This window comes from Triticum aestivum, chromosome 1B (assembly GCF_018294505.1).
Source record: "Triticum aestivum cultivar Chinese Spring chromosome 1B, IWGSC CS RefSeq v2.1, whole genome shotgun sequence".
Taxonomy (NCBI): Eukaryota; Viridiplantae; Streptophyta; class Magnoliopsida; order Poales; family Poaceae; genus Triticum; species Triticum aestivum.
In genome coordinates this window covers 224,326,644-224,398,732 of record NC_057795.1, presented here as the reverse complement: position 1 = coordinate 224,398,732, position 72,089 = coordinate 224,326,644, and positions in this window count along the sequence as shown.

Sequence of the window (72,089 nt, the reverse complement as noted above, 5' to 3'; positions counted from 1 at the left end):
ATTGCCAAGTGTTTCGTCGAGACAATCATAAAATGGTCTTTACCGGTGTGCGTAGAGGTGATCTATACATTGTTGATTTCACTAAAAAGGCTCAACCTAAAACTTGCTTCATTGCTAAATCCTCAAAAGGATGGTTATGGCATAGACGATTAGGTCATGTTGGTATGTGAAACCTTGACAAGCTTATTAAAGGAAATCATATCCTTGGAGTTAATGATGTCATATTTGATAAGGATAGACTTTGCAGTGCTTGTCAAGCAGGTAAACAGGTTGGAGGAAGGCATCCCGTGAAGAACATTATGACCACAAAGAGGCCACTCGAGCTACTTCACATGGATCTTTTTGGTCCCAACTCTTACAAGAGTCTCGGTGGAAATTCTTTTGGTCTAGTTATAGTTGATGTTTTTCCAGATTTACGTGGGTGTTATTTCTCGATGATAAATCGCAGGTTCATAAGATCTTCAAAAACTTCGCCAGGAAGGCCCAAAATGAATTTGAAGTGAAGATCAAGAAGGTGCGCAGCGACAACGGAATGGAGTTCAAGAACGCAAATGTGGACACCTTTCTTGACGAAGAAGGGATTTCACACGAGTTCTCGGCTACATACACACCTCAACAAAATGGAGTTGTTGAGAGGAAGAACCGGACGCTCATCGAAATGGCGAGAACGATGCTTGATGAGTACAAGACGCCAAAGCACTTTTGGGCAGAAGCGGTTGAGACAGCTTGTCATGCAACAAATCGCTTGTATCTTCACAAGCTACTCGGCAAGACGGCATACGAGCTCCTCACCGGTAACAAACCCCAAGTTGGATACTTTCTAGTATTCGGCTCAAAGTGCTACATTCTTGATAAGCATCGTCGTTCTAAATTTGCTCCTAAGTCTCATGAAGGTTTCCTACTAGGTTATGGCTCAAACTCTCACACTTACCGTGTCTACAACAATTTCACCCGAAAGGTTGAAGAGACAGTAGATGTGAAGTTTGATGAATCTAACGGCTTGCAAGTAGAGCAATTGCCAATTGATGTAGGAGACAAAGATCCTTCGGAAGCAATCCAAGACTTGTCTATTGGCAAGGTCCGTCCAACGAAGGTGAAGGAGAGTACCTCTTCCGTCCAAGTGGAAGCTTCTACTTCACGACAAGGTGAACCAAGAGTTGATATGGAAGCATCCACAAGTGGGACACACCAAGATGAAGGAAACGAGGAAGTGCATCAAGATGAACGTCAACAACCTCCTTCTCCACCACGACAAGAAAACGACAACGCCAACAATGAAGAAGGCCAAGAAGAAGAAGAACAAGATGAAGAAAATGTTCAACGAAGACCCAAGCAAAAGCTTTCACGAGTTTGAGCAAGAAATGCTAAAGATCATCCCGTCGAGCAAATCTACAATGACATTCAAACCGGGAGAATCACTCGCTCTAAAACTCGTTTAGCTAACTTTTGTGAGAACTATTCTTTCATCTCTAGCATTGAACATATGAAGGTTGAAGAAGCATTGGAAGATCCAGATTGGATAAATGCTATGCATTAAGAGCTACACAACTTTGAGAGGAACCAATTTTGGACATTGGTTGAGAAGCCCGACAACAACCACAACATCATCGGTACCAAATGGGTGTTTCGCAACAAGCAAGATGAATATGAACAAGTAGTTCGCAACAAAGCATGTCTCGTCACCCAAGGCTACACACAAGTCGAAGGTATGGACTATGGTGAGACTTACGCCCCCGTTGCTAGACTTGAGTCCATTCGCATCTTACTTGCCTATGCTAATCATCATGATATCACCTTGTACCAAATGTACATTAAAAGTGCTTTTCTAAATGGTGAAATAGAGGAGGAAGTTTATGTTAAGCAACCTCCCGGCTTTGTCAATCCTAAGAAACCAAATCATGTTTACAAACTTCACAAAGCCCTTTATGGTCTTAAACAAGCTCCTAGAGCGTGGTATAAATGCTTGACCAAGTTCCTTATTGAAAAAGGCTTTGAAATTGGGAAAATTGATTCTACTCTTTTTAATAAAAGGGTTAATGGAGAACTATTTGTGTGCCAAATTTATGTTGATGATATTATATTTGGTTCAACTAACCCTCATTTTAGTGAAAAGTTTGGGAAGCTAATGTCGGAGAAGTTTGAGATGTCTATGATGAGTGAACTCAAATTCTTTCTTGGTTTGCAAATCAAGCAAACTAAGGAAGGCACTTTTGTCTCTCAAACGAAGTACACCAAGGACTTATTCAAGAAGTTCAATATGCAAGAATGCAAAGGTATGACTACACCCATGCCTACTAGTGGACATCTTGACTTGACCAAAGATGGTGAACCGGTTGATCAAAAGGTTTATCGCTCTATGATTGGTTCATTGTTATATCTATGTGATTCACGTCCCGATATCGTGCTAAGTGTGTGCATGTGTGCACGATATCAAGTTGCTCCTAAAGATTGTCATCTTAAGGCTGTGAAAAGGATAGTGAGATACTTAATCCATACACCAAATTTTGGCATTTGGTATCCTAAGAGGGCCTCGTTCGATCTTGTTGGCTACTCCGACTCGGACTATGCCGGAGACAAGGTTGATAGAAAGTCCACTTGGGTACTTGTCAATTTCTTGGTAGATCACTTGTGTCTTGGTCCTCCAAGAAACAAAACTCGGTATCCTTATCCACCGCCGAAGCTGAATATATTGCCGCTGGTTCATGTTGTGCTCAATTACTTTGGATGACCCAAACTCTTAAAGATTATGGGATATATGTGAGACATGTTCCATTGCTTTGTGATAATGGAAGTGCTATCAAAATTGGTCATAATCCTGTGCAACATTCTCGAACTAAGCATATTGAAGTTCGTCATCATTTCATTCGAGATCATGTTGCTAAGGGTGACATTGATCTTAAGCATGTTCGCACCGAAAAGCAATTAGCGGATATATTCACTAAACCTCTTGATGAGAAAGTATTTTGCAGGTTAAGAGGAGAATTGAATATCATTAATGCTTCAAACTTGGAGTAGAAACTCCATTGGATACATGCAAGACATGAGCTTATGCCTAATCCTTGATATCTCTCTTATGATGGAAATCTTATGTCTTGGATATATTTGTATCTTGCATGTTATCTAACCCTTGTAGGTACTTGGTTGAATCAAATTCCATGAGGTTGTAACCTACTCATATCTTGAGCAATCTCTACATCACCAAGTCTCTACATTATGGTGGTTGAAGACAAGGAAGCACAAAACCATTTAAACATATCCTTTGAAAAATTCTATGTTGAGCTTCATGATTGTCATTGTTAGATACACAAGTGCTCTTCCTTGCAAGAACTAACCCATGTAGGTAGATGGACTCAAATTCTAAGTGGTGCTCCAAATTCTTGATGAGCTACATCAACTTTGAGAAACCCACACAAGTTCAACTACATGGACAACACCACCAACCAAGGTATGTTATTCCATCTTAGAGAAGCTTTACTCCAAGTCATGAGTTAAAGCAACTCGACAAGATGTGAATACATCAAGATGCTTAAACGAAAAATGGCAACCCCATTTTGAGCTTAAACGATGAGTATGACCTATGATCAAGTGATCTCACTTGACTCCTAAGTCAATATACTCTAACATAGGTGACTTAGTCACCGACCATCTCTAGATGAGGTTCTCTTGTGTACTTTCCTGTGTTTTTGCATTTGTCTCATGCATATGTGTTTCCCCTTTCACAAAAAACTTCATCTAGATTTCTTTCTGTTTGCTCTGCATTTTCTGCATCCAATTCCTTGCACATCTTTCAGTAAATTCCTTGCAAATCTTTGTGAGATCTTACTAGTCTAAGTGAGCTGAGGTGACAAGTGTTTTCTCTGAGATGAACTTGTTGCCACATATTCTGTGTTTCTTCTGATCCAGCTCCACTCAATGAATCTTGTCCTCTACAAGCATCACATTTTTATCATTGCTTTGTTCTGTGTCTCAAGGACCAAACCCATTCGACAGATTCCAGAAGACCCTTTTTGGAAATTGATGTCAAAGGGGAGAGAGAGAACATCAAAGCTTATCATTTGGAGATAGAGAGAGAGCATCAAAACTTATCACCTTCCTTCTTAAGGGAGAGAGAGACCTTCTAGGGGGAGAGACCCTCAAAAGAAGAGAGAGATCTCCAGGGGGAGAGGATACTTAAGTAGAAAGTATTTCTCAAGGATCCCAGATGCTTGGTGTTCAAGAGGAGAGATGTCCACATGTCTTCTTGAGGGGAGAGACATGTTCATATGATCTATTGTGCTCATTAGCTCTGAACTTTAGCTCTGATCATCATTCATATCTTTCAGCTCTATTTTCCTTCAGCTCTGATTTTCTGTTCCCTATCTTTCATATCTTCTCCCAGTATCCCATGTTAGATTCAGGGGGAGCAAGACATCTAAGGGAAAGAGATCATTTAAATTCATTGCATATCTTTACTCTTGGGGACATGTCTAATTCAATGTGGTACTCAGTACTCATTGTCTACATGTCATCCCAGTCTTGGTATTCTTGTGGTTTCTTTTGTTTGTCATGGCTAGTAGATGCATCTGTGTTATCTAACCTTGTTTACGCAGGTTCATTCCATCCTAAGCCAACTCAAGACTACAAGGTAAGTATATGCATCACAATCATGTGTATGAGGAATTCTTGCTGATGTACATATTGTTTGCAAGAAGGACTCATGAGCATGAAGGTATTCTCTTCAACATCCTTTGCTCTGATGCATATGGCCAAGATACATGTAACACATCGCCTGCTCTATTATGTTTATGCCCTCACATGTATGGGGAGCCTATGCTTGTTACATGTCTTTCCAAAGCTTTACTTGATATTCTTTATATCTTTATCTAAAGCTTTGATGTAAGTTGCCATCAATTACCAAAAAGGGGGAGATTGAAAGCACAAGTGCTCCCTAGGTGGTTTTGGTAATTAATGTCAACATATCTCTTGTTGTATTAACACTTATATCTAGTATATTTCAGATAAGTTCAACAATGGAGTGGCATGGACTAAAGGATTTGGTAACTCCTTCAAGATGCTAAGGACAAAGGATTGGCTCAAGCTTCAAGCTCAAGACTCTTCATTTTACATTTTAGTGGTCCAAGATCACATTGAGTCTATAGGAAAAGCCAATACTATCAAGGAGGGATGAGATGTTGCTTAATGAGCCTCTTGCTTCAAGTGCTTAGTGATATGCTCCAAATACCCTCAACTACTTTCCCACTTCCACACATATGTCCTAAACCTAAAGTCAAACTCGGCTCCACTGATTCTTCCTATTCGGTGCCACCGAGTTTTGATGTCTTAGCCACTGCCACAAACCCTAGGCAAATCGGTCTCACCGATAGGGATCTCAGTCTCACCGAGATGGGATTGTAATCTCTCTGTGTATGTCCATTATCAAAATCGGTCTTACCGAGTTTGAGCAATCGGTACTACCGAGATTACAATGCAAACTTTCTGGTTGACTTATTATCAAAATCGGTCGCATCGAGTTTGATAATCGGTCCAACGGAGTTTGCCTGACCAACTCTCTGGAAAGCTTATTACCAAAATCGGTCCCACCGAGTTTGTGTAATCAGTCCTACCGAGATTACGTTATGCCCTAACCCTAACCAAATCGGTCTCACCGAGTTGCATTTCGGTCCCACCGAAAACCCTAACGGTCACATTATTTGCTAAATCGGTTTGACCGAGTTTAACGATTCGGTCCCACCGAGTTTGGTAGATTGTGTGTAACGGTTAGATTTTGTGTGGAGGCTATATATACCCCTCCACCTCCTCTTCATTCGTAGAGAGAGCCATCAGAATGAACCTACACTTCCAGCATCCTATTTCTGAGAGAGAACTACCTACTCATGTGTTGAGGCCAAGATATTCCATTCCTACCATATGAATCTTGATCTCTAGCCTTCCCCAAGTTGCTTTCCACTCAAACCCTCTTTCCACCAGATCCAAATCCTATGAGAGAGATTTGAGTGTTGGGGAGACTATCATTTGAAGCACGAGAGCAAGGAGTTCATCATCAACGCACCATTTTTTTACTTCTTGGAGAGTGGTGTCTCCTAGATTGGCTAGGTGTCACTTGGGAGCCTCCGACAAGATTGTGGAGTTGAACCAAGGAGTTTGTAAGGGCAAGGATATCGCCTTCTTCGTGAAGATCTACCACTAGTGAGGCAAGTCCTTCGTGGGCGACGGCCATGGTGGGATAGACAAGGTTGCTTCTTCGTGGACCCTTCGTGGGTGGAGCCCTCCGTGGACTCGCGCAGTCGTTACCCTTCATGGGTTGAAGTCTCCATCAACGTGGATGTACGATAGCACCACCTATCGGAACCACGACAAAAACATCTGTATCTCCAATTGTGTTTGAATCGTCCAATCCCTTCCCTTTACATTCTTGCAAGTTGCATGCTTTACTTTCCGCTACTCATAAACTCTTTGCATGCTTGCTTGCTATATGTTGTGAATGTTAAACTTGTGCCTAAACTCCACTCAAACTTTAAAGAAACTTAAAAATTGCAACTTTGGCTCTTAGTGTCTAATCACCCCCCCCCCCTCTAGACACCACTTCTCAAGGTCCTACAGTAAGAAATAGAGTTGAGCCACTTGCATACCTATATCATCTTGGTCATTGCATATATACCATAGTTGGGATTGAAGACGGCATGGTTCTCTCATAGGTAGGTGCACAAGTGTATCTTGCCCATTTGAGCAATCGAGCTAGTGTCTCTCGAGCATTCGCACAACAAGAGCATTTTCCGTGGTTGCACATTTTGAGCTCACTCCTTGGTTGTGCGGATCCCATCTATCTTCCGTGCATGTGTACCTAGTTATACCTTTGGGTTTGATCTATTTGCTTTACTTGCATTTTTGTGAACCTTCTCAACCTTATCGATATCTTGACTAGCAGTTGCTTTAAAGTTTTCCACCATCCTAACCGAGCTACTCCATAAGCCTCTTACTTGTAGGTGTGAGAAACAAACCCGGTTCCAATTCTCCTAGTGTGGCATTACATTGAGTGACACTTGTTACATCTTCAATCCTCGGAGAAGGTAACTTTGGTACTGTTCTCTCATTTTCCTACTCACCCCACTTGGTTATGATGGATAGGCCAAACTCGTCATCGAACCCACTTTCAAGGAGCAAGGTGATGATTCCGGCTTCGTATCCAAGAACCACTTCTTCATCGCGCAACGAGCACTTCATCAAGAAAACGTCGCATTGGGTGAACGCTTGGAACAACTCACCTCTGACCTTCATCAAAACATCAATGACAAATTCAACACACAAATGGAAGAGCTCCGCAACATGATCGTTCAACGCCCATCTTCCTCATCGGCTTCTTCAAGACGGCGCCACTCAAGTCACCGTAAAAGTCGGCAATCTTCAGACTACTCCTCTTATGATGCAAGTCCTCCATGAGCTCGCCCTCCTCGACGTGATCATCATCAAGATCACCAAGCTCAAGAAAATCCATTCCATGGCAATGGCTTACAAGACCGAGTTCGAGCACGTGAACGGATGCGACACCAAGTCCCTCATGGAGCAATGTAGCAAGAGAAAATTGTTGGAAATATGCCCTAGAGGCAATAATAAATTAGTTATTATTATTGTATTTCGTTGTTCATGATAATCGTTTATTATCCATGCTATAATTGTATTGATAGGAAACTCAGATACATGTGTGGGTACATAGACAACACCATGTCCCTAGTAAACCTCTAGTTGACTAGCTCGTTGGTCAATTGATGGTTACAGTTTCCTGACCATGGACATTGGATGTCATTGATAATGGGATCACATCATTAGGAGAATGATGTGATGGACAAGACCCAGTCCTAAGCCTAGCACAAAAGATCGTGTAGTTTGTATGCTAAAGCTTTTCTAATGTCAAGTATCATTTCCTTAGACCATGAGATTGTGAAACTCCCGGATACCGTAGAAATGCTTTGGGTGTACCAAACGTCACAACGTAACTGGGTGGCTATAAAGGTGCACTACAGGTATCTCCGAAAGTGTCTGTTGGGTTGGCACGAATCGAGACTGGGATTTGTCACTCCGTGTGATGGAGAGGTATCTCTGGGCCCACTCGGTAGGACATCATCATAATGTGCACAATGTGACCAAGGGAGTTGATCACGGGATGATGTGTTACGGAACGAGTAAGGAGACTTGCCGGTAACGAGATTAAACAAGGTATCGGCATACCAACGATCGAATCTCGGGCAAGTACAATACCGCTAGACAAAGGGAATTGCATACGGGATCGATTAAGTCCTTGGCATCGTGGTTCATCCGATGAGATCATCATGGAACATGTGGGAGCCAACATGGGTATCCAGATCCCGCTGTTGGTTATTGACCGGAGAACGTCTCGGTCATGTCTGCATGATTCCCGAACCCGTAGGGTCTACACACTTAAGGTTCGATGATGCTAGGGTTATAAAGGAAGTTTGTATGTGGTTACCGAATGTTGTTCGGAGTCCTGGATGAGATCCCGGACGTCACGAGGAGTTCCGGAATGGTCTGGAGGTAAAGATTTATATATGGAAAGTTGTTGTTCGGGTTCCGGAAAAGGTTCAGGTTTTTTCGGTATTGTACCGGGAAGCTTCCAGAAGGTTCCAGAGGATTCCGGAGGGGTCCGGAGGTCCGGAAATTATTCCACCACGTCCAATACAACAGCATGGGCTGTAGGGGGGCTCCCTAGCCTTAATGGGCCAGGGGAACCAGCCCCCCCAAGGCCCATGCGCATGGGAGAGGGGAAACCCTAAGGGGGAGGGCCTCCACTTGACTTGGGAGGCACTCCTCCCCCCCTTGGCCGCCGCCCCCTCCTCAGATTGGATCTGAGGGGGCCGGCCCCCCTCTCCCTTGCCCCTAAATATATGTGGGGGTGGGAGGGCAGCCGCACCACAAGTTCTGGCGCAGCCCTCCCCCTCTCCCAAGTACTCCTCCTCTCCCGCGGTGCTTGGCGAAGCCCTGCAGGATTGCCACGCTCCTCCATCACCACCACGCCGTTGTGCTGCTGCTGGATGGAGTCTTCCTCAAGCTCTCCCTCTCTCCTTGCTGGATCAAGGCATGGGAGACGTCACCGGGTTGTATGTGTGTTGAACGCGGAGGTGTCGTCCGTTCGGCACTAGGATCTCCGGTTATTTGGATCACAACGAGTACGACTCCTTCAACCCCGTTCTCTTGAACGCTTCTGCTTAGCGATCTACAAGGGTATGTAGATGCACTCTCCTTCCCCTCGTTGCTGGTTTCTCCATAGATAGATCTTGGTGACACGTAGGAAAATTTTGAATTTCTGCTACATTTCCCAATAGTGGCATCATGAGCTAGGTCTGTTGCGTAGATTCTTTGCACGAGTAGAACACAAAGTAGTTGTGGGCGTTGATTTTGTTCAATATGCTTACCGTTACTAGTCCAATCTTGTTTCGACGGTATTGTGGGATGAAGCGGCCCGGACCGACCTTACACGTACACTTATGTCAGACAGGTTCCACCGACTGACATGCACTTGGTGCATAAGGTGGCTAGCGGGTGCCAGTCTCTCCCACTTTAGTCGGAACGGATTCGATGAAAAGGGTCCTTATGAAGGTTAAATAGTAATTGACATATCACGTTGTGTTTTTGCGTAGGTAAGAAACGTTCTTGCTAGAAACCCATAGCAGCCACGTAAAACATGCAAACAACAATTAGAGGACGTCTAACTTGTTTTTGCAGGGTATGTTATGTGATGTGATATGGCCAAAAAGAATGTGATGAATGATATGTGATGTATGAGATTGATCATGTTCTTGTAATAGGAATCACGACTTGCATGTCGATGAGTATGACAACCGGCAGGAGCCATAGGAGTTGTCTTAATTTATTGTATAACCTGCGTGTCATTGAACAACGCCATGTAATTATTTTAGTTTATTGCTAACTGGTAGCCATAGTAGTAGAAGTAATAAGTTGGCGAGACAACTTCATGGAAACACGATGATGGAGATCATGATGATGGAGATCATGGTGTCATGCCGGTGACGATGATGATCATGGAGCCCCGAAGATGGAGATCAAAAGGAGCAAAATGATATTGGCCATATCATGTCACTTTTTGATTGCATGTGATGTTTATCATGTTTATACATCTTGTTTGCTTAGAACGACGGTAGTAAATAAGATGATCCCTCATTAAAATTTCAAGAAAGTGTTCCCCCTAACTATGCACCGTTGCGAAAGTTCGTCGTTTCGACGCACCACGTGATGATCGGGTGTGATAGATTCTTACGTTCACATACAACGGGTGTAAGCCAGATTTACACACGCGAAACACTTAGGTTAACTTGACGAGCCTAGCATGTACAGACATGGCCTCGGAACACAAGAGACCGAAAGGTCGAGCATGAGTCGTATGGAGGATACGATCAACATGAAGATGTTCACCGATGATGACTAGTCCGTCTCACATGATGATCGGACATGGCCTAGTTGACTCGGATCATGTAATCACTTAGATGACTAGAGGGATGTCTATCTGAGTGGGAGTTCATGAGATGAACTTAATTATCCTGAACATAGTCAAAAGATCTTTGCAAATTATGTCGTAAGCTCGCGCTTTAGTTCCACTGTTTAGATATGTTCCTAGAGAAAATATAGTTGAAAGTTGACAGTAGCGATTATGCAGACAGTAGAAAGCTTATGTCCTTAATGCACCGCTCAGTGTGCTGAACCCCAAACGTCGTCTGTGGATGTTGCGAACATCGGACATACATGTTTTGATAACTACGTGATAGTTCGGTTAAACGGTTTAGAGTTGAGGCACCAAAGATGTTTTTCGTAACATATGAGATGTTTCGAGGGCTGAAATTGGGATTTCAGGCTCGTGCCCACGTCAAGAGGTATAAGACCTCCGACGATTTTCTTAGCCTACAAACTAAGGGAGAAAAGCTCAATCGTTGAGCTTGTGCTTAGATTGTCTAAGTGCAACAATCACTTGAATCGAGTGGGAGTTGATCTTCCAGATGAGATAGTGATGTTTCTCCAAAGTCATTGCCACCAAGCTGCTAGAGCTTCGTGATGAACTATAACATATCAGGGATAGATATGATGATCCTTGAGGTATTCACGATGTTTGACACCACGAAAGTAGAAATCAAGAAGGAGCATCAATTGTTGATGGTTGGTGAAACCACTAGTTTCAAGAAGGGCAAGGGCAAGAAGGGATACTTCATGAAACGGCAAAACAGTTGCTGCTCTAGTGAAAACCCAAGGTTGAACCCAAACCCGAGACTAAGTGCTTCTGTAATAAGGGGAACAGCCACTAGAGAAGAATTACCCTAGATACTTGGTAGATGAGAAGGCTGGCAAGGTCGATAGAAGTATATTGGATATACATTATGTTAATGTGTACTTTACTAGTACTCCTAGTAGCACCAGGGTATTAAGATACCGGTTCGGTTGCTAAGTGTTAGTAACTCGAAATAAAAGAGCTACGGAATAAACAGAGACTAGCTAAAGGTGAGCTGACGATATGTGTTGGAAGTGTTTCCAAGTTTGATGTGATCAAACATCGCACGCTCCCTCTACCATCAAGATTAGTATTAAACCTGAATAATTGTCATTTGGTGTTTGCGATGAGCATAGACATGATTGGATTATGTCTATCGCAATACGGTTATTCATTTAAGGAGAATAATGGTTACTCTATTTATTTGAATAATACCTTCAATGGTCTTGCACCTAAAAGAATGGTTTATTGAATCTCGATCGTAGTGATACACATTTTCATGCCAAAAATATAAGATAGTAATGATAGTACCACTTACTTGTGGCACTGCCATGTAAGTCATATTGGTATAAAACGCATGAAGAAGCTCCATGTTGATGGATCTTTGGACTCACTCGTTTTTGAAAAGTTTGAGACATGTGAACCATGTCTATTGGTGTATACGCATGAAGAAACTCCATGCAGATGGATCATTTGGACTCGCTTGATTTTGAATCACTTGAGATATGCAAATTATACCACATGGGCAAGATGACTGAAAAAGCCTCGTTTTCAGTAAGATGGAACAAGATAGCAACTTGTTGGAAGTAACACATTTTGATGTGTGCAGTCCAATGAGTGCTGAGGCATGCAGTGAATATCGTTATGTTCTTACTTCACAGATGATTCGAGTAGATGTTGAGTATATTTACTTGATGAAACACAAGTCTAAATTATTGAATGGTTCAAGTAATTTCAGAATGAAGATCATTGTGACAAGAGGATGAAATGTCTATGATATGGTCATAGAGATGAGTATCTGAGTTACGAGCTTTGGCACGCAATTAAGACATTGTGGAAATTGTTTCACAATTAATACCGCCTGGAACACCATAGTGTGATGGTGTGTCTGAACATCATAGTTGCACCTTTTTGGATATGGTGCGTACCAGGATGTCTCCTATCGAATTACCACTATCGTTCATGGGTTAGGCATTAGAGACAACCGCACACACTTTAATAGGGCACCACGTAATTCCGTTGAGACGACACCGTTTGAACTATGGTTTGGAGAAACCTAAGTTGTCGTTTCTTAAAAGTTTGGGGCTGCGACGCTTATGTGAAAAAGTTTCAGGTTGATGAGCTCGAACCCAAAGCGGATAAAAATGCATCTTCATAGGACACCCAAAACAGTTGGGTATACCTCCTATCTCATATCCGGAAGCAAAAGTAATTGTTTCTAGAAAACGGGTCCTTTCTCGATGAAAAGTTTCTCTTGAAAGAATTGAGTGGGAGGATGGTGGAGACTTGATGTGGTTATTGAACCGTCACTTCAACTAGTGTGTAGCAGGCCACAGGAAGTTGTTCATGTGGCACCTACACCAATTGAAGTAGAAGCTTATGATAGTGATCATGAAGTTTTGGATCAAGTCACTACCGTACCTCGTAGGGTGACAAGGATGCGTACTACTTCAGACTGGTACAGTAATCCTGTCTTGAAGGTCATGTTGCTAGACAACAACAAACCTACGAGCTATGAAGAAGCGATGGTGGGCCCATATTCCGACAAATGGTTAGAAGCCATTAAATCCGAGATAGGATCCATGTATCAGAACAAAGCATGGACTTTGGTGGACTTGCCCGATGATCGGCAAGCCGTTGAGATAAATGGATCTTTAAGAAGAAGACGGACGTGGACAGTAATGTCACCGTCTATGAAGCTCGACTTGTGGCGAAGAGTTTTTTCACAAGTTCAAGGAGTTGACTACGATGAGATTTTCTCATCCGTAGCGATCCTTAAGTCCGTCGGAATCATGTTAGCATTAGCTGCATTTATGAAATCTGGCAGATGGATGTCAAAATGAGTTTCCTTACCAGTTTTCGTAAGGAAAGGTTGTATGTGATACAATCAGAAAGTTTTTGTCGATCCTAAGGATGCTAAAAGGTATGCTGGCTCCAGCGATCCTTCTAAGGACTGGAGTAAGCATCTCGGAGTTGGAATGTGCGCTTTGATGAGATGATCAAAGATTTTGGGTTTATACAAAGTTCATGAGAAACTTGTATTTCCAAAGAAGTGAGTGGGAGCACTATAGAATTTCTGATGAGTATATGGTGTTGACATATTATTGATCAGAAATGATGTAGAATTTCTGGAAAGCATATAGGGTTATTTGAAAGGTGTTTTTCAATAGAAAACCTGGATTAAGCTACTTGAACATTGAGCATCAAGATCTATGAGGATAGATCAAAAACGCTTAATGGTACTTTCAAATGAGCATATACCTTGACATGATCTTGAAGGTGTTCAAGATGGATCAGTCAAACAAGGAGTTCTTGCCTCGGATGTAAGGTATGAAGTTAAGACATAAAGCTCGACCACGGCAGAAAAGAGAGAAAGGACGAAGGTCGTCCCTTATGCCTTAGACGTAGGCTCTACAGTATGCTATGTTGTGTACCGCACCTGATGTGTGCCTTGCTACATATCTGGCAAGAGGGTACAAAGGTGATCAAGGAGTGGATCACCAGATAGCGGTCAAAAATATCCTTAGAGGAATAAGGATATGTTTCTCGATTATGGAGCTAATAAAGAGTTCGACATAAAGGGTTACGTCGATGCAAGCTTTAACACCTATCTGAATGACTCTGAGTAGCAAATCGGATACTTATAGTGGAGCAACCATTTGGAATAGCTCCAAGTGGAGCGTGGAAGCAGCATTTACAATATGACCTAGAGATTTGCGAAGTACATACGGATCTGAATGTTGCAGAGCCGTTGACAAAAACCTCCCTCACAAGCAAAACATGATCAAACCCCAGAAATCATTGAGACTTAATCACATGGTGATGTGAACTAGTTTAGACACTAGTAAACTCTTTGGATGTTGGTCACATGGCGATGTGACCTATCAGTGTTAATCACATGGCGATGTGGACTAGATTACTGACTCTAGTGCAAGTGGGAGACTGTTGGAAATATGCCCTATAGGCAATAATAAATTAGTTATTATTATTATATTTCGTTGTTCATGATAATCGTTTATTATCCATGCTATAATTGTATTGATAGGAAACTCAGATACATGTGTGGGTACATAGACAACACCATGTCCCTAGTAAGCCTCTAGTTGACTAGCTCGTTGATCAATAGATGGTTACGGTTTCCTGACCATGGACATTGGATGTCGTTGATAACGGGATCACATCATTAGGAGAATGATGTGATGGACAAGACCCAATCCTAAGCCTAGCACAAAAGATTGTGTAGTTCGTATGCTAAAGCTTTTCTAATGTCAAGTATCATTTCCTTAGACCATGAGATTGTGCAACTCCCGGATACCGTAGGGATGCTTTGGGTGCACCAAACGTCAAAACATAACTGGGTGGCTATAAAGGTGCACTACAGGTATCTCCGAAAGTGTCTGTTGGGTTGGCATGAATCGAGACTGGGATTTGTCACTCCGTGTGATGGAGAGGTATCTCTGGGCCCACTCGGTAGGACATCATCATAATGTGCACAATGTGACCAAGGGGGTTGATCACGGGATGATGTTTTACGGAACGAGTAAAGAGACTTGCCGGTAACGAGATTAAACAAGGTATCGGCATACCGACGATCGAATCTCGGGCAAGTACAATACCGCTAGACAAAGGGAATTGTATACGGGGTCGATTAAGTCCTTGGCATCATGGTTCATCCGATGAGATCATCGTGGAACATGTGTGAGCCAACATGGGTATCTAGATCTCGCTGTTGGTTATTGACCGGAGAACATCTCGGTCATGTCTGCATGATTCCCGAACCCGTAGGGTCTACACACTTAAGGTTCGATGACGCTAGGGTTATAAAGGAAGTTTGTATGTGGTTACCGAATGTTGTTCGGAGTCCCGGATGAGATCCCGGACGTCACGAGGAGTTCCGGAATGGTCCGGAGGTAAAGATTTATATATGGAAAGTTGTTGTTCGGGTTCCGGAAAAGGTTCGGGTTTTTTCGGTATTGTACCGGGAAGCTTCCAGAAGGTTCCAGAGGATTCCGGAGGGGTCCGGAGGTCCGTAAATTGTTCCACCACGTCCAATACAGCAGCATGGGCTGTAGGGGGGCGCCCTAGCCTTAATGGGCCAGGGGCACCAGCCCCCCCAAGGCCCATGCGCATGGGAGAGGGGAAACCCTAAGGGGGAGGGCCTCCACTTGACTTGGGAGGCACTCCTCCCCCCCCTTGGCCATCACCCCCTCCTCAGATTGGATCTGAGGGGGCCGGCCCCCCTCTCCCTTGCCCCTATATATATGTGGGGGTGGGAGGGCAGCCGCACCACAAGTTCTGGCGCAGCCCTCCCCCTCTCCCAAGTACTCCTCCTCTCCCGCGGTGCTTGGCAAAGCCCTACAGGATTGCCACGCTCCTCCATCACCACCACGCCATTGTGCTGCTGCTGGATGGAGTCTTCCTCAACCTCTCCCTCTCTCCTTGCTGGATCAAGGCATGGGAGACGTCACCGGGCTGTACGTGTGTTGAACGCGGAGGTGTCGTCCGTTCGGCACTAGGATCGCCGGTGATTTGGATCACGACGAGTACGACTCCTTCAACCCCGTTCTCTTGAACGCTTCCACTTAGCGATCTACAAGGGTATGTAGATGCACTCTCCTTCCCCTCATTGCTGGTTTCTCCATAGATAGATCTTGGTGACACGTAGGAAAATTTTGAATTTCTACTACGTTTCCCAACAAAAATACCTCCACAAGTACCACGTCAAGTCCCTCAAGACGGTGAAGCACAAGCCCTCGACCGTGAAGCACAAGCACTCGAAGCTCAACACACACTCGCCGAGGCCACTAGAGCCGTCGAAGACCGCAACCGCCAAGTGCGTGAACAAGAGGAAGCTTTTCGTCGCGAGATACAAGAAGAAGCCGCACGACGCGAAGAGCAACAAGAAAGGCGCAACCAAGCGCACATTCCTCGCCCTCCTCCAAGACAAGAGAGACACCAAGTGGAACAAGTGCTTCAAAACCCTCCTCCACGCCAAGAGCGACATCTTGAGGAACGAGCATTTGAGGACTTTCCAAGGCAAGAGCGATATCACAACCGCTATCAAGATGAAGAACTCCGCTACGGCAAGCTCAAGTTCACCATGCCAAAGTTCTCCGGAAGCAATGATCCCGAAGAATATCTCTCTTGGGCATTGAAGGTGGACAAGATTTTTCGCCTCCACAACTACGATGAAGAAAAGAAGATAGCCATGGCCTCCCTCGAGTTCCAAGACTACGTCCTCATTTGGTGGGAACAAGTGATCGAGCAACGACATACAAGAGGCGAACCACCAATCACAACTTGGGAAGCCATGAAGGAAGTGATGAGAGCCCGCTTTGTGCCTACTCACTACACTCGAGATCTTTTCAAGAAGTTGCAACTACTCAAGCAAGGCACCAAGACGGTGGAAGAATACTACCAAGAAATGGAGATTGCCATGATACGAGCCAATGTCAAGGAAGATGACGAGCAAACAATGGCACGCTTCTTGAACGGCCTCAACCACCCAATCAAGCGGATCGCCGACTTCCAACCATACTCCAACCTTCTTGAGCTAGTTCATCAAGTGATCAAGGCTGAGAAACAACTGCAAGATGACTTCAAATATGCCAAGTACTCGTCCAAGACCTACGGCTCCTACTCTCAAGCTCCCGCGACATCGGCACCTCCTACATCAACTCGAGCATCACCAAGTACCGGCAACAAGTCAAGTTCCAAGCAAGTGACACCTTCCTTGACTTGTCCTCTGGCAAGCACCTACAAATCCAAGACTCCTTCATCTTCGGCGCCTCCCGATGACCCCGTCAAGACAAGTTCAATCAAGTGTTTCACATGTGACAGCCGAGGACACAAGTCCTTCCAATGCACCAACAAGCGAACAATGATCTTAAACGATGACGGCACATATGACTCAATGAGTGAAGAAGAAATGGAAGCGATTGAGCACGTGGCCATGCACCGGCACGTGAACAAAGATGAAGATGACCGAGTCTTTTGTGACAACAATTCAAGTCACTCTCTCGTGGTCTCCAAGGTCTTGACTCTCCAACACCACCAAGAAGAAGACCAACGGTGCCACATCTTCCACACCAAGGCCGGCATCAATGGAAGGTCCGTCAAGGTCATCATCGATGGAGGTAGTTTCCACAATTTGGCAAGTGAAGAACTATGCTACAAGCTTCAATTTGTCAAGAGGAAGCATCCGCACCCTTACAAGGTTCAATGGCTACGTGACTCCGGCACTATCCAAGTTGAGCATACGGTCCAAGTCTCCTTCAAAATTGGTGCATATGAGGACACTTTGGAGTGTGATGTGGTCCCAATGATCGTTTGCCACCTCCTTCTTGGTCGACCATGGCAATTCGACCATGGTGTCATCCACCATGGGCATACCAATCACTATAGCTTCAAGATGAAAGGGAAGGAATATGTGCTACGACCTATGTCTCCTAGTCAAGTGATAGCCGACAAGCAAGCCACCCATCATGGAGAGAAGAGTGAGAAAGTAATCCACCCAAATGTGAGTGAGAGCCGCAAGCCAAACTTGAGCGCCTCTTTGCCTAGAGAGAGAAATCTCATACTATTTGCCAATAAAAGTGAGATGAGAGAAGTGTGTGAGAACCCATCGAGTGTGATGCACTTTGTCCTTGTGTGCAAGGATGGAGAACCAAAAACTAGCACCTCTCACGAGCTACCTTTGGTGTTTCAATCTCTTTTGCAGGAATTTCAAGATGTTTTCCCCGATGAGCTACCTCCGGGTCTACCTCCTCTTTGACGTATTGAGCATCGAATCGACCTCATCCCCAGCGCACCTCTTCCAAACAAGGCTCCCTACCGTGTCAACCCCGAAGAAACAAAGGAGATACAACGGCAAGTACAACAACTAATCGACAACGGTCATGTACGTGAAAGCTTAAGCCCTTGTGTCGTTCCCATTATACTTGTGCCTAAGCAAGACGGTAGTTTTCGCATGTGCTCGATTGTAGACCTATCAATGCTATTACCGTTCATTATAGGCACCCCATTCCTCGCTTAGATGATATGCTTGACGAACTTAGCGGTGCCACCATTTTCTCAAAAATTGATCTTAAAAGTGGTTATTATCAAATCCGCATACAAGAAGGTGATGAATGGAAAACCGCTTTCAAAACTAAATTTGGCTTGTACAAGTGGTTGGTTATGCCTATGGGTTTATCGGAAGCTCCCGGTACTTTCATGCATCTTATGCATTTTGTGCTTCGACCTTACATTGGAGTTTTCATTGTGGTTTAGTTTGATGATATTCTTGTCTTTAGCAAATCCATGAAAGAGCATCTAAGTCATGTTAGGGCTATTTTACAAACTCTTCGCAAGGAACGTCTTTATGCCAACATGAAAAGTGCACGTTTGGTGTTGACAAGCTTGTTTTCTTGGGATTCGTTGTTTCTTCCAAGGGTGTACATGTTTATGAATCTAAAATTGAAGCAATTAAAACTTGGCCCCAAGCCACCAATTTGCAACAAGTGCAAAGTTTTCTTGGCCTTGCGGGTTTTTATCGTTGCTTTGTGAAAGATTTTAGCACTATTGCCGCTCCTTTGCATGCTTTGAGTAAGAAGAATGCTCCTTTTGTTTGGGGACCTTTGCAATCAACCGCTTTTGATGAGCTCAAATCTTTGCTTACACATGCTCTGATTCTTGCTTTACTCAACTTTGACAAAACTTTTGAGGTTCATTGCGATGCAAGTGGTACCGGAATTGGTGGAGTTTTGATGCAAGAAAAACGAGCTATTGCTTATTTTAGTGGAAAACTTTCCGGTGCTCAACTTAACTATCCCATCTATGACAAATAATTGTTTGCTTTAGTGTGTGTGTTACATGTGTGGGGGCATTACCTTAGACCGCATGAGTTTGTCATACATACCGATCATGAAACACTTAAATACCTCAAAGGTCAAACCAAGTTGAATAAACGGCATGCTAAATGGAGTGAATTCATTGAATCTTTTCCCTATGTGATAAAGTACATTAAGGGCAAAGAAAATGTGGTGGCGGATGCCCTTTCCCGCAAATGCATGTTACTTACTCAACTTGAATTGAATGTAGTTGGATTTGATCATATCAAAGACTTGTATGAGGGTGATGTGACTTTTGCTACTCCTTATGCTAAGTGTGTGACGCATACTTCTTGGCAAAGATATTATATCAAAGATGGTTATCTTATGAGAGCTAACGAACTATGCATTCCCGAGTCTTTTGTTTGTTTGCTCCTTTTGCAAGAGGCCCATGGAGGCAGACTCATGGGACACTTTGGATGGGACAAGACTTTCGCCATGCTCTCCAAGAACTATTATTGGCCCAAGATGTTTCGCGATGTCGCCCGCTTCACCAACCGGTGCTCTACATGTTGCAAAGCTAAGTCACACTCTCAATCCCATGGTTTACATATGCCTTTACCTATTCCACATCAACCTTGGGAAGAAATTAGCATGGATTTTGTGCTTGGATTGCCTAGGACTCAAAATGGCAAGGACTCCGTTTTTGTTGTTGTGGACCAATTCTCTAAAATGGCTCATTTCATCCCATGCAATAAGATAGACAACGCTTCACATGTTGCCAATCTCTTTTGTAGGGAAATCTTGAGGTTGCACGGCATGCCAAAGACAATTGTGTCGGATCGAGACGTCAAGTTCTTAAGCTACTTTTGGAAGATGCTATGCGCCAAGCTCGGGATCAAACTACTATTCTCCATGGCGTATCATCCTCAAACCGATGGCCAAACGGAAGTCACCAACCGGACGCTTGCAACTCTTCTACGCGTGTTGATCAAGAAGAACATCAAGGAGTGGGAGGAGTGCCTACCCATCGCCGAGTACGCCTACAACGCGCAAGACACTCTACAACCGGCAAGTCCCCCTTCGAGGTCGTCAACCGTTTCAACCCTTTGTCGCCATTGGACATCCTTCCTCTACCACTACAAGAACGAGCAAAACATGTACGCAAGTGCAAGAGCCACGTACCTCAAGAATATGCATGAAGAAACACGTTCCACGATCGAGCGCCAAGTGCAACGCCTCACCGCCAAGCTCAACATCAACAAGTCTCCGATGGTGTTCCAACCGGGTGATCAAGTATGGATACATCTCTGCAAAGAACGCTTCCCCAAGGAGCGCAAGTCCAAGCTACTGCCAAGAGCCGACGGACCATTCAAGGTGATCGCACACTACAACGACAACGCCTACAAGGTCGACATCCCACGCGACAAGTACAACATTAGCGACATCTTCAACGTCAAAGACTTGGGCAAGTACCATGGTGATGAAGAGCACGATCCGTGGACGGATCTCTCCCAAGGGGGGAAGAAGATGCAGAGCATCCCTCGACTACTCGCACCGACACTCCATCACCACCGCAAGCACCAAGTGGACCAATGACAAGAGCACGTGTACGTGCCATCGAGAACGAGGTTGATTCTCTCCTCTTCGAGTTTCGTTCGGTTTCACTTGAGAATGGGATCCTACCTCAAAGAGATACACTATGCGTTCTTAGGTACATTGGAGATCACCGTGAGGAAGCAAGGAGGAAGACCCAAGCACCCATGGAGCAAGAGCAGGAAGGAGAGGACAAGAAGAACGGAGGAGGAGCCTCTGGACACCCCGGGTGCCCGGCCTCACCACCTGGGCGCTGCCCCGGCTCGCCCCGGGTGCCCGGCCCCTTGGCCTCCGGGTGCCCGGGCCCCCTGCTCCCAGCCGCTGGCCGCCCCACCGGGTGCCCGGGCCTGGGACCCCCGGGTGCACGGCCCCTCCCAGCCGCCGCCTGGCACCACCCCGGGTGCCCGGGCTTGGGGCCCCGGGTGCCCGGGCCACTCCCCAGCCGACCCCCTCCACGAGTCGGGTGCTCGGACCCTTCGCCCCTGGGTGCCCGGCCGAACCTGAAGATGTCCCTATCTGGTCCGTGTGCCCGGACGCCATGACCCCGGGTGCCCGGACGAAGCCGTGGGCATGCGTGCCTCCTCGGGGCTTTCCCCTTGTATCCTCCCTCCTTCCTCATTTCGTCCTAGACTATATAAGTGCATCTCCTAGGTCATTTGTGGGTTAGCAAAGATATTAGAACACAAAAGAGGGCTTTGCTCATCTTCATCCTTTAGGAGATCTAGACCTCCACTTGGAGAAGCTCCTCTTGGAGATCAAGCCCTCCTCTTGGAGAAGATCCTCTTTGGATGCAAGACCTCACCTAGTGAGAAGACCTTTACCCTAGTGCTATTCCCCTTGGATTGATCTTGTAATCTTGTGAATCTCATGTATGCTACCCTAGTGGATGTGATATTTGGGTTTGTTTGAGAGTTTTGTTCTTGTGTTCCTGGGTGTTTTCCTCCTTTTCCCCCTCCAAGTGTGAAAAGATCCTGCCTAGGGTTTGACCCTACAACACATAACCTTACCTAGTTGGAGGTACCGACAAGAGGCATGACAACGGAACGACTATGGCTCCTCATACTAAGGCAAATGTCGTTGCACTCGGCAGCCCGATTCAGTGGCACCATGACCCGACCAACTTTTAAGTTCAAGTTCAATTATCATCAGGTTTTACATGAAAATAAAAACGCTCGAGTCACAATATGCCATGCTCATGCAACCATGTACCATGCATCATATATCACTTGCACAATACCAGATCAACCTTATTCGAAGATCTACTTGCACAAACTCAACTTGCAACACCTCTGGTCCTTTCTTACTAGTTATTTCTACTCATTACTTTAGTTGGTTTTTATCAAATAAAACTCATTTTTCATATAGCAAAAATAATACTTATGCTCATAACACCATAGTCATGACAAATTTTACTTAGTTCAACTACTCAAGCTATACCCACTGGTTCAAGCATTTCTTCTCTGTTAACTAAGCATTTTGATCATAACAAACTAAATAGCACAAGCATCATTTATTTTTAATACTATATGCAATGAATATCATATAAATTCAAGTAGAAAATCATGGATATTACAAAGACACCATGATCATGTTGTTGTGTCTTGTCTTAGTGCAGAGGAGCTTCACACTCCTCCTGGATGCCTTCAAGACAAGCTCCACCTTCTGAAAATAATTCAAATGACAAAAAGAAAATATCAAGAACACTTCTGAAACTTACCAGAAATTCTAGGCAGCAAAGAAAAATCCCATCTTGGGAATGCCGCTAGGATTTTCAGTAAGAACAGAATGCAAAAAAGAATCAACTCATTTGGACTTGTAGAATAAAAGTTATAGCTAGTCAAAGTTCTGGTCAAATTTGAACTATATTTGAATTAAAAGAAAAACTCAGGGGGGTGACGTCGAAGGCATAAATGCCAGGGAGCCACCACTCATACCGCTTCGGGCGCGGCCTGAGAGGCTGACAGCAGGCCCATGCTGTCAGGCCGGAGGGGGGAGAGAGATAGACAGAGGCGGGCGGCGCCGCGGCGGCGCTTTCTCCGACGAGGAGTGCCCGGTGACGAGATCTGGAGGGATAGGATTGAATACGAGGTGGAGACACACCTTCTCGTACCCGTAGCGTGGCTAGGGGTGGCCGGATGGGGTCGGAACGGAGCTCTCCAACAGCGGTAGCGGGCAGAGCTCGTCGGAGGTGGTGATTCCGGCGACGCAGGGCCAGTACAGCAGCTCCAATAGCACCAGCACGCACCAGGGGATCACCACAAACACGCCGGGGGGGTCAGCTGAGCTCGAGCGGCTCTGGAGTGGGTGGGGGCAGAGGAGGGGGTCGCCGGTGAGCTTGGGACGGGGACGGCGGCCAGAGGCCTGCCCGGCCGGGTTGCAGCGCTCTACAGGTGTGTGGAGGTGTGATGGTTGTGTGTGTGGAGAAGAATGAGCTCGGGGGGGGCTCTATTTATAGCCGAGGCCGAGGCGGGCATCGAGAGCTCACCGGAGTTCTCTGGAGCGTCGCCCAGCGACGAATGGCGTCGGTGAGAGAGGGGGAAAGCGTCGGAGGTCACGCGGGAGCTGTAGGCGAGCTACAACGAGCACAGGAGCACGGTACGCGATGAGCACAGGGGCATAGGCGCACTATTGCGTTGGCCGCGCCATGGCCGTGCTCACTACGGCGAGCTTTGGCGTCGGCGAGCGCCAAGGTGCATTTAAGGAGGCTCAAATGAAGATGGTGGCATGGTTTGGCACGATTTTGCAGCGAGGATAGCGAGCACACGCGAAACAGAGGCGTTGGCGCAACACAGAGCGCATCGGCTGCATGCCAGCCACCTTGGACGAACGTGGTCACCATGTGAACTATGGCATCAGGCTGAGCTAAGCCCAAACAACATGTCTGGTAGCTAGTCCTTAGTATTTTTAGTTGTTTTGCACGCTTGGTTGAGTCACAGGTGCACTATGGGAGTGGCTATCTTCCTGGCAAGTTTCTGGACAGAAACTTGTGAGCTTCACTAAGAAAAATCTAGGTATAGTTAAGGGTTGTGCTTTGGGGTTTAGTGATCTCTTAGGAAGGTAATCAAGCTCAGAAAAGATCAGCCCCAAAAGATCAAGCAAAAATATACTTGTTGTACAAAGTGATCATTCTGTCCAGAACCGAAATGATTTTCTGTAGCAAAAATATTACAAAAAGTTATGCAATATTTCTGCTTAGGAAGGTGCCCTAGGGTTCAAAGAATATTTGTGAATTTATATAGGATTTTTGGAGAAGAAATCTAGGGGTTGCTTTGGAGCTTTCTTCTCTGAAGTGATTTTCAAGGAGAAAAATGAATATTTTTCTTGTATGAAAAATATCCATTAGGTTTTTGTTGGGGTTATTCAGAGAAGAGAAGGTGAGTTAGAGGTGGATGGGTCACTTGGGTGAAAATCAAGGGTATGCCCAAGTGTTCAAATCCATTTGAATTGATCCAAAACACCAAATCCAAAGCAAAGGCAACTGAAAGTCCAGAAAAAGAGAGAGGGCAAAAACCAGGATGTCACAACCTTCACGTTGAGGCACGCTTGGACTTATTGGATGCACCTTTGGACTTCCACTCATGCCACGACATCGATGTCGGATGTTGGTTTCCGGCAGACCCTTAAGGTTCAAACTCTGGGGTGCGCGCGAAGATCTTCCCCCTACCAATCCACGCCCGATCGCCTCACGAGAATCTAAGCTAAAATGACGAACAACACGAGGGACACAAGATTTATACTGGTTCGGGCCACCGTTGTGGTGTAATACCCTACTCCAGTGTGTGGTGTGGTGGATTGCCTCAGGGGCTGATGATGAAGAGTACAAGGATGAACAGCCTCGCGAGAGGTGTTCTTGAGCTGATGCGGTGAACTACTTGGACGAGTTCAATCGCCTATGGATCTGATGAGGACTCGATCTCAGATGCCCTCTTCTGTGGTGGCTAGCCCTATTTATAGAGGCCCTGGCCCTCTTCCCAAATATTGAGCGGGAAGGGCGCCAACAACGGCCATTTTGAAGGGGAACATCTAGTACAAGTTATCCTGACTAAAGCTGGTCATCGGCTGCCAAAGGCACTGGCGATGACACCGTCTTGGGCTCCATGGTGACCTCCATCCTGCCGCTCTGCTGGTCTTGGTCTCATTGCACTGAAATGGCAACCTTTGCCTGATGCCTCGGTACTCCACGCATGTGCTTGCCCCCTTTGCACCAAAGAGGAAACAAGGACACTGCGCGGGCTGGCGCCCGCTTGGCGCCCGCTTGGTCTCAATCGTCACGCCTTGCATCACGAGCACCTTGCGAGGTACCCTTGCCTTGATCTCTCCGCCTCCTCGCGAGCCTACCTGGCAAGGCCGCTCCTAAGGAAGCCTCATGTCGTCCTCCCCGCGAGGGTCTTGAGCCTTGCGTTGATGAAGATGGACCGTGCTGGGCCACCACTCAAGCCACGCCGCAGGCCGCAGGCAGGCAAGTCTGGGGACCCCCATTCCCAGAACGCTCACAGTAGGCCCCGGGCCCAAGGCGCGCTCGGACTTGGCTTAGTAGAGAAGCGAAGGGGCAAGTGTGGAGCGCCGAGGGCCCTATCAGCCTGCGGCCTTGGGCGCCGCATGGCAGTTGATTGGACGTGGGCGCCTCTGCTTGCCCATGCTGCCTCGGCAACTGCTCGACTTGACAAGTCCCTGCATGCAGAAATGAGTCATGATTACCTGTGATCGTGGAGGCCGACGGTTGGCCTCTTTCGGACTATAAGTACGGACGGGCGAGAGCCCCCTCAGTCCATCCCTTCCTGCTTCACTCTCTCTTCCTCGCCCTTGCTCCACTTTACGCCAATGGCGCCGATCCGCCAGTTCTCAGTGAAAGAGAAGGAGAAGGCCCCCCGAGAGGGTCCCGACCCGCTTCCGCCGAAGATGCGGCCGGTCCCCGGCCGCCGCGACATGGTCGCATGGCAGGAGACGTCGAGGCCCTGGTACGAGCGGCTGTCGCCTGGGTTTCTGCTGCCCTTGTACGCCCGAGCTGAGGGCCCTGGAGAAGAAGACGCCAAGCGGCACCGCCGGCGCCGCCGGCGACACCGACGAGTCACGGTGGTGCGCATCATCGCCCCCGGGGTCCATGTCGAGGGCTCTTCTCGCGAGCTTGTGCTTCACGCCACTATGCCTCCATGCTCTTGGATTCGCCTTCCTCCCTCCTTCGCCTTCGAGATGCCGCCAAGGGGGCCTCTGGAGCTCTGGCTGCAGCATGCTGACTGCAACACCCTTTTGACCGGAGCGGAGGTGGAGGTTGTCGCTCCGGGCAAGGTCTATATGACCCGGGGCTGGGGCGAGATCGCCCGGGTCTGCCGGACAGGGGGTGCCCTCGTGATTCATCTTGAATACGATGGCGCCTCCTTGATGTTGTTCAAGGTCTTCAACGCGGAAGGACACCGACTGGAGTGCTGCCCCAAGGAAGGCGACCGGGGCATTGAAGTGGCGAGGGCCAGGCCTGCCAACCGCTTCCCCAGCAACTCCTCTGGTAGCAGCAGAGAAGCCGGAGGGTCTAGCGACTCTCCCGAGCTTCACGTGACTCCGGAGACGAGCGACGATAGCTACGAGCCCCCAAGCTCACGTTGCGCTCGGAGCGGGGCAGCCGCATCTGGCCACCGACGCCGCTGATCTGGATGGGGTTGGTGCTGGCGCTGGGCGGCCCACTATTGATGATGGCGTCTCCTATGGAGGCACGCGTAGTTAGCGTTCCTTAGGATTGGCACCTTTTGTTCCCTGTGAGGAATCAAAGAAACACCCCGCGGGGGTATGTAAAGTGTCTACTATGTCTTTTGTGAATATTATCCTTGTTATAGAGCGATGTGAGATGCTTGTCATGTCTCGGCTCGGCTCCCCCTTTCTGTCCTCACGAGGGCTTGGTGTTCTACGCTGACAGGTCCCGGTCCCCAGGCAGGCTTCAGCCGAGCTAATATGTCAGGTCGCGATGCCGTGGTCAAGGCCAGGAGGTGAGCGGCCCAAGGTCCAGTAAGAGTGTAGGACCTTGAAGTATGTCTAGAGGGGGGGTGATTAGACTACTTGACCAATTAAAAACTTAACCTTTTCCCAATTTTAGAGTTTGGTAGATTTTAGCTACTTTAGGACAAGTCAAGCAATCATCACACTATTCAAGCATGCATGCAAAGAGTATATAGACAGCGGAAATTAAAGCATGCAACTTGCAAGAAAGTAAAGGGAAGGGTTTGGAGGATTCAAACGCAATTGGAGACACGGATGTTTTTGGCGTGGTTCCGATAGGTGGTGCTATCGTACATCCACGTTGATGGAGACTTCAACCCACGAAGGGTAACGGTTGCGCGAGTCCACGGAGGGCTCCACCCACGAAGGGTCCACGAAGAAGCAACCTTGTCTATCCCACCATGGCCGTCGCCCACGAAGGACTTGCCTCACTAGCGGTAGATCTTCACGAAGTAGGCGATCTCCTTGCCCTTACAAACTCCTTGGTTCAACTCCACAATCTTGTCGGAGGCTCCCAAGTGACACCTAGCCAATCTAGGAGACACCACTCTCCAAGAAGTAACAAATGGTGCGTTGATGATGAACTCCTTGCTCTTGTGCTTCAAATGATAGTCTCCCCAACACTCAACTCTCTCTCATAGGTTTTGGATCTGGTGGAAAGAAGATTTGAGTGGAAAGCAACTTGGGGAAGGCTAGAGATCAAGATTCATATGGTAGGAATGGAATATCTTGGCCTCAACACATGAGTAGGTGGTTCTCTCTCAGAAATGGTAAGTTGGAAGTGTAGGTTTGTTCTGATGGCTCTCTCCACGAATGAAGAGGAGGTGGAGGGGTATATATAGCCTCCACACAAAATCTAACCGTTACACACAATTTACCAAACTCGGTGGGACCGATTCAACAGACTCGGTCGGACCGATTTAGTAAACCTAGTGACCGTTAGTGATTTTCGGTGGGACTGACATGCATCTCGGTGAGACCGATTCGGTTAGGGTTAGGGCATAACGTAATCTCGGTAAGACCGATTACACAAACTCGGTGAGACCGATTTGGTAATAAGCTTTCCAGAGAGTTGGTCAGGTAAACTCGGTGGGACCGATTTGCTCTTTTCGGTGAGACCGAAATGTTACAAAAGGGAAACAGAGAGTTTACATTGCAATCTCGGTGGGACCGATCGCTCACTTCGGTTAGACCGAAACGTTACGAAGGGAAACAGAGAGATTACAATCCCATCTCGGTGAGACCGAGATCCCTATCGGTAAGACCGATTTGCTTAGGGTTTGTGGCAGTGGCTATGACTTTTGGAATCGGTGGCGCCGGATAGGAAGAATCGGTGTGACCGATTTTGGCTTTGGGTTTAGGTCATTTGTGGATGTGGGAAAGTAGCTGAGGGTTTTGGAGCATATCACTAAGCACATGAAGCAAGAGGCTCATTAAGCAACACCTCATCCCTCCTTGATAGTATTGGCTTTTCCTATAGACTCAATGTGATCTTGGATCACTAAAATATAAAATGAAGAGTCTTGAGCTTTTGAGCTTGAGCCAATCCTTTGTCCTTAGTATTTTGAGGGATCCACTTTCATCATCCATGCCATGCCATTCATTGAGCTTTCCTGAAATAATAGTCTTGGAATAGCATTAGCTCAATGAGCTATATGTTGTTATGAATTACCAAAACCACCTAGGGATAGTTGCACTTTCAATCTCCCCCTTTTTGGTAATTGATGACAACATATAGATCAAAGCTTCGACAAATGATAATAAGATTGAATAACATCGTCGCTTTGAGAAGTATGTGATAAGCAAGAGCTCCCCCTAAATTTGTGCATAGTTTAAGATTTGCTTTGGACTGCAAATGCACAATGAATTAGGCTCATGGGTTACTCTTCCATGTCACATACATCTTGGTGGAGCGCTCAAAATAATAAACATTGAATACATGCACTCATCACCAAGCAAAGTGAATGATCACATAGGATAGATAAGATAATATCATCAAACATGCATAAGTGTAGCTTATGATCAAACACATGATCATCAATGTCTCACAAGCATAGTATCTCAAGCAATCAAAAGCAAACAAGTTTAACCACCAAATAAAGCAAGAGAGAACAAAAGCAACACTCTCTCTCTCTCGAAGCCTATGATCTATACATTTTTCTCCCCCTTTGGCAACAAGTTACCAAAAAGTTCATAGAAAATGCATAGTGCTAGATCGACTCTCAGGCTTGATCTTCAGGTGGTGGTGTCCGGATAACTCCAAGGACGAAGGCTTCAGTTGAAGTAGAGGGTGCTGGAGTTGATGCTGGAGCTGGTTGCACTGGAGCTGAAGGGGCAGTAGCTGGTGCTGAAGATGTTGCTCTAGTGTCTGTCACAGGCACTGCAACTGACCTCTGGGCTCTAGGCACTCTGGCAAACACATTAGTTGTAGTCTTGCCCTGCCTCTCCTGCATGTCATCCTGCAGCTGCTCTACAACTGACTGAATCTCAGTTACTTTGACATCAAGGTCATGGAATTTGAGTTCCATGATTCTTTCCAGGCTCTCCTGATTCTGAGTGAGGGTGGCCAGTCCCTTCTCAATCCTCAGTGTTGATGCTATTAAGTAACCAAGCTGCTCCTGCTTGTTCTTCAAGAAATATTCAGATGCCTCCTCTTGAGTTGGCATCCTGGCAGCCTTCTCCTTCTTTGCCTTCTCCTTCTTCTCTTGAGCTTGAACTGATGATGGATCATTCTCATTCATGACAACCTCATTGTCCTCAAAGTCTGGATAAAGTGGAAAGTGTTCCTTATCCAACTGATATTTCCCTGTGCCCATCTTTGAGTTTATCAACTCCTGAATCTGAGGTGCATATCCACATCTCCTCTTCTGATCTGCTGCAGTCCTCTTAATGGTTTCAATCATAAGGCTCATGACTTTGAACTTTTGTGGCACATCAAACACATGCAACATGTTGATGGTATGCCCTCTGATCATGTTGTGGTCACCAGACTTGGGCAACAGAGTGTGCCTCAGAATCCAATTGATAGTTGGCAACCCTGACAGCAGAAAGTGTACTGATCCAAACTTATGTGTCTCAACTGCCTTGTCTAGGATCTCCTTGTACATGTGTGCCATGGAATTGTGATCCATCTTCTTCTTTGCATAGATATCCAGGTCATCCTCATTTTCCTTTGGGGCACTTATCAGACTTGCCCATTCTTCAACAGTTGACTGGTACCTTGTACCTTCAGACATCCAAACAATTCTTCCATCTGGATAAAAGTGTGCTGTGGAGTAGAATTGCATGATTAGTTCATCATTCCAGTGGGTGAGCATTTGCCCAACAAAATCAGCAACTCCACAAGCAACAAAGTTGTCTTGCACTCCAGGATAGTGCTCTTCATTGTCCTTGATGTAGGTCCAGTCGACCCACCTCATGTCACAAACTATGGGCTTCTTATCTAGCAGAATTGTCTCGTAGAAGTCCTGATGTTCCTTTGTATGGAACATGTAGTCAACAACAGTTCTTCTCCTTGAGGCATATAGATCTTCCATCCTCCATAGCCTCAACCCTGAGTCCTTCCTGATCCTCATGTCCTCAGCCGCAGGATGGGCATCATTGTGGTCTGGTATCTTGGGCTTGAGCTTCCTTAGGATCTATCCTTCTTCATCTTCTTCTTCAGCAACATTTGGCACTGGGGCCTTGTTCTTCTCAGCAGCTGGAATACTCCTAGTATTCCTCTTTGGTACAATCTTGGCCTTGGAGGCAGCTTTGGATGCTTCCTTGGGCTTAGATGTTGTAGCCCCTGACCTTATAGCATCACCCATAAGCTTTGGTGCCTTAGGTGCCGGTGCAGCAACCTCTTCTTCCTCTTCAGAATCTCTTCTCATAGAGGGCTTTCCAAGAACCTGGGCAGTTGTGGTTCTAGCTCTCTTCTTTTTCTTGTCCTGAGCACCTTCATCCTCTGATTCTATGGTGAACTTCATAGTCTCTCCAGTGGGAACTTTCTTGGGTTTGGAAGAAGTGACTTTCTTTTCAGGTGCCTCTTTGGGTTCAGTCTGTTTTGGCACTTGAGTGGACCTTCTAGCTTTGGGCATTGGTGTCCTCTTTGCTGGAACTTTCTTGTTGAGGCCTGGCTTTGTATTCTTTGCTGAGCCATATTCTTTTTTGAGCACTACTTTCTTGGAAGTAGCCTCATCTTCTTTAGCTTTATAGTCCTCTCCTCTGAGTCTGAAGTTCTCTTCCTCCTTTGCCTGGTAGCAGCCTTGGGCAGGTTGCTTGGAGTGCTTCTGCTTCCTTCATCTGTAGAACTTGAGGGACTAGTGCCCTTGCTCATGTCAATCTGCTCTACTGACCTGTTCTGGCTATCACTCTGGTCTGACATGCTGCAAACACTGACTGCTGACCCTGTGAAGAGTTATAGATGAGATAGAATGGATGAGCATCACAAAATGCAGAGATTTTTGCAAAAGAATGATTCAAAAATTCAGCTTTAGTTTTCCACAGAAAGCATTTCAGATCAACCGATTTTCAAACTCGGTGATACCGAAGAAGTTTTGGAACCTAAACTGATGAACTTGGTTGGACCGAGTCACAGTTCGGTGGCACCGAGACTGCTAGGGTTTCACAGAATCCTAAAATCGGTCGCACCGATTAGTAATTCTCGGTCAGACCGAGAGTCACTAGTGCAATGGCATAAGCCAAATCAGTGGGACCGAGTTTTTCAACTCGGTGGGTCCGAGATGGTTTCGGCGGAAACCTAACCCTAAAATTTTGAATCCCATCTAATCTACGGACTACATTGAGTGGATAGGATTGTTTCAATCGTGGCAGGATTCAATAAGAACACAATGTTCTAGGAATCAGACGAGGATAGCACAATGATCGAGTCCATACCCTAACTTGGCGGTGAACTCGCTACGGCGGCAATGGCGGGGGCGAAATCCGTTGACGGCGGCGGAGACCAGCTACTGGAGGCGGCTGGCGACGAGGAGACGATCCGGAGACCTTCGATGGCAGAGCGAGCTATTGCGCGGGCGAAGGGGTTCGGAGAAATTTCCAAAATTTTGCCCGTGACTATATATAGCCCGACCCTGTCGGTGTGACCGAGTGGAACGACTCGGTGGCACCGAGATGCATAACTGTGTACAGTTACAGCAAATCGGTGTGACCGAAAAGTTCAAATCGGTTGCACCGAGATTGAAAACTCAAATCAACTTAATGATCTCGGTAGGACCAAAATGGAGGAATCGGTCAGACCAAGAATCACAAAGAGGTTTTGGAATTTAAGTATATGACGAATCGGGGACTTCGAGTGCTCCTCACACAGAGTGGTTCGAATCTGACTTGATCAAATTTTGTGATGTAGCATGAATAGAGTTTGAGACGAGAAAAGCATAGATATCTAGAGAAAGTTCTTAGGCATTCTTGTCCATCCACTTGGCAAAAAGAAAAGAAGCCAAACAATCAAAACAACAAGTGGATGTCCTTGAATGAGTACAATATGCACCAACATGCTCACATAATAAAATGGCAAATGAAATATGTGGCAAAGCATGCACAACCAATTCGAGCATCTATCAAACAATTGGCGATGACTAGGTCATCTATATATGAGTATATTGACTTAGGAGTCAAATGAGAACATTTTATCATAGGTCATACTCATCGTTTAAGCTCAAGTGGGGTTACCACTTTTACATAATGCATTGATGTGTTCACACCATTAGAGTTGCTTTGACTCAATTCTTAGAGTTAAGCTCCCCCTAGATGTGAGATCCCCCCTTAGAGGGATGAACTAACCTTGGGTTTTGTCGATGATGACTTCATGTAGGTGTTGAAGATGTGGATGCTCAATGTTGATGTAGATCATTTGGAGCAATCCTTTGGAGTGAGTTGCACTTTCAACTTACCTACATGGGTTAGTCCCACAAGGAACAAACAAGAATATCCATAGACATAGAGTGATGCACACACAAGATGATGTCCATGAAATCATTAGGTTACCTTGTCCCTTGCCTTACCAACATGAGGGTTTGTGACTCCTTGAACTAGTGCAAGATGTGGAAGTTGATTGCACTTGTTCTTGCCATAATGATATGAGTGAAGAATGTTGGCGGAGTCACCCTCAAGAACTCTCTAGTTCTTCTTCTTCGGGATCCACATCATCTTGATGGGAATCCTTGGAGTTGTAGTTGTACTTGATGAAGTAGAACTTGACGTAGTCTTGGGAACCCACTTGAACGAGGCTTTAGGTGCTTCTTCAAATGCATCAATCTCTTCTTGAAGCTTGTCCTTGCCTTTGTTCTTGTGGTCTTGTGGTGGAAGATCATCTTGAGCTTGTGTTCCCTTGAAGGAAGTAGGATCATACTTCTCTTGTTGAGGAACAAACTTCGTCTTGGGGTATTGATCTTCTTCCCACTCAACTCCATTGGCATTGAAATTTCGTTCAAAACCAACACCTTGATTCTTCCGGTGCCTTCCTTACTTGCATACAATTTCCTCGAACTGCTTACTCCCGGCAAGGCTCTTGTAAACACCTTTCTCTATAATTCCCTTCAATAAGCTATTTTCTTGCTCAAGTGTAACTTGGCTAAGAGAATCATTAGTGGAATCAAGAGAACTACTAGAAGCAACAATATTGGATTTGACATTATTATTGTTACTACTTAGAGGAAGTACCTTTCTTGTACTTGTTACTAGACTTGACTTGAGGCATGTAAGTAGATAAGAGTAAACGCTTGGCAATGTAAGAAGAACTTTTCTTACGGAGATCATCATTGATTTCCTTTAAGAACTCATGCTCTTGCTCAAGATTGAGCTTTTCAAAGCGTAAATTCTCATGAGCCCTTAAAAGTTCTCGATGATCTTCGAAGATAGTTTCATGAGCTAACTTAAGAGTGTTTAGTTCTTTAGTTAGAAGCTCAATCTTCTCCTTATCATTGTCATTCATTTTATCTTGATTAGCATGATTAATTGACGTTTCATAATAGTATTCATCACTAGAGTTGTCAACAAGTAAATCATCATCCACTAGCAAGTCATCTTCATCACTATTGAAATCAACATACTCAGGATGTGTTACCTTTGGACCTTTGGCCATGAAGAATCTTCCAATTCCTTCATTTGGTGAATCAAATATGTTGTAGGAGTTGGTTGACACAAGTGCTAGACCGGCAACACCTTCATCTTGAGTATATTCAGAGTCGGAGTGATAGCTTCTCTCGGAGTGATTGTCGGAGTCGGAGCCGGATACCCATTCACCAACATGAGCTTGATGTCTTTGTTTTGTGTAGCTCCTTGATGACTTGTCTTTCCTTTCCGAATCCTTGCTTCTCCATGAGGGTCTTCGTTCATAACGATCATCTCTACTCCTCCTCTCTCTTGGTGGTGATTCTTCTCTTTTGCTTCTTCTTCTTGGAGAATCTTCTCTTCTTTTGTAGGGTGCCATACACTCATTGGAGTAGTGTCCGGGTCTCCCACAATTGTAGAAATTGCGCTCTCGACTAGAAGATCTTTTGTCATTGTAAGACCTTGACTTGGAGCTTCTTTCTTTGCTTCTACTCTTGTAGAATTTGTTGAAGTTCTTCACCATTAAGCTCAATTCTTCATTGAAGGTTTGTTTCTCACTTGATGATGTGGGGGCTTCACTTGAGGCTTTGTAAGCACCACTTGGCTTGTTGTGAAGTTCCTCCTTATCCTTGAGTGACATCTCGTGAGCAACAATTCTTCCAATGACTTCCGCTCGCTTGAGATCTTTGTAGTTTGGCATCATTTGGATCAATGTGCACACGGTATCATACTTTCCATCCAATGCTCTTAGGATTTTCTTGATGATGAATTTGTCGGTCATCTCTTCACTCCCTAAGCCGGCAATCTCATTTGTGATAAGAGCAAGCCTAGAGTACATTTCAGCGACACCTTCACCATCCTTCATTTTGAACTTGTCAAGCTGACTTTGGAGCACATCCAACTTGGATTCCTTGACGGATTCGGTACCTTCATGCATATCAATCAAAGTATCCCAAATTTCCTTTGCATTCTCAAGACGGCTGATTTTGTTGAATTCTTCGGGGCACAATCCGTTGAAGATGATATCACAAGCTTGAGCGTTGTATTGCAGCATCTTCAATTCTTTCACATTAGATTCACGGTTTGGCTCTCTCCCATCAAAGAATTCACCTTGCAAGCCAATACAAATAATTGCCCAAACGGCAGGGTTATGTCCAAGAATATGAATTTTCATCTTATGCTTCCAACTAGCAAAATTAGTACCATCGAAGTAAGGACCTCTACGGTGATAATTTCCCTCGCTAGACGCCATACTCTCCTAGGTTGTGAAACCAAGGCTATGACCACCAAAAGCTATGGAGATCAAAGCAAATGGAGACCAAAGCTCTGATACCACTTGTAGGACCTTGAAGTATGTCTAGAGGGGGGTGATTAGACTACTTGACCAATTAAAAACTTAACATTTTCCCAATTTTAGAGTTTGGCAGATTTTAGCTACTTTAGGACAAGTCAAGCAATCATCACACTATTCAAGCAATCATGCAAAGAGTATATAGGCAGCGGAAATTAAAGCATGCAACTTGCAAGAAAGTAAAGGGAAGGGTTTGGAGGATTCAAACGCAATTGGAGGCACGGATGTTTTTGGCGTGGTTCCGATAGGTGGTGCTATCGTACATCCACGTTGATGGAGACTTCAACCCACGAAGGGTAATGGTTGCGCGAGTCCACGGAGGGCTCCACCCACGAAGGGTCCACGAAGAAGCAACCTTGTCTATCCCACCATGGCCGTCGCCCACGAAGGACTTGCCTCACTAGCGGTAGATCTTCACGAAGTAGGCGATCTCATTGCCCTTACAAACTCCTTGGTTCAACTCCACAATCTTGTCGGAGGCTCCCAAGTGACACCTAGCCAATCTAGGAGACACCACTCTCCAAGAAGTAACAAATTGTGTGTTGATGATGAACTCCTTGCTCTTGTGCTTCAAATGATAGTCTCCCCAACACTCAACTCTCTCTCATAGGTTTTGGATCTGGTGGAAAGAAGATTTGAGTGGAAAGCAACTTGGGGAAGGCTAGAGATCAAGATTCATATGGTAGGAATGGAATATCTTGGCCTCAACACATGAGTAGGTGGTTCTCTCTCAGAAATAGTAAGTTGGAAGTGTAGGTTTGTTCTGATGGCTCTCTCCACGAATTAAGAGGAGGTGGAGGGGTATATATAGCCTCCACACAAAATCTAACCGTTACACACAATTTACCAAACTCGGTGGGACCGATTCAACAGACTCGGTCGGACCGATTTAGTAAACCTAGTGACCGTTAGTGATTTTCGGTGGGACTGACATGCATCTCAGTGAGACCGATTCGGTTAGGGTTAGGGCATAACGTAATCTCGGTAAGACCGATTACACAAACTCGGTGAGACCGATTTGGTAATAAGCTTTCCAGAGAGTTGGTCAGGTAAACTCGGTGGGACCGATTTGCTCTTTTCGGTGAGACTGAAATGTTACAAAAGGGAAACAGAGAGTTTACATTGCAATCTCGGTGGGAACGATCGCTCACTTTGGTTAGACCGAAACGTTACGAAGGGAAACAGAGAGATTACAATCCCATCTCGGTGAGACCGAGATCCCTATCGGTAAGACCGGTTTGCTTAGGGTTTGTGGCAGTGGCTATGACTTTTGGAATCTGTGGTGCCGGATAGGAAGAATCGGTGTGACCGATTTTGGCTTTGGGTTTAGGTCATTTGTTGATGTGAGTAAGTAGTTGAGGGTTTTGGAGCATATCACTAAGCACATGAAGCAAGAGGCTCATTAAGCAACACCTCATCCCTCCTTGATAGTATTGGCTTTTCCTATAGACTCAATGTGATCTTGGATCACTAAAATGTAAAATGAAGAGTCTTGAGCTTTTGAGCTTGAGCCAATCTTTTGTCCTTAGTATTTTTAGGGATCCACTTTCATCATCCATGCCATGACATTCATTGAGCTTTTCTGAAATAATAGTCTTGGAATAGCATTAGCTCAATGAGCTATATGTTGTTATGAATTACCAAAACCACCTAGGGATAGTTGCACTTTCAATGAGCCCCCGAGGCGCGATGCTCGGGAGGTCCCCTTTAGCGCTCAAGCAGCCTCCGTTGGGCAAGAAACGAAGGCAACTTCTCCGTGACAGAACCGCACTAGGCGAGGGTTTAGCGTCCCGTTGATTTAGCTTTTCCAGGGCGTGACTTATCTCATGAGCTTGGAGTAGTTCTTCGGCAAGGTGTCGGGCCTGCGTGCCGGCAGCTGGGGGTGTCGCTAGGCCAGGTCCTCGTGAGCTTCTCCCTTCTTCCCTGCACTTTCCTTCATTCTCTACGTCCTCAGGTCCCGGCCCTCAAGCGAGCTCGGCCGCCGCTGGTACGACAGGTCACGATATCGTTGGTCAAGGCCAGGGGGTGAGGGCTGGGGAGCCAGTAAGAGCTACTAAGTTGCGATGCTCAGGCGCCCCCCTTTTAACGTGCAAGCGGATCGCATGGGAGAGAGAGAGAGCTCACGACGCCCCCCTTGCTATTCCTTAGGTGGATCCTATTCACCAGCACGAGGGAAACAAGGACTGCCATTACGGTTGCTAGCTAGCTATTGGTTGCTCCGAGGGAGTGATTGAGGCACTGAGGGCCTGGTGAGGTAGCACTTTACAGGGCTGCCACGGCCAGAGCTCGACCACTCAGATTTGTCAGTGTTGTAGGGACGGACCCATGCGCAAGCGTCGTGCCAGAGCGAGCGGCTCCAAAGGTAGGTGTCAATCGAGCAAGCGATTATCTCAAGCAGGTTAAGCATGAATAAGCAAATCAACTTAGATAGATGCAGAGAAAGGCACACGCCACTGGGTCAGGCCCAAGCGGCTTGGGGATGATGCAGCCCGAGGGGCGCCCCCAACAAGGTAAGCTAAAGACATAAGCAAAACAGATACATGCCGCGGGGACAGACCCACGCGACCTGGGAATGATGCAGCCCTGAGGGTGCTCCCAGCTGAAATGAAACTTGAGAGAAGTCACCTGATACCATTGCAGAGCAAGTGTCGGAGTAGCTGATGGTGCGTGGTGAAGAAGCCAATCCTCACGAGCCCTTGGAGCTCCGAGCCTCGGGGGGCTCAGGAGGTCCGGGCGGCTCGGCGAGGTCCACCTCCATTTCCCCCAAGACTGTGCGGTGCTTGGCCACCTAAGCTTACAGAATGATTCTCATCAGGCGCTGGTGAGCAGCAGCCGCGTTCGGCAGGCCGAAGGGCATGCGAATGTAGTTGTGCTGTGGGCCCTTGCAACGCCCTACGCGCAAAGGACAGAAGCACTCCTGAGACACGACTCGATTGAGCCCTGGGTAGTCGATGCAGACGCGCAGCCCGCCATCCTCGCCTGGATGGGGAGCTACGCTGGGTAGGCGGCGGCTGCCGCGCATGACTCTCGATTCCTGCAACTCCTGAGCAACCTTGGCGATGAACTCCTGAGGGTTGGGCCCTCCTAGCCTTATGCTTTCCCGAGGGAAACGTGCCGCGAAGCACGCCTGCAAGTGATGCCCCGAGCGCCTCCCTCGTGATCTTGGCAAAGTCAGTGGCTCCCCAGAAGAGAGCCCCCGAGCCTTGCCCGAGGAGGGCACCGGGTGCGCCTTCCTATGCGATGGAGGGTGGCGCCCCTTGGACGGGCGCAGATCCTGATGTGGCACCTTCGGAGGTACCTGCCTCCTGAGGCCTTGAGTCGGGTGATGTCTTCTTCTTCTTCGGAGCTGCTTCAGGAAGGTTTCTACTCTTGCTGCCTGGGTCCTCGACTGACGCGGCTTGGAAGGCACGCTCGAGAGAGCACACCGCATCCTTCTCTTCACAGGGGACCGTGATGACTCCGCCACTTCCTATCATCTTGAGTACATTGTAGCCATGGTGATTCACTGCCATAAACTTGGCCAGGGCGGGATACCCGAGGATGGCATTGTATGGCAGGCGAATGTGGGCAACGTCGAAGTCAATGAGCTCGGTACGGTAGTTCTTGCGCTGCCCAAAGGTGACAGGGAGGCGGACCTGCCCTATCGGGACAGTGGAGCCATCAGTGACTCCTGAGAAAGGCTTGGTTGGTTGAAGCTAATCATATGGCACTTGGAGATTGTTGAACGTCTCGACGGACAGGACATTGAGCCCTGCTCCGCCGTCGATGAAGGTCCTGGTAACTTGTACGTTGCTGATGACTGGGGAACAGAGCATCGGGAGGACACCGGCCGTTGCCGCGCACTTGAGCTGATCAGCTGAGCTGAACGTGATGGCGCACGTAGACCACCTGAGAGGGCGCGTGGCCTCAAGCTTGGGGAGGACTGCATTCACCTCGCGAGCAAACTGCTTGAAGATGCTGAGAGGCTGGGGCCTGGGCACCGCCCAAGATGCAAGAGATTGCAAGCGGCTCCTGGAAGCCCCCATCCCCCTCGTTCTGATGATGGTCGTCATTCCTTCTTGGTGGTGGTGGCAGAGGAGGAAGTCCTGCATTACCTTGAGGGCAATCCTCACGAGGCTGATCCCTCCAAGCTCCCTCACGAGGCTGGTCCTGCCAGCGGTCCTCGCGAGGCCGGTCACGCCACCCTTGGCGAGGGCCACGGTCGTCCCATCATCCTCCACCTCTTCCTCCGCCTCGGCCATAGCCCCGATCGTTGCGCTCGGGGCGTCGACCGACACGGCCTTCTCGCACGGCCCTAAGCTCCTGGCATTCGTTGGTGTTGTGGGCATGGAGATCGTGGTACACGCAGTACCGGCTGCCTTTGGACGACTTCGGCTGGTCCCTACCGCGCTTCATGTCTGGCTCTGCTGCGAGCACAGCTGCTCCCTTGCGCTTCACATCCTTGGCCTTGGCTTTCTTCTCTTTTGGATCTGCAGCCGGGAGCTCGAGAAGGGAAAGGCGTCCCTCCTTAGCCCTTGCGCACTTGGTCGCCAGGTTGAACAACTCCAGAGACATGCACAGATCTTTGTGGATTGCCACCTCCTCCTTCATCTAGACATCGCGGACGCCATCAGAGAACGCCGAGATGATGGCCTCCTCGGTCACCCTGGGAATCTTGAGGCGAGTGCTGTTGAAGTGCTACATGTACTTCTGCAAGGTCTCTCCGGGTTGCTGCTTGATGTGGCGCAAGTCACCCACGGCCGGCGGACGCCGCGAGTGCCCTGAAAGTTGGTGATGAAGCGAGTGTGCATCTTGTCCGAGGAGGAGATCGTGCCGGGAGGCAGGTTCAGGAGCCAGGTGCGGGCATCATCCTTGAGTGCCATGGGAAACCAGTTCGCCATGAACTTTTCGTCCCCGTTGGCAGCTTCGATGCCTAGCTCGTAGAGCTATAGGAACTCGGCGGGGTCGGCAGTGCCGTCGTAGCGAGGGGGCAGGTCAGGTTTGAACTTGCCTGGCCAGGCGACACTGCGTAGCTCGGTGGTGAAGGCGTGGCAGCCTGCGGTGGCCACCGGAGCTCCCTGCTGGTGCCGGGCTTGCTCCTGGGGATTCCCACGCGCCGCTGCCTGGAGCAGCACGGGGTCTTGACGTGGCGTGCCAATTGTCAAATGTTGGGTTCTGGCAGACCCTTAAGGTTCGAACTCTGGGGTGCGCACGAAGATCTTCGCCCTACCAATCCACGCATGATCGCCTCGCGTGAATCTAAGCTAAAACGACGAACAACACGAGGGACACAAGATTTATATTGGTCCAGGCCACCGTTGTGGTGTAATACCCTACTCCAGTGTGTGGTGTGGTGGATTGCCTCAGGGGCTGATGATGAACAGTACAGGGATGAACAGCCTCGCGAGAGGTGTTCTTGAGCTGATGCGGTGAACTACTTGGACGAGTTCAATCGCCTATGGATCTGATGAGGACTCGATCTCAGATGCCCTCTTCTGTGGTGGCTAGCCCTATTTATAGAGGCCCTGGCCCTCTTCCCAAATATTGAGCGGGAAGGGCGCCAACAACGGCCATTTTGAAGGGGAACATCTAGTACAAGTTATCCTGACTAGGTCTTCGGATGCCAAAGGCACTGGCTATGATGTCATCTTGGGCTCCACGGTGACCTCCATACTGTCGCTCTGCTGGTCTTGGTCTCGTTGCAATGAAATGGCAACCTTTGCCTGATGCCTCGGTACTCCTCGCATGTGCTTGCCCCCTTTACACCAAAGAGGAAACAAGGACACTGCGCGGGCCGGCGCCCGCCTGGTCTCAATCGTCACGGCTTGCGTCACGAGCACCTCGCGAGGTACCCCTGCCTTGATCTCTCCGCCTCCTCACGAGCCTGCCTAGCGAGGCCGCTCCTAAGGAAGCCTCGTGTCGTCCGCCCCACGAGGCTTGGCCCCTCGCAAGGGTCTTGAGCCTTGCGTTGATGAAGATGGGCCATGCTGGGCCACCACTCAAGCCACGCCGCAGGCCGCAGGCAGGCAAGTTTGGGGACCCTCATTCCCAGAACGCCGACAATCGAGCATTGGTACATCAACACTCCTTTGGCACATTGCACTCACACCTCCATATTTGTTGATTGTGATCCCACATGTCATGCTCGATGGACATATCATACTCACCGCAAGTTTACACCCTATGCATGGATTGACTCACATTATGCTCGCCTTGTTGCATCTATTTCCATGTCATCCATGATATATGAGATTGTGCATTTCCTTAGCAAATTTGTTATGATATACCTCGATGGCGTATTCATCCATAATGATCACATTGCACACTATCAATTGCATGATCACATACTCACATTGAGCACCAATAACCATGTTCATGCTTTTGATACACCGTCCCTTTATGACATCATTTTGCATAATGGTAGAATTTATAGCTTTGTGCACCATGAGCCCATGAATGCTTTGCATATCATTTTATATCATTTGTCTAAGCATCATGTGTCTTGCCACGAACAATCTTGTTGCACGGACTCATTCTTACATGATGTACACTTTGTGTGCGCTAACCATTGTATTTATGAGTGTCGCTTGTGTTTGCTCTTTTGCATGAATACCACTCCGGAGACACCTTGGAGTACTAGGATTGCGCCATGTCTTCAACTTCGTCCAACTACAAGTCCGTCCATGACAACCGTTTCCATGGTGATGAGGATCACGATCCGAGGTTGGATCTTTCCCAAGGGGGGAGATGATGCGAAGCATCTAACGGTCATCCCCATGTACACTATGACTACTCCCCAAGCCCCAAGTGGACATACGACGAGACCTCAAACATACGCCATTGGACACAAGGTGAACCTGCTCCTAAATGCTTCCCCTTTCCATTCATGTGAGACATGGTTGCTACCTTATGCAAAGACACTGCACGTGCCCAGGAATCAAGGAGACGACCTTGGAGACGCTCAGAACTTTGGACAAGTCCCCAAGTACATAGATGAAGAGGCTCGACGAAGAAGGACGTCAAGGTGCTACAAAACCCGGACATCCGGCCCCTGGAGATGTCAACAACAACAGCAGCCCAGCAACCGAAGTGCTACCGGGCCCAGACATCTGGCCCGACGCGAACCGCCAGACATCCGGCCCCAGCCCGAAAATCCGGCATCCTTCACAGAACGCATCCACACCAGCCCGGACATCCGGCCCGTCACGAAGCCCCGGACATCCGGCCCAATGCCCGGACATCTGGCCCCCTGCTTGCATGCAGAGCATCTGGGCTGAGGCCCATGTACCCCTTCGCCCCTTAGATTATATGTACTCATCCTCCAACTACGTTTTAGGGTCAGCATTGTGATAGCTCATATTAGAGATGGAGCTGTGCTCATCCACTTGGTTACTTCTCCTTCGGAGACGAGCGCCTCTTCGAAGAACATCCCCCAAGCGGATTCAAGACCCCATCATGGGAAGAACCTTCAAGACCTCTTCATGGAGAAGACCCTTTGTATCGTCCTTTGTTGACTTTGAATTGTGTATCTCTCTTTGTGTTCCGAGGATCTAGCATATGTGTGACCGAATCTTGTTGGTTTGAGTGATTCTCTCATGTTTCCCCTCATGATTTCTCCTTGTTGTCTTGGTTTTCTTTGTAGGATTATCTCCAATCGTGAAAGATCGGGCCGCTAGGGTTCTACCCTACATCATGCAACCACGTGGTTTGATAGACGAGACTTGGTCTGTGCTATCAAAGCCATGCGGGGTTGTCATCATGGACCAAGAGCGAGATACTTTGCGGCTAAGGAAAAGTTGCATGGGTAAATTTCCAACATCCAGCTCGGTACGGAAACGACAAAGAACTCATCGAAAAATAAAGAGAGGGCACTCCAACACCTCGAATACACTTGGACAAACAAGACGTCATATGCGGGAAGGATTGTTGAATCAATTTTCAAGACCGACAACTCAAGACGAAGAGTGGATCAGAAGATCCAAGGAGCATCTCCAACTTGAAGACAGGTTTATGGGCTACTGAAGGTGTCCTGTATTAGGGGTCACTCACCATGTTGTCTCCCAGCCAGATGGGCCAGGCCAAGGACCCCATGTCAGTTCACCAGTGGGACACAACAACACGGCCTATGGCATATAGAAGGAATATTTTCGAAGACTTGGCGCATACTCCAAGACTTAATGTCGTCTACAACATGATTACCTTATCCGTAGCCACCCTTACTGTAACACTAGACCCCCTATCTATTAAACAAGGGGTAGGCTCATAGATGACATCATCGATCTCATGGTAGATCAACCTGTACTTTGTACTCCATCCAAATCAATAACACAAGCAAGACGTAGGGATTTATCTCCTCAGAGAGCCTGAACCTGGGTAAAATCCCTTGTCTCTGCTACCATCGCATCTAGGCTACTATCTCGGAAACCCCTACACAAGACCTGCTAGAATCGACTCCATCATGGAGCTTCCCGCATCCAATCCCGAGGTCGCCCCATCAGAATCGAGTCCGTGTCTGCCCTTCTCCCGTCGCCACGACCATGACCGCAGCGTCGACGCCAATAGCCGCGACGACCAGCCACATCATTTGGCACCTTGATGCACTCGAGCGTTGGGCATCATCCGTCCATCCTACTATTGTGCTGTTGTCCGCAGTGTGTTGTAGAGGACCGTCGCGCTCGTGCGGCGTCATCCGCGGTGTGCCTGGAGTGCGTGTGTGACATCTTGGAGGGCCGTCGCAAGCGTGGAGTGTGTGCGCACCATTGGTCGAGGCTATGCCGTCCTGGAGGGTCGTGCTGTTGTCCGCGGTGTGTTGTGGAGGACCGTCATTGTAACGCCCGGATAATCATGCTACAGTAATCCCACGTTAACGATGCCATGTAACCCCGGTTACTGTTGCTAATCCTGCGTTAGTTCAAACGATTCAAATTCAAAATTGAGTTTTTTTCAAACATCAAAAGTTTTTAAAATATTAAACTAAAATGTTTGGAGTGTGCAATTAAATGCCTATGTATTTATGGTGAGGGAACCATGCTTTTATAAAAAAATCTAAAACTTAAAATGAATTAAAACAGAAAAGAAAATAAAGAAAAAGGAAAAAAGGACAAAACAAAAAAAGAAAGAAAAAGGGCCCCAAGCCAACAGGGCCAGACGGCCCAGCTGGCCGACCCACCTGGCCCGGCCGGCCAGCCCACCCCCACTCCCTCCGAAACCCTAACCCCTCCTCGTCGCCCCACTCCCCCACTCTCCCCACGTCTCTCCTCTCCTTCCCCCGATCCAGATCGGATCGGGGCTTGGGGGCTCGATCCCGGCTCCGCCCTACCGCTCGACGCCGTCACCGGAACGCGTCCTCGCCAGCCTGCCTCCTCGTCCTCGCTGGCCTGCCTCCTCGTCCTCGCCGGCCTGCTTTCTCTCTAACGTCGTTGTCCCCGTCGCCCTCCTCGCGCCCCATTGCACCGTCCCCTGCTACCCACGGTGAGGCCCCAGCCTTCCCTCGTCCCGCGCCTCGACCGTGTGCTCCTCGTCGCCCATTCCGGCTCTGCTCGCTGTCCCGCTGTGCACCCGCTCGAGGCCGTGCCCCGCCTCTGCTCCCCCCCCCGTGCTGGCTGCTGCGGCTGCACTTCTTCGCCTGCGCGCGCACTCCCCCGCACCACCGCGCCCTTCCACCCACCCATGCGCTCGCACACCCTGCCTGTGGCCTCGCCCTGCGGCTGCTCGCGGCTCCGCACCCAAGCCTCGCTGCAGCCCGGCCGCCCCTGGCCTCTCCTCCTCTCGCGCCCACGCACACCCCGCGGCCACACGACGCGCCCACCACCACCCGCGGCCGCCTCCTCCCCTGCTACTTGCTCGCCGCCAACCCCCCATCGCGCTCGCGGCTTTCTCCGTGCGCCCGTGTCGCCGTGCGCTCACGTGCCCCGCCTCAGCTCCCCGCTGCGTTGCTGCCCCCGGCCTCCTCCACCCGCGCGGCCCTGCTCCGGTGCCCGCCCGCTTGGCCCAGATGCGGCCTGCGCCCGCCAACCAGCCGCGTCCGCTCGCCCCACCGCCTGCTGTCCCGCTCACCGCGCTGCCCTGCTCCGGCTGCGGCCGTGGCCGCTGGCGCCGACCCGCAGCGCCTGTCGCCCGCGGCACCCGCTGCCCTGTTTCGCCCACGCCCCGTTAAGGCCCCCTGGGCCAATGACAAGGGGGCCCCACCCCTCCTGAACGTTTTTGAATAAAAAAAGAATATTAAATGAAAATATTAATTAATTAATTAATTAATTAACTTAATTAATCCTTATTAGACTAACCTAATCACTAATTAAACTAATTAATCTGTTTTTAGTATATCACAGTGAATGACAGTGGGACCCACGTGTTAGGTTGACCAGATCAACGGTCAGAGTTGATCGCTGACGTCATGCTGACATCTTGATGACGTCATAAATTGACTTTTGAATTAAATTAATTCTATTAATTCCAAAAATGATTTAAAACTTTGAAAATTAAAATAAATTAAACCGTAGCTCGGATGAAAAAACTTTGTACATGAAAGTTGCTCAGAACAACGAGATGAATCCGAATACGTAGCCCGTTCGTCAGCCACGCGTCCCTAGCATAGCGAACCCGCAACATTTCACCTCCGGTTCATTTATCCGAAAACGCGAAACACCGGGGGTACTTTCCCAGATGTTTCCCCCCTTCGCCGGTACCACCTACTGCCGCGTTAGGGCACGCCTAGCACCGCCCATTATCATGTCATGCATCGTCATGCTTATGTTTGCATTGTATTTATTGTTTCTTCCCCCTCTTTCCGGTAGACTACGAGAACGACATTGTTGCTGCCCCGTTCGACTACGGAGTTGACGACCCCTCCTTCTTGCCTGAGCAACCAGGCAATCCCCCCCTGATCACCAGATATCGCCTATTTTTTACTCTACTGCTTGCATTAGAGTAGTGTAGCATGTTACTGTTTGGTTAATCCTACTCTGTTGCATAGCATGTCATTGTTGCTACAGTTGTTGATACCTTACTTGCAATCCTAAATGCTTAGTATAGGATGCTAGTTTATCATGTGTGGCCCTACATTCTTGTCCGTCTACCTTGCTATACTATCGGGTCGTGATCACTCGGGAGGTGATCACGGGTATATACTTACATACATACATACTATTCAGATGGTGACTAAAGTCGGGTCGGCTCATTGAGTACCCGCGGTTGATTCATGAATTGGGGGCTGAAAGGACATACTTTCCCAACGGCCCTCTGTGTGGATCTTTGTGGCGAAGCGACAGGGCAGGTTGAGACCACCAAGGTGAGAGGTGGGCCTGGCCCTGGTCGGTGCCCGCAGTTACTTCAAAATAACACGCTTAACGAGATCTTGGTATTTGATCTGAGTCTGGCCACTGGCATATACGCACTAACCAACTACACAGGAACAGTTATGGGCACTTAACGTCGTGGTATCAGCCGAAGCCTTCTAGACATCAGCAACTGAGCGGCGCGCGCCGGATTGGACTAGAACGCCCGCTCTTGTATTAGGGAGGCTAGGTCGGTTTTCGGCCGCCCACGCAACCTACAGGTGTGCAATAGGCGATGTGCCCAGACCCTTGCGCGCTTAGTATTTATACCGGCGTTCTAACCTCTCTGTTAGGCCTAGGTAGGCTTGCGACATGTTGATCTTCTGAGGCCGGGCATGACCCAGGAAATTGTGTCTAGCTAGAGGGATCGAACGTGTTGGAACTCTGGTGCACCCCTGCAGGGAAGTTTATCTATTCGAATAGTCGTGTCCCTCAGTAAAAGGATGACCCGGAGTTGTACCTTGACCTTATGACAACTAGAACCGGATACTTAATAAAACACACCCAGACAAGTTCCAGAGACAACCCGGTGATCGCTTTCCCACAGGGCGACGAGGGGAGGATCGCCGGGTAGGATTATGCTATGCGATGCTACTTGGAGGACTTCAATCTACTCTCTTCTACATGCTGCAAGACAGAGGCTACCAGAAGCATAGTCCTCGATAGGACTAGCTATCCCCCTCTTATTCTGGCATTCTGCAGTTCAGTCCATCGATATTGCATCTTTACACATATACCCATGCATATGTAGTGTAGATCATTGCTTGCGAGTAGTTTGGATGAGTACTCACGGTTACTTTGCTCCCTCTTTTCCCCCTTTTTCCTCTTATTCTTGGATGCTGCAACCGGACGTTGGAGCCCAGGAGCCAGACGCCACCGTAGACGATGACTCCTACTACACTGGGGGTGCCTACTACTACATGCAGGCCGCTGATGACGACCAGGATTAGTTTAGGAGGATCCAAGGCAGGAGGCATGCGCCTCTTTCGATCTATATCCCAGTTTTTGCTAGCCATCTTATGGCAACTTGTTTAACTTATGTCTGTACTCAGATATTGTTGCTTCCGCTGACTCGTTTATGTTCGAGCACTTGTATTTGAGCCCTCGAGGCCCCTAGCTTGTAATATGATGCTTGTATGACTTATTTTACTTTTGGAGTTGTGTTGTGATATCTTTCTGTGAGTCCCTTATCTTGATCTTACACATTTGAGTGCATGATTAGTGTACAATTGAATCGGGGGTGTCACAAGTTGGTATCAGAGCCGACTGCCTATAGGAATCCCCCTTCCACACTCCTTGGCCTAAGTCGAGTCTAGTCACTACAAAACTTTTACTAACATGGTTGTGTGTCTTACGGGCCTGATGACCCATAAGTGTAGGGGATCTATCGTAGTCCTTTCTATAAGTAAGAGTGTCGAACCCAACGAGGAGCAGAAGGAAATGACAAGCGATTTTCAGCAAGTTATTCTCTACAAGTACTGAAATTGTAGGTAATAGATAATTTTGTGATAAGATAATTTGTAACGGGTAGCAAGCAATGAAAGTAAATAAGGTGCAGAATGGTGGCCCAATCCTTTTTGTAGCAAAGGACAAGCCTGACAAGTTCTTATAATGAGAAAAGCGCTCCCGAGGACACATGGGTATTATCATCAAGCTAGTTTTCATCGCTCATATGATTCGCGTTCGTTACTTTGATAATTTGATATGTGGTTGGACAGGTGCTTAGGTGCTGCCCTTTCTTGGACAAGCATCCCACTTATGATTAACCCCTATTGCAAGCATCTGCAACTACAAAGGAAGTATTAAGGTAAACCTAACCATAGCATGAAACAAGTGGATCCAAATCAGCCCCTTACGAAGCAACGCATAAACTAGGGTTTAAGCTTCTGTCACTCTAGCAAACCATTATCTACTTATTACTACCCAATGCCTTCCTCTAGGCCCAAATAATGGTGAAGAGTCATGTAGTCGACGTTCACATAACACCACTAGAGGAGAGACAACATACATCACATCAAAATATCAAATGAATACCAAATTCACATGACTACTAATAGCAAGACTTCACCCATGTCCTCAGGAACAAACGTAACTACTCACAAAGCATATTAATGTTCATAATCAGAGGGGTATTAATATGCATTAAGGATCTGAACATATGATCTTCCACCAAATAAACCAACTAGCATCAACTACAAGGAGTAATCAACACTACTAGCAACCCACAGGTACCAACTGAGGTTTTGGTACAAAGATTGGATACAAGAGATGAACTAGGGTTTGAGAAGAGATGGTGCTGGTGAAGATGTTGATGGAGATTGACCCCCTCCCGATGAGAGGATCATTGGTGATGACGATGATGATGATTTCCCCCTCCCGAAGGGAAGTTTCCCCGGCAGAATAGCTCCGCCGGAGCCCTAGATTGGTTTCGCCAAGGTTCCACCTCGTGGCGGCGAAGTTTTGTCCCGTAAACTTGCTTATGATTTTTCCACGGTAAAAGACTTCATATAGCAGAAGATGGACACCAGAGGGCTTCCAGGGGGCCCACGAGGCAGGGGCGCGCCCTGTAAGGGTGGGCGCGCCCCCCACCCTCATGGATGGTGGGTGGCCCCCCTCAGGTATTTCTTCCACTAAATAACTCTTATTAATTCCAAAAATGACTTCCGTGGAGTTTCAGGACTTTTGGAGCTGTGCAGAATAGGTTTCTAATATTTGCTCCTTTTCCAGCCCAGAATCCCAGCTGTCGGCATTCTCCCTCTTCATGTTAAACCTTGTAAAATAAGAGAGAATAGCCATAATTATTGTGACATAACATGCAATAACAGCCCATAATGCAATAAATATTGATATAAAAGCATGATGAAAAATGGACGTATCAACTCCCCCAAGCTTAGACCTCGCTTGTCCTCAAGTGGAAGCCGATATCGAAAAATATGTCCACGTGTTTAGAGATAGAGGTGTCGATAAAAATAAAATACGGACATGAGGGCATCATGATCATTCTTATAACAGCAACATATATAGATTTTGTCATATGATTTCTTATGCTCAAGTAGCAATCTATTCACAATGTCAAGCATGAATCAGAAACTTCATTGAGAACTAACAAACTGTAATCTCAATCATTGAAGCAATTGCAATTTATCATAACATCGGAAAGAGTCAATATAAGAGCTTTTCAGCAAGTCCACATACTCAACTATCATTTAGTATTTCACAACTGCTGACACTCACGCAATACTTATGGTTATGGAGTTTTAATCGGACACGGATAAAGATAGGGGCTTATAGTGTTGCCTCCCAATGTCTTACCGCAAGGGTAATGTCAACAATAATAGTTCATGCTAACTTACATCCAATTGGATATATATATATATCATGATCTTTCCAACACGAGGTGCTTGCCAAAGGATAAAATGAACAAGGGAAAGGTGAAGATCACCTTGACTCTTGCATGATGTAAAAGACATAAAGTAAAAGATAGGCCCTTCGCAGAGGGAAGCAGAGGTTGTCATGTGCTCTTAGGGTTGGATGCACAAAATCTTAATGCAAAAGAACGTCACTTTATATTGCCACTTGTGATATGAACCTTCATTACGCAGTCCGTCGCTTTTATTACTTCCATATCACACGATCGTATAAATCTTATTTTCTCCGCACTAATAAGTCATACATATTTAGAGAGAATTTTGTATTGCTTGCAACATGACAACTTACTTGAAGGATCTTACTCAATCCATAGGTAGGTATGGTGGACTCTCATGGCAAAACTGGGTTTAAGGATATTTGGAAGCACAAGTAGTATCTCTACTTGGTGCAAGGAATTTGGCTAGCATGAGGGGTAAAGGCAAGCTCAACATGTTTGAATGATCCATGACAATATACTTTAACTGAGATGTGAGAAAACATAACCCATTACGTTGTCTTCCTTGTCCAACATCAACTCTTTAGCATGTCATCTTTAATGAGTGCTCACAATCATAAAAGATGTCCAAGATAGTATATTTATATTTGAAAACCTCTCTTTCTTTATTACTTCCTATTAATTGCAATGATGACCAAAACTATGTTTGCCAACTCTCAACAATTTTTAAGCTTCATACTCTCTATATGTGAAGTCATTACTATCCATAAGATCAATATGACTTCTTTTATTTTATTTTTTTATTCTTTCATGCACTTAAGATCATAGCAAGATAGCAAAGCCCTTGACTCAACACTAATCTTTATTATATATAGCTCACGGACTCGATTACATAAAGGGATCACAAAGCAAAACTCAAAACTAATTCATACCAAAACTTTATTCTACTAGATCAAGATATTACCAAAGGGATCGAACTAAGTAAAACGGTAAAGATAGGAGTGTGATGGTGATATGATACTGGGGCACCTCCCCCAAGCTTGGCAGTTGCCAAGGGGAGTGCCCATACCCAAGTGATTATGTCTCCTGCTTTAGAGTTGGTGTTGGAGTTGTTGATGATGTAGGCTTCTTCCTTAATTTGCGCTTGTGAATGGAATTTTGCTCCCGTAGATCATCGATCTCCTGCTCAAGGCTTAATATCCTTTTGCATAGTTCCTGTTTGTTTTCCTGCAAGAGAGGAAAAGGGATAAACTTGATCTTGGGTTTGTTTGCCCTATCAGGGAGGCTTGACTTTTTAAACTTCACATGCATATCCCCAGGTTGAGGTAATGGTACTTCATCTTCATCTGAGCTCGTCTCCTCCTTTCCCTTAGGCTCGTGGTCTTCTTCTTCCTCAGTGGTCCAGCCACAATGGTCCAAGTCCCCATAGACCTTAGGGTCTGCAAGGTAATCATCCACATAGCTTTCTCCCTCCGAATCCTAGGATGACATATTGCTCTAATCTGCGGCAGAAACAGCTCGAAACAAAGACCGAAGATATTTGCATGATACGGTGGTCAAAACCTTCGGGGGATTATATAATGAATTTTTATCGACCAAAAGAAGTATCGTGCAAGAAAACGGAGTCCGGAGAGCACACGAGGTGCCCATGAGGCAGGGGGGCGCGCCCAGTAGGGTAGGGCGCACCCTCCACCCTCGTGGACGCCTCGTGTCCTTCCCGGACTACTTCTTATCTTCCTATTTTCTTAAATATTCCAAAACGGAGAAAAATTGCCATTAGAACTGTTTTGGAGTCGGTTTACTTACTGTACCACATACCTATTTCTTTTCGAAGTCTAAAACGTTCTGGAAAGTGTCCCTTATGTGTTCCTCCGGGGTTACAGTTTCAATAATATTAGTTTCAACATTTATTGGGTTACCTAAGATTTAATGTTTGATTCTTTGACCGTTCACCACCTTCGGATTTGTGCCTTGGAAGTTGTTGATTTTTATGGCACCGGAACGATAGACCTCCTTGATAACGTAAGGACCTTCCCATTTAGAGAGAAGTTTTCCTGCAAAAAATCTTAAACGAGAGTTGAATAGCAACACATAATCGCCTACATTAAACTCATGCTTTTGTATCCTTTTATCATGCCATCTTTTAACTTTTTCTTTAAACAATTTGGCATTCTCATAGGCCTGGGTTCTCCATTCATCAAGTGAGCTAATATCAAATAACCTCTTCTCGCCAACAAGTTTGAAATCATAATTAAGCTCTTTAATAGACCAATATGCCTTATGTTCAAGTTCGAGAGGTAAGTGACATGCTTTTCCATAAACCATCTTATATGGAGACATACCCATAGGATTTTTATATGCAGTTCTATAGGCCCATAATGCATCGTCAAGTTTCTTGGACCAATTCTTTCTAGATCTATTAATAGTCTTTTGCAAAATTAATTTGAGCTCTCTATTGCTCAATTCTACTTGACCACTAGACTGTGGGTGATAAGGAGATGCAATTCTATGATTAACATCATACTTAGCAAGCATTTTACGAAAAGCACCATGAATAAAGTGTGAACCACCATCAATCATTAAGTATCTAGGGACTCCAAACCTCGGAAAAATAACTTCTTTAAGCATCTTAATAGAGATGTTATGATCAGCACTACTAGTTGGAATAGCTTCCACCCACTTAGTAACGTAATCAACAGCAACAAAAATATGTGTATAACCATTAGAGGCAGGAAAAGGTCCCATATAATCAAAGCCCCAAACATCAAACGGTTAAATAACTAGAGAATAGTTCATAGGCATTTCTTGATGTCTACTAATATTACCAATTCTTTGATATTCATCACAAGACAAGACAAACTTACGGGCGTCTTTGAAGAGAGTAGGTCAATAAAAACCGGATTGCAATACCTTATGTGCAGTTCTATCTCCAGCGTGGTGTCCTCCATATGCCTCGGAGTGACACTTGCGTAGGATCTGTTCCTGTTCATGCTCAGGTACACAACGTCTAATAACACCATCTACTCCTTCTTTATAAAGGTGTGGGTCATCCCAGAAGTAATGTCTTAAATCATAAAAGAACTTTTTTCTTTTGCTGGTATGTGAAACTAGGTGGTATAAATTTAGCAACAATGTAATTAGCATAATCAGCATACCATGGAGCAGTATGAGAAGCATTTATGACAACTAATTGTTCATCAGGGAAACTATCATCAATAGGTAGTGAGTCATCAAGAACATTCTCTAACCTAGACAAGTTGTCTGCAACTGGGTTCTTAGCTCCCTTTCTATCAATAATATGCAAATCAAATTCTTGTAGCAAGAGAACCCATCTAATAAGTCTAGGTTTAGCATCTTTCTTTTCCATAAGATATTTAATAGCACCATGATCAGTGTGAATAGTTACTTTAGAATCAACAATATAAGGTCTGAACTTATCACAAGCAAATACAACTGCTAAGAATTCTTTTTCAGTGGTAGCCACTGTTCAAAAAATCTTTCGATTCAGCGATTTATCGCTACTCATGGGGTGGCCGATAAGATTATGCATTATCTTCACCATTTATCATTTGAGCCGATTTATCATTCTGACAAGTGATTTATCAGGAATATACTGATAAATTGAGCCTATTCCTAACATTATGTTTGCAAAAACTATGTTTAATTGTGTTTTGTGGACCTTGCTATGCAATATGTACTATTGTCCTATTTTGTTTCTCATTATACGAGGTTGCAAAGGCTAGTTATCCTGGTAACACTTCTGTCCAATATTGTTTTGGTGTTGAATATAGCATATTATAGTGTTGGGAACCTAGGATTTGCAAAAAAAATGGCTTATTAATAGTTGACCAATAAAGTCGATTTCTGATTAATCTCTAATACCTAGCTGACCGATACGCTAACGATAAGCGATATCCTCAATAGTGGTGGTAGCATAATTTCTCTGAGCAGTGTCTAGAGTTTTACTAGCATATTGAATAACATTTAGTTTGTTATCAACTCTTTGCCCTAGAACAGCACCTACAGCATAATCGCTAGCATCACACATAATTTCAAAGGGTAAATTCCAATCAGGTGGCTGAACAATAGGTGCAGTGATCAAAGCTTTCTTAAGTATTTCAAATACTTCTACATAATCATCATCGAAGACAAAAGGAATATCTTTTTGTAATAAATTAGTCAGAGGCCTAGAGATTTTAGAGAAGTCCTTAATGAACCTCCTATAAAAACCAGCATGACCAAGGAAACTTCTTATACCTTTAATGTCCTTGGGACACGGCATCTTTTCAATAGCGTCAACTTTAGCATTATGAACTTCAATACCTCTTTCAGAAATTTTATGCCCCAAGACAATGCCTCCATTAACCATAAAGTGGTACTTTTCCCAATTCAAAAGAAGACTAGTATCTTTGCATCTCTGCAAAACTCGATCAAGGTTGCTCAAGCAATCATCAAAAAAGGATCCATAAACGGAGAAATCATCCATGAATACCTCACAAATCTTTTCACAAAAGTCAGAGAATATAGCCATCATGCATCTTTGAAAGGTAGCAGGTGCATTACATAAACCAAAAGGCATACGTCTATAAGCAAAAGTACTGAAAGGGCAAGTAAAAGTAGTCTTTGCTTGATCGTCCGCTGACACAGGTATTTGAGAGAAACCAGAATAACCATCTAGAAAGCATAAATGTGTATGTTTGGATAGTCTTTCTAGCATTTGATCAATAAAAGGTAAAGGGTAATGATCATTTTTAGTAGCTTTATTTAATTTGCAGAAATCAATTACCATCCTATAACCTGTAATAATTCTTTGCGGGATCAATTCATCTTTATCATTAGGAACAACAGTAATACCCCCCTTCTTAGGGACACAATGGACAGGACTTACCCGCTGGCTATCAGCAACGGGATAAATTATACCTGCCTCGAGGAGCTTTAGTATTTCCTTTCTTACCACTTCTTTAATCTTAGGATTTAACCATCATTGATGATCTCTAACTGGTTTGGCATCTTCTTCCAATTTTATTTTGTGTTGGCATAGAGTGGGACTAATGCCCTTAAGATCATCAAGTGTATATCCAATAGCAGCACGATGCATCTTCAGAGCTTTCAATAATCTTTCCTCTTCCTGCTCTGAAAGGTTAGCACTAATAATAACAGGATATATCTTCTTTTCATCAAGATAAGCATATTTAAGAGTATCAGGTAATGGTTTAAGCTCAAACACGGGATCACCCTTGGGTGGAGGAGGATCCCCTAGGATCACCCTTGGGCAATAGAAGCAAGACCAATAATTTCATCCTTACTAGGCAATTCTTTATCATGGGGTTGTCTACGAAACTTAGCAAAATTAAACTCATGAGACATATCTCCCAAGCCAATTGTAACAATATCCTTTTCACAATCAATCCTAGCATTGACAGTATTCAAGAAGGGTCTACCAAATATAATGGGACAAAAGCTATCTTGTGGGGAACCAAGAACAAGAAAATCAGCAGGATATTTAACTTTCCCACACAAGACTTCGACATCTCTAACAATCCCCATTGGTGAAATAGTATCTCTATTTGCAAGCTTAATTGTAACATAAATATCTTCTATTTCAGCGGGTGCAATATCATGCATAATTTCTTTATATAAGGAAAAAGGTATTGCACTAGAACTAACACCCATATCACATAAGCCATGATAACAATGATCTCCTATTTTAACAGAAATAATGGGCATGCCTAGAATAGGTCTATGTTTCTTAGGATCGGGTCTAGCAATATTAGCAGCTTCATCACACAAACAAATAACATGCCCATAAATATTATCAACCAAGAGATCTTTAACCATAGCAATACTAGGTTCAACTTTAATTTGCTCAGGTGGTGTATACGTTCTAGTATTACTCTTACGAACCACAGTTGAAGCTTTAGCATGATCCTTTATCCTAACAGGGAAAGGTGGTTTCTCAACATAAGTAGTAGGAACAATAGGATCATTATAAGTGATAGTCTTTTCTTCAACTATAATAGGTGCAACTATTTTTACTTCAGTGGGAGGATTATATTTAAACCACTTCTCCTTAGGGAGATCAACATGAGTAGCAAATGATTCATAGAAAGAAGCTACTATCTTGGAGTCAAGTCCATATTTAGTGCTAAATCCATGAAAAGCATCGGTATCCACAAAAGATTTAACACAATCAAACTTAGGTGTCATACCTGACTCCTTACCATTATCGGAATCCCAATCTCCAGAGTTGCGTTTAATTCTTTCTAATAAATCACACTTGAATTCAATAGGCTTCATCATATAAGAGCCAGCACAAGAAGTATCGAGCATGGTGCGATCATTGAGACAAAGCCGAGCAAAAAAAAATTGAATAATCATTTCTCTTGAGAGCTCATAATTGGGGCATGAATATAACATTGACTTAAGCCTCCCCCAAGCTTGAGCGATGCTTTCTCCTTCGCGAGGCCAAACATTATATATATAATTATGATCACGATGAACAAGATGCATAGGATAGAACTTCTGGTGAAATTCCAATTTCAGTCGTTTATAGTCCCAAGATCCCGTATCATCACATATCCCATACCATGTCAATGCATATCCCTTCAAAGATAAAGGGGAGACCTTCTTCTTAACAACATCATCGGGCATACCTGCAAGCTTAAATAATCCACAAACTTCATCCACATATATAAGGTGTAAATCGAGATGAAATGTTCCATCTCCTGCAAAGGGATTAGCTAGCAGTTTCTCTATCATACCCGAAGGAATTTCAAAGTAAATATTTTCAGTAGGTTCAGTAGGTTGAGGAGCAACTCTTTGCTCTACTGGTCGGGGTGAAGATACCCCGAACAAGCCCCTCAAAGGATTAGATTCCATAGTAACAACTGACAGTAAATTCCAGCACACTATATAAATGTTTCCTTAGCAAGTTCCACTCACCAAAGGCGCTTCACTCCCCGGCAACAGCGCCAGAAAAGAGTCTTGATGACCCACAAGTGTAGGGGATCAATCGTAGTCCTTTTGATAAGTAAGGGTGTCGAACCCAACGAGGAGCAGAAGGAAATGACAAGCGGTTTTCAATAAGGTATTCTCTGCAAACACTGAAATTGTAGGTAATAGATAATTTTGTGATAAGATAATTTGTAACGGGTAGCAAGCCATGAAAGTAAATAAGGTGCAGCAAGGTGGCCCAATCCTTTTTGTAGCAAAGGACAAGCCTGGACAAGTTCTTATAATGAGAAGAGCGCTCCCAAGGACACATGGGAATTATCGTCAAGCTAGTTTTCATCATGCTCATATGATTCATGTTCGTTACTTTGATAATTTGATATGTGGGTGGACTGGTGCTTGGGTGCTGCCCTTTCTTGGACAAGAATCCCACTTATGATTAACCCCTATTGCAAGCATCCGCAACTACAAAAGAAGTATTAAGGTAAACCTAACCATAGCATGAAACAAGTGGATCCAAATCAGCCCCTTAAGAAGCAACGCATAAACTATGGTTTAAGCTTCTGTCACTCTAGCAACCCATCATCTACTTATTACTTCCCAATGCCTTCCTCTAGGCCGAAATAATGGTGAAGTGTCATGTAGTCGACGTTCACATAACACCACTAGAGGAGAGACAACATACATCTCATCAAAATATCGAACGAATACAAAATTCACATGACTACTAATAGCAAGACCTCACCCATGTCCTCAGGAACAAACGTAACTACTCACAAAGCATATTCATGTTCATAATCAGAGGGGTATTAATATGCATTAAGGATCTGAACATATGATCTTCCACCAAATAAACCAACTAGCATCAACTACAAGGAGTAATCAACACTATTAGCAACCCACAGGTACCAATCTAAGGTTTTGGTACAAAGATTGGATACAAGAGATGAACTAGGGTTTGAGAAGAGATGGTGCTGGTGAAGATGTTGATGGAGATTGACCCCCTCCCGATGAGAGGATCGTTGGTGATGACGATGATGATGATTTCCCCCTCCCGGAGGGAAGCTTCCCCGGCAGAACAGCTCCGCTGGAGCCCTAGATTGGTTCTGCCAAGGTTCCGCCTTGTGGCGGTGGAGTTCCGTCCCGTAAGCTTGCTTATGATTTTTTTTCCAAGGTAAAAGACTTCATATAGCAGAAGATGGGCACCGGAGGGCTGCCAGGGGGCCCATGAGGCAGGGGGGCGTGCCCCCCACCCTCGTGGATGGTGGGTGGCCCCCCTCAAGTATTTCTTCCACTGAATAATTCTTATGAATTCCAAAAATGACTTTCTTGGAGTTTCAGGACTTTTGGAGTTGTGCAGAATAGGTTTCCAATATTTGCTCCTTTTCCAGCCCAGAATCCCAGCTGTCGGCATTCTCCCTCTTCATGTTAAACCTTGTAAAATAAGAGAGAATAGCCATAATTATTGTGACATAACATGCAATAACAGCCCATAATGCAATAAAAATCGATATAAAAGCATGATGAAAAATGGACGTATCAGGGCCCACGTCACCATTTGGGTGGTATTAGGATCTTTTACTCCTCGACCTTTACTCTGGGGCTCTGAACTCTCTTCTACTCGGGTTAAACGAATTTACTAACTCTAACATTAGGATCTCGTGACCACATTCACCCCAAAGTTGGATAAGCCATAGTTATTCTGTAGAATAGTATTTTCAATAATACCCACATTGTCATTTGACTCCATTGAAACATCTTTGTTTTCAGATGGAACCCACGAGGCAGGTCATGCACCACACGACGGCCATTGGTGCCTCACGATCACCTGCTGTGCTAGCTGAGATGATGACCTATCTGGGTTATCGCTGGCACCCTGAGTACACCGTGTACGAGCAGTTCCAGTACTTTAACCAGGAGCAGTACCGTGCCATCGTCCACCTCTAATCTCGAGAGTATGACTCCACTACTGTGTTGCACACCGCTCATGGTGTTGGAGTGACCATCGAGATGGCAGTCCACGATGTTGCTTATGCTGCTCTGACACGTCTTCGTGGAGAGTATCGGGTGTTGGACACTTCCCCTTTCAGGCACATTGCTATCGCATCCGATGTTGGTGTGGAGGGATACTACACTTGTGCCTACTCCACCGTCACCCGAGAGCCTTTCCACCATCAGAACCTGGTTCTGCATGCTGATGGGCTGGATCGAGCTAGCCGAGCTCTTCGCCACGAGTTATACACCACCCGTCAGCACCTTTACAGTGCTCTGACGCTGTTGCACCCCTTTGTCCAATCTGGACAGTTGCCACGTTCTGCGATCTACCCAGCCTGGACCGTGATGCCCCACGGTGTCGGTTGGCCAGAGGTGGGAGGCCACGCTCCCGCACTTGGTCCTCTTCTGCCACCTGAGTGTCGGGTTCTACACCAGAGTATCCGCGGCCCCCAGGCTGCTGACATGGAGGACTATCCGTCGTGTCACTACCAGCTGTCAGGCTACGACTACCTCCAAAGTTCCTCCTGGGTCTGATGTAGTCTTGCTTATTAGTACTAGATGCATTCGCCGCGAGCCTGCGTGCCGCCTATGATGACATAGTTTATGTACTGAACTCTATGTACTGAACTCTATGTCCGACCCCTTTTGTAAGTTATGCCGACTACTATGTAGTATCTATCATGCTCCTTTCATTATGCATGTTTCATCATGAATGATTCTTGTCTATGCAAATTTCTCAATGTTGAACTAGCCCTGTTATATATTAGCAGGATGGTTAGACCAGGTGGTCATGGTCGTGGCGGCAACACCCCACCACCGCCTGAGTACATGGCTGGTATGATTCAACAGTTTGAGATGAACCGCCAGTTCATGGAGAATATGCCGACTCAGTTTCCTCGCCCCAATGTGAACTAGCAGCCAACCCCGGTAACTCTGTAGGATTTCATGCGTCTCAACCCAACCATCTACCACAGCTCAACTCAGCCTCTGGATGCTGATGACTAGCTCCGTGACATCACTTATGAGATGGAGTCTGCTGATGTAGCCCCTGCCAGCTATGTCACCTTTGCTACCTTCTTCCTGAAGGGACCCGCAGCTCAATGGTGGGATAGCCACAGGCGTACTCTGCTAGTTGGAACAATCATCACCTAGCTAGACTTTCAAGCTGCCTTTCATGCCCGCTTCATTCCTCAGGGAATCATGGACAGGAAGAAGCATGAGTTCCACAACCTCACCCAGGGCAACAAAACTGTGAAAGCTTATCAGCGGGAGTTTCTGGACTTATCCTGCTATGCTGAAGAAGACATTACAACTGATGCACGCAGACGGGAGAAGTTCCGTGATGGACTGCAAGTTGACATCAAGCTCGCATTTCTAGTGCATGACTTTGTCGATTTCTCCACCTTGGTGAACAAGGCCATCAATGTCGAAACTGGTCTGCAGGAGCACCAGAGCTCTCACAGGCGCAACCGTGACACGGGCTCATCTTCGGGCCCGTCCTCACAGAAGCGTAGGATCTGGATTCCCAACAGCATGTACCAACCAACTACACCTGCTCCAAGGCAGTCCTATGTTGCACCTTGTCTGCCGCCTCCACCATCTAAGCACCCAAGACTTCCAGCTCCACCACCATGAGCTCATGTGCCCACTCCCAACAATGGTCCATGCTTTAGGTGTGGTCAACCAGGACACCGTTCTAGGGAATGCAATCAGAACCAGAATCAACTGGCCCTTCCAAAAGCTGGTCATGGAAATAATCAGCCTCGCAACAACAATGCCAAGCATTATGGTCGTGTTCATGCCAACCACGTTGATCTGAATGAAGCTCAGGACCAGCATGCTACTGTGATGGGTACACTCCTCGTAAATTCAGTACCAGCATCCGTTTTATTTGATACTGGTGAATCGCATTCATTCGTGTCAGAAGATTTTGCGTACTTTCACGACATTAAATGTGAGGACATGAACGCTTCGCTGTTAGTACACACCCCTGCGGGCCAATGTCGAACCTCCATGATTTTCAACGACGTCCCCGTTGAAATCAAAGGACTGGAATTCCTTGTCTCTCCCATCGTACTAAAGTCCAGTAGTATTGATCTCATTCTGGGCATGAATTGGTTGAAAGCGCATACTGCTTCTATATTTGCGCCACCAAGACCGTCCATCTGCTACACCCTTCCGATGAAATAATAAGCTACAATGTGATACATCTCCAACATATCTACTTTTCCAAACGCTTTTGCCCTTGTTTTGGACTCTAACTTGCATGATTTGAATGAAACTAACCCGGACTGACATTGTTTTCAGCAGAACTGCCATGATGTTGTTTTATGTGTAGAAAAGAAAAGTTCTCGGAATGTCCTGGAAATCCACGGAGGCACTTTTCAGATTAAATAAGAATTTTTGGCAAAAGAATTAGTGCTAGGGAGCCCACGACCTGTCCACGAGACAGGGGGGCGCCCCCCGCCCCTAGGTCGTGGCCCCTATCTTGTGGGCCCCCTGGACCTCCTCCGACGTCAACTCCGACTCCATATATTCCGTCTCGGGGAGAAAAAAATCAAGGAAAAAGTTTCATCGCGTTTCATGACACGGAGCCGCCACCAAGCCCTAATATCTCTCGGGAGGGCTGATCTGGAGTCCTTTCGGGGCTCCGGAGAGGGGGATTCGTCGCCGTCGTCATCATCAACCATCCTCCATCACCAATTTCATGATGCTCACCGCCGTGCGTGAGTAATTCCATCGTAGGCTTGCTGGACGGTGATGGGTTGGATGAGATTTACCATGTAATCAAGTTAGTTTTGTTAGGGTTTGATCCCTAGTATCCACTATGTTCTGAGATTGATGTTGCTATGACTTTGCTATGCTTAATGCTTGTCACTAGGGCCCGAGTGCCATGATTTCAGATCTGGACCTATTATGTTTTCATGAATATATGTGTGTTCTTGATCCTATCTTGCAAGTCTATAGTCACCTATTATGTGTTATGATCCGACAACCCCGAAGTGACAATAATCGGGATACTTCTCGGTGATGACCGTAGTTTGAGGAGTTCATGTATTCACTATGTGTTAATGCTTTGGTTCCGGTTCTCTATTAAAAGGAGGCCTTAATATCCCTTAGTTTCCGTAAGGACCCCGCTGCAACGGGAGGGTAGGACAAAAGATGTCATACAAGTTCTTTTCCATAAGCACGTATGACTATTTACGGAATACATGCCTACATTACATTGATGAATTGGAGCTAGTTCTATATCACCCTATGTTATAACTATTGCATGAGGAATCGCATCCGGCATAATTATCCATCACTGATCCATTGCCTACGAGCTTTTCACATATTGTTCTTCGCTTATTTACTTTTCCGTTGCTACTGTTACAACTACTACAAAAACCCAAAAACATTTATCTTTACTTTTGCTACCGTTACCTTTATTATCATACCACTTTTGCTACTAAACACTTTGCTGCAGATACTAAGTTATCCAGGTGTGGTTGAATTGACAACTCAACTGCTAATACTCAAGAATATTCTTTGGCTCCCCTTGTGTCGAATCAATAAATTTGGGTTGAATACTCTACCCTCGAAAGCTGTTGCGATCCCCTATACTTGTGGGTTATCAAGACTAATTTCTGGCGCCGTTGCCGGGGAGCATAGCTCTATTCTCTGAGTCACTTGGGATTTATATCTGTTGATCACTATGAAGAACTTGAAAGACGATCGAACTACTATTTTGCCCTCAACTACGAGGGGAGGTAAGGAACTGCCATCTAGCTCTGCACTAGATTCTCCTTCCGTTATTAGTAAGCTTGCGACACCTAAACCTGCTACTGCTATGAATTCTGATATGTCGCATGTTATTGATGATGCCACTTCTGCTATGCATGATGAAACTACTTCTGTGCGTGATACTACTTTGCCATTAGGTGAATTTCTTGATGAACAACTTGCTAGATTTAGGGGGAATGAAATTACTGAAGATCCTATTACTGATGATAGTGATGATGAAGGTCCCCCCAATGATTATGTATTACCTGTTGTTCCTAAGGGTTATGTTATGAATGAAAAAGCTGCTATGGAAATTCTTGCTTGCAATGATAGAAATGATCTTAAGAAATTATTAGCTAAATGGAAGCAGCAGTCTCTTAATGCTAGAATGAAACCCGATCCTGCTTTTGCTACTTCACCTATCTGTGTTACTGATAAGGATTATGAATTCTCTGTTGATCCTGATATTATTACTTTAGTTGAATCTGATCCTTTTTATGGCCTTGAATCTGAAACTGTTGTGGCACATCTTACCAAGTTGAATGATATAGCCACCCTATTTACTAATGATGAGAAGTCTCGCTATTTATATATCCTTAAGATATTTCCGTTCTCATTAAAGGGTGATGCTAAGACTTGGTATAATTCTCTTGCTCCTGGTTGTGTGCGTAGTCCCCAGGATATGATTTATTACTTCTCTGCTAAATATTTCCCTGCTCATAAGAAACAAGCTGCCTTGCGGGAAATATATAATTTTGTGCAAATCAAAGAAGAGAGTCTCCCACAAGCTTGGGGGAGGCTTCTCCGGTTACTTAATGCTTTGCCTGATCATCCTCTTAAGAAAAATGAAATACTTGATATCTTTTATAATGGACTAACCGATGCTTCCAAGGACTACTTGGATAGTTGTGCTGGTTGTGTTTTCAGGGAAAGAACAGTCGACGAAGCTGAAATACTATTGAATAATATGTTGACTAATGAAAATAATTGGACTCTTCCTGAGCCAGTTCCTGAAGTAATTCCTGAACCAATTGAGCCAACTCCTGAGCCTATTCCTAAACCCACTCCGAAGAAGAGAGGTGTTTTATTTCTCAGTCCTGAAGATATGCAAGAGGCAAAGAAATCAATGAAAGAAAAAGGTATTAAAGCTGAAGATGTTAAGAATTTACCTCCTATTGAAGAAATACATGGTCTTAATTTACCGCCTGAAGGACCACATTGTCTTGATAACCCGACACAGGTAGTAAAGGTGAATTCTCTCTATAGATATGATAAAGTTGAAATACCCTCTACTAAATTCCATAGCCCATGCTTAGATGAATTTGATGACTTTATGGCTAGACAAGAAAGTTTTAATGCTTATGTTGGTAGAGAGTTAAAGAATAATGCTTTCAAGATAGGACGCGTAGGTGATAATCTAGCTAGAGTTAAAGATGAACTTCACCGCGTTAGCAAATATGCTTCTATGGTTGCTACCCAAGCTAAGCAAGTACTTAAAGCTCAAAATGATTTGCTTGCTGAATTGAATAATAAAAATGACTTTTGTTGTTAGAGTGGCTACTAGAACTGGTAGAATGACTCAGGAACCTTTGTATCCTGAAGGCCACCCTAAGAGAATCGAGCAAGATTCTCAGAGAAATAATTTAGAGGCACCTAGTTCTTCTAAAAAGAAGAAAAAGAAAAATGATAGGACTTTGCATGCCTCTAGTGAACCTACTGTAGACACACCTGAGAATCCCAATGATATTTCTATTTCTGATGCTGAAACACAATCAGGTGATGAACATGAACCTAGTGATAATGTTAATGATAATGTTCATGTTGATGCTCAACCTAGCAAAAACAATGATGTAGAAAAATTGAACCTGCTATTGATCTTGATAACCCACAATCAAAGAATCAACGTTATGATAAGAGAGATTTTGTTGCTAGGAAGCACGGTAAAGAAAGAGAACCATGGGTTCAGAAACCCATGCCCTTTCCTCCTAAACCATCCAAGTCAAAGGATGATGAGGATTTTGAGCGTTTTGCTGAAATGATTAGACCTATTTTCTTACGTATGCGCTTAACTGATATGCTGAAAGTAAATCCTTATGCTAAGTATATGAAGGATATCATCACAAATAAAAGAAAGATACCGGAAGCTGAAATTTCCACCATGCTTGCTAATTACACTTTTAAGGGTGGAATACCAAAGAAACTTGGAGATCCGGGTGTACCAACTATACCATGCTCTATTAAAAGAAATTATGTTAGAACTGCTTTATGTGATCTTGGAGCCGGTGTTAGTGTTATGCCTCTCTCTTTATATCGTAGACTTGAATTGAATAAGTTGACACCTACTGAAATATCTTTGCAAATGGCTGATAAATCAACTGCTATACCTGTCGGTATTTGTGAGGATGTGCCTGTTGTGGTTGCAAATGTCACTATCTTAACGGACTTTGTTATTCTTGATATTCCCGAGGACGATAGTATGTCTATTATCCTTGGTAGACCTTTTCTTAATACTGCAGGGGCTGTTATTGATTGCAACAAAGGCAATGTCACTTTTCATGTTAATGGTAATGAGCATACGGTACACTTTCCGAGGAAACAATCTCAAGTTCATAGCATCAATTCTATTGAAAAAGTTCCAACTATCATTTTTGGAGGTTTTGAATTTCCTCTCCCTACTGTCAAGAAAAAGTATGATATTCTTATTGTTGGGGATTTTCATATCCCCGTTGAGGTAACTTAGTGTTATTCGAAATTTCTCCGGTTCCGTGTTATTCGGAATGAGTTTGTTAACAAGACTTGATCAACCTTGTTAGTGGATTCATTTTGATGATCACGAGATGGATGAAACTAGAAGGCACAACCTTCTGTACCCTCTTTTTATTTTCTGTTATTTAGAATAAATAAAGCAAAAATAGTATTATCCGTCTGTTTTCTGAATTATCCGTGCATTAAAAAATAGTCCGAAAATAAAAGTGCTCCAAATGCCCTGCAAATTTAGTATGATTTTTTCTGGAATATTTGAGGATTTTAGGCACTGAAAACACTGCAAGAGGGGCAAGCACCAGGCCACGAGAGAGGAGGGCGCCCCCCTGTAGGGCGCGCCCCCCTGTCTCGTGGGCCCCTGGTGGCTCCCCTCCACTTATGCCAGCACCCACACACTTCATCTTCTACCCAAAAAAATCCCCATCCAGCTCAAGCCCGAGTTCTAGCTCGTTTTGCTGCGATTTTCGATCTCTTAGCTCAAAGCTCCATTCGCAAAACTGCTTTGGGAGATTGTTGCTTGGTATGTGACTCCTCCATTGGTCCAATTAGTTTTTGTTCTAGTGCTTTATTCATTGCAAATTTTTGCTGCATAGGTGACCATGTTCTTGAGCTTGCATGTTAAATTTTTGAGGTCCCAAGCAATTCCAATGCATGATATAGGCTCTAGGCACTTGTAGGAGTAGTTGCTATCAATCTTGTTTAGTTTTATCCACTTTTATTTTGAAGTTACTAAAATTTCAGAAATTTTCAGAAAATGTTAAGGAGGTTCTTTAAAGGCTCTTCTAGCCAAAGCTCTAAGGAAAAACAAGACAAAGAGAAGGAAAAACCCAAGTATAATCTTCCTCGCTTAGCGGAAGTACGGTCATGTGAATGGCCGTGTGAGGATTTCTTGAAAGAAGCCGGAATTCATGAAGACTTTTATGCTTTAATCGGGACTGCAGGCCTCACCAGTTTCATGAACGACCGAATCGATCAGTATCTCTTACTTACCAATACTTTCGTGCAAAACTTTTATTATTATCCTAAGAAGTCACCGCCTGCAGTATCATTTCATTTATATGATGAATTCAAAGAAATATCTTTACGTCATTTTTGCGCGGTATGTAGGATACCTTATGAGGGAGAATTAGAGGAACCCCATCGTGAAGATGTGGATGGCTTCGTTAAAACTATTGATGTAGAAGAGCCAAAGAAGGGCTCTGAAGCAAAAGTCTCTAGCATACACTTTCCTGTTTTACGCTACTTTGCCATATTTGCTAGTAGATGCTTGATTGGTCGTGGGAATAGTGGAAATTTTAGTGTTTCAGATATTATTATTCTTCAACATGCTTTGCTGGGAGACAAAAATTTTAGTATGGGTGCCATCGTTGCTAAACGGCTAGCCCTTAATTGTACAAAAGGCCCCATATTTGGAGGTATCTATGTTGCACGTCTTGCTGAACATTTTCAGATACCCATTAGGCACCTTGAGGAGGAGGAGAGAAAATTACCTCCTCACATTTTAGATTACAAGATCATGGTAGCACACAAGTTTATTGTTGACAATGAAGAGAAGATGCTCCTGTATAGACATAGATTTAATAAGAAACACTTTGAGTTTATTATTTTGCCTGCACCTCTGTTATTTGATTTGCTTGCAGAAAGTCGTCTTGTCACACCGGAGGCGGTGAACAACCATCTATCCCAAGCTTTTACTCCGAAGCCGGAACCTGAGCCGAACCTGATGGACCCTTATCGTGCATCATCTGTCCAGTGGGATCCGGAGATGACCAGCCAGTGGTATCCTGATTACACCTCCCACTACACCGGGGAGAGTAGCGGCGGTCCTTGGTATTAGACCAACTTAGGCCAAAAGCCTAAGCTTGGGGGAGTACGTATTTCTCACCGACTTTACATTCATGTTCACACACTAGTCGTCGGTGCTCATACTCTTTCATTGTATTATCCATGTTAGTTTAAATTTCTTTTTCTAGTTTTCTTCTTGTGTGTTTGATAAATTTTAAGAAAAACCAAAAAATTAGTTAGTTTAATTTCCTTGCTTGTAGTATAAATTAAGATGAAACCCCAAAAAGATTTCTCGTTCTTCTTTTACTTGTTGGGAGCTTTCCCGTGTGAATAGTTTTCTTTTCTTTTCTTTTCTTTGGGGGTCGAGAAGACCATATTGAAAATGCTTAGTGGCTCTTATATGCATGATTGTTTATTTAACTTAGAGCCCATATTACTTGTCTTCTCTCTTGAGTTGAATGCTTGCAGATTCCAGCTTAGTCCAATGCATGTGCACTCTTATTATTATACACATCGTTCGGTCGTGCAAGTGAAAGGCAATAATGACGATATACGATGGACTTATTGGGATGAGAAAAGCTGGTATGAACTCGACCTCTCTTGTTTTTGTAAATATGATGATTCATCGTTCCTGAGTCAGCTATTATGAAGTAAACATATTTGCAATGACATTTAGAGATTATAGTTGCTTGTGCCATGCTTGATTAGCTATGAGTTATAATGGTTTACCTTGCGTGCCAACATGCTATTAGAATGATTATGATGTGGTATGATGGGATGGTATCCTCCTTTGAATGAATTAAGTGACTCGACTTGGCACATGTTCACGCATGTAGTTGAATCAAATCAACATAGCCTTCATGATATTTATGTTCATGGTAGATTATATCCTACTCATGCTTGTACTCGGTGTAAATTAATTTTAATGCATGTTTACGACTGTTGTCGCTCTCTCAGTTGGTCGCTTCCCAGTCTTTTGCTAGCCTTCACCTGTACTAAGCGGGAATACTGCTTGTGCATCCAAACTCCTTAAACCCCAAAGTTGTTCCATATGAGTCCACTATACCTACCTATATGCGGTATTTACCTGCCGTTCCAAGTAAATTTGTATGTGCCAAACTCCAAACCTTCAAATGAAATTCTGTTTTGTATGCTCGAGCAGCTCATGTTTCAACTAGGGCTGCCTATATCTTCCATGCTAGGTGGGTTATTCTCAAGAGGAGTGGACTCCGCTCCTCATTCACGAGAAAGGGCCGGTAACCGGGATGCCCAGTCCCATGATCCAAAAAGATCAAAGCAAATCAAAATAATTAAACAAAACTCCCCCAGGGCTGTTGTATGTTGGAGGCACTCGTTGTTTCGAGCAAGCCATGGATTGATGCTTGTTGGTGGTTGGGGGAGTATAAACCTTTACCATTCTGTTTGGGAACTGCCTATAATGCATGTAGTATGGAAGATACAGCCATCTCATAGTTGTTGCGTTGACAGCGAAAGTATGCCGCTCAAAATGTTATTCAATCTCTATTTTAAAATCGAGCTCTGGCACCTCTACAAATCCCTGCTTCCCTCTGCGAAGGGCCTATCTATTTACTTTTATGTTGAGTCATCACCCTTCTTATTAAAAAGCACCCGCTGGAGAGCACACTGTCATTTGCATTCATTATTATTGGTTTATATTGGGTATGACTTGACTGGATCTCTTTTACCATGAATTACAATGTTTAGTCAGTCCTTGATCTTTAAAGGTGCTCTGCATTTATGTTTTGCGGTCTCAGAAAGGGCTAGCGAGATACCATTTTGTTATATCATGTTATGATTATTTTGAGAAAGTGTTGTCATCCGAGTTTTATTATTATGGCTCGTTAGCTGATTATGTTATTGATATGAGTAATTGTGAGACCTATGTGTCATTGTGAGTATGGTTAGTTCATAATATTTGCTGAAACTTGAATGCTGGCTTTTCATGTTACAACAACAAGAGCAACAGAGTTTGTAAAAGTTTTTCTTTATCACTTTCAGTTTATCAACTGAATTGCTTGAGGACAAGCAAAGGTTTAAGCTTGGGGGAGTTGATACGTCTCCAACGTATCTACTTTTCCAAACACTTTTGCCCTTGTTTTGGACTCTAACTTGCATGATTTGAATGAAACTAACCCGGACTGACGCTGTTTTCAGCAGAACTGCCATGATGTTGTTTTATGTGTAGAAAAGAAAAGTTCTCGGAATGTCCTAGAAATCCACGGAGGCACTTTTCAGATTTAATAAGAATTTTGGGCGAAAGAATTAGTGCTAGGGGGCCCACGGCCTGTCCACAAGACAGGGGGGCGCCCCCCCCCTAGGGCGCGCCCCCTATCTCGTGGGCCCCCTGGACCTCCTCCGACCTCAACTCCAACTCCATATATTCCGTCTCGGGGAGAAAAAATCAAGGAGAAAGTTTCATCGCGTTTCATGACACGGAGCCGCCGCCAAGCCCTAATCTCTCTCGGGAGGGCTCATCTGGAGTCCGTTCGGGGCTCCGGAGAGGGGGATTCATCGCCGTCGTCATCATCAACCATCCTCCATCACCAATTTCGTGATGCTCACCGCCGTGCGTGAGTAATTCCATCGTAGGCTTGCTGGACGGTGATGGGTTGGATGAGATTTACCATGTAATCAAGTTAGTTTTGTTAGGGTTTGATCCCTAGTATCCACTATGTTCTGAGATTGATGTTGCTATGACTTTGCTATGCTTAATGCTTGTCACTAGGGCCCGAGTGCCATGATTTCAGATCTGAACCTATTATGTTTTCATGAATATATGTGTGTTCTTGATCCTATCTTGCAAGTCTATAGTCACCTATTATGTGTTATGATCCGACAACCCCGAAGTGACAATAATCGGGATACTTCTCGGTGATGACCGTAGTTTGAGGAGTTCATGTATTCACTATGTGTTAATGCTTTGTTCCGGTTCTCTATTAAAAGGAGGCCTTAATATCCCTTAGTTTCCGTAAGGACCCCGCTGCAACGGGAGGGTAGGACAAAAGATGTCATACAAGTTCTTTTCCATAAGCACGTATGACTATTTACGGAATACATGCCTACATTACATTGATGAATTGGAGCTAGTTCTATATCACCCTATGTTATAGCTATTGCATGAGGAATCGCATCCGGCATAATTATCCATCACTGATCCATTGCCTACGAGCTTTTCACATATTGTTCTTCGCTTATTTACTTTTCCGTTGCTACTGTTACAATTACTACAAAACCCCAAAAACATTTATCTTTACTTTTGCTACCGTTACCTTTATTATCATACCACTTTTGCTACTAAACACTTTGCTGCAGATACTAAGTTATCTAGGTGTGGTTGAATTGACAACTCAACTGCTAATACTCAAGAATATTCTTTGGCTCCCCTTGTATCGAATCAATAAATTTGAGTTGAATACTCTACCCTCAAAAGCTGTTACGATCCCCTATACTTGTGGGTTATCACAATGCTCGACTTGTTCAGAATGCCGAGGCAAGGCTTTATGTGTTGAATGCATTGAACGCTACACCACTCGATGGCATTGAAAACATTCCCGTCGTGCGCGAATTCCTCGACATCTTTCCTGAAGAGCTTCCACGGATTCCCCCTGCTAGAGCTGTCAAATTCATCATGGACTTGAAACCAGGCACCACTCCTATAGCCAAATGGCCCTATAAGATGCCGCCGCATGAACTCATTAAGCTCAAGGAGGAAATCGACAAATCTCTACGAAGTGGTTTCATTCGCCCAAGTTTCTCTCCTTGGGGAGCACCTTCTCTCTTTGTCAAGAAGAAGGATGGGACAATCAGGTTGGTCCAAGGCTAATGTCCTATTAACCAAGCTACCATTCAGAACAAATATCCTCTTCCTCAGATCAATGATCTGTATGATCAACTAGCTAGTTTGTCAGTGTTCTCTAAACTTGACTTGAGGTTGGGTTACCACCAGATCCGTGTTCGTGAAGAGGATATCCCAAAGACCTCATTTGTGACTCACTATGGTTCATACAAGTACACCGTCATGTCTTTTGGATTAACCAATGCTCCAACCACTTTCTCTCATCTGATGAACTACATATTCATGGAATACCTCGACAAGTTCGCCGTGGTTTATCTGGATGATATCCTGGTATATTCCAAGAATGAAGAAGAACATGTTGAACATCTTCGTCTTGCTCTGGAAAAGCTTAGAGAGCATCAATTCTATGCCAAGTTCTCCAAGTGTGAATTCTGGCTTCCCGAAGTAACCTATCTTGGGCATGTCATCTCCAAGGATTGTATTGCCATCAACCCTGAGCAAGATCAGGCTATTCTCGATTGGACTCCTCCGAAGAATGTCAAGTAAGTCAGAAGTTTTCTCGGACTTGCCAGCTGTCGGTGTCAAAACCGGCGGATCTCGGGTAGGGGGTCCTGAACTGTGCGTCTAGGCGGATGGTAACAGGAGACAAGGGACATGATGTTTTTACCCAGGTTCGGGCCCTCTCGGTGGAGGTAAAACCCTACTCCTGCTTGATTAATATTGATGATATGGGTAGTACAAGAGTAGATCTACCACGAGATCAAGGAGGCTAAACCCTAGAAGCTAGCCTATGGTATGATTGTTGTTCGTCCTACGGACTAAAACCCTCCGGTTTATATAGACATCGGAGAGGGCTAGGGTTACACAGAGTCGGTTACAATGGTAGGAGATCTACATATCCGTATCGCCAAGCTTGCCTTCCACGCCAAGGAAAGTCCCATCCGGACACGAGACGAAGTCTTCAATCTTGTATCTTCATAGTCTTGGAGTCCGGCCGATGGTGATAGTTCGGCTATCCGGACACCCCCTAGTCCA